This window comes from Salvelinus fontinalis, chromosome 4 (assembly GCF_029448725.1).
Source record: "Salvelinus fontinalis isolate EN_2023a chromosome 4, ASM2944872v1, whole genome shotgun sequence".
NCBI classification, from domain to species: domain Eukaryota; kingdom Metazoa; phylum Chordata; class Actinopteri; order Salmoniformes; family Salmonidae; genus Salvelinus; species Salvelinus fontinalis.
Genome location: NC_074668.1, coordinates 77,997,695 through 78,069,783, shown reverse-complemented (window position 1 = coordinate 78,069,783; position 72,089 = coordinate 77,997,695). Strand labels below are relative to the sequence as shown.

Here is a 72,089-nt window from a genome sequence, read left to right as displayed (position 1 = left end):
AGGGGTCTGAGAGGAGAGGTGGGCCCAGTGTGCTACTGAGAGAAAGCTCTGACCCAGGCTGCCTGGCGATGGCTGATGATACACCACTGACTCACTGGCCCCAGCCCCGCCCCCAGGTGAGTAATGCACAGCAGCGTCACTTACTGGAACACACACCACCTCAACACAATGGAGACTACACACACACCACCACGACACAATGGAGACTACACACACACCACCACGACACAGAGACTACACACACACCACCACGATACAATGGAGACTACACACACACCACCACGACACAGAGACTACACACACACCACCACGATACAATGGAGACTACACACACACCACCACAATACAATGGAGACTACACACACACCACCACGACACAATGGAGACTACACACACACCACCACGATACAATGGAGACTACACACACACCACCACGACACAATGGAGACTACACACACACCACCACAATAAAATGGAGACTACACACACACCACCACGACACAATGGAGACTACACACACACCACCACGACACACTGGAGACTACACACACACCACCACGACACAATGGAGACTACACACACACCACCACGACACACTGGAGACTACACACACACCATCACGATACAATGGAGACTACACACACACCACCACGACACAATGGAGACTACACACACCACCACAATAAAATGGAGACTACACACACACCACCACGACACAATGGAGACTACACACACACCACCACGACACACTGGAGACTACACACACACCACCACAACACAATGGAGACTACACACACACCACCACGTCACACTGGAGACTACACACACACCACCACGACACAATGGAGACTAGACACACACACCACAACACAATGGAGACCACACACACACCATCACGACACAATGGAGACTACACACACACCACCACGACACAATGGAGACTACACACACCACCACAATAAAATGGAGACTACACACACACCACCACGATACAATGGAGACTACACACACACCACCACGACACAATGGAGACTACACACACACCATCACGATACAATGGAGACTACACACACACCACCACGACACAATGGAGACTACACACACACCATCACGATACAATGGAGACTACACACACACCATCACGATACAATGGAGACTACACACACACCATCACGATACAATGGAGACTACACACACACCACCACGACACAATGGAGACTATACACACACACACGAGTACACACACAGCGCTCTGACTAATGAATCAAACAGTGGACTAAAATTGAAACACCACCCACTCCTCCACCTTCAGCTAAAAATAACATCCAATGGATAACGCAAGAGCTGACCTGTTTGGCACAGTGTGAAAGAGACAGTTAAACTCACACATTAAAAGTCATCAGGAGAACTAAAGCATTGTTTTGAGACTGATCAATGAGCAAGCTGCTGCATGGACAGATCAGAGATCATAGGAGATGTGTCAGCTCTGGATCAGCTCTGTCGCCCTTCAATAACCACACTAATGAGAAGAGAACTTCCATAGACATAAAGCTGTGAGTCATGTATTAAAAGGTAGAAGATTGTGGCTATAATAAGCAGCTCATATTCAAAAGAGTAGGCTTGATGTCCATGGTTACTCAATGTTCTCTCAGGTCAATGATTAATAAACAAAGAGCAAAGAAAAGCTGTCCTTGTAGTTGGATGAGATTGTTGCCTATTTAAAGGTGTCTCTTGTTTTCCCCATTAGTCCCCGGTGTATTTATCCCTGTGTTTCCTGTCTCTCTGTGCCAGTTCGTCTTGTTTTTTCCAAGTCAACCAGTGTTTCTCCTAGCTCCTATTTTCCCAGTCTCTGTTGTTTCCTGCCCTCCTGGTTTTGACCCTTGTCTGTCCTGATGCCGAATCCGTCTGCCTGACCACTCTGCCTGTCCTGACCTCGAGCCTGCCTATCCCCTTGTACTGTTTGGACTCTGACCTGATCACTGAACCCCTGCCTGTCCTGACCTCGAGCCTGCCTATCCCCTGGTACTGTTTGGACTCTGACCTGATCACTGAACCCCTGCCTGTCCTGACCTCGAGCCTGCCTATCGCCTGGTACTGTTTGGGCTCTGACCTGGTTTATGAACGCTATTCTTTCCCCGACCTGCCTTTTGCCTACCCCTTTTGGTATAATAAATATCGGAGCTCAGCCATCTGCCTCCTGTGTCTGCATTTGGGTCTCGCCTTGTGCCCTTATAGCATGAAGGGTTATTGAGACAAAAGTATCGAAATGTCTCCTAGCTATCCACTTCACAAAGACAGACATTGTGCTACAGCGAAGATCACCATACTCCATGGCCATTTCCTCTAATCGACGCTCTTGGCAAGTCTAATATTTACAAAACTGCTATAGGTTGACAACTCTCAATTAAACTTGTCATAACAGAATCCATCCACTAGAAAAGAGAGGGAGATGTAGTGGATAATGTCAACAGGGTGAGCGAGGGAGGAAGAGGGCACTCATACATGCCATGGGTAACCAGCTGTTATGGTTGAACTGGTTTCCTTTGTGCCCTGACTACACCTCCACACACACACACACACACACACACACACACACACACACACACACACACACACACACACACACACACACACACACACACATACATACATACATACATACGTATGCACAGGCATGCACTCTCTCTCACACACACACCTCCTCACACAGTCAGACAAAAAGCCTTGAGTGATAGCAGCGAAATTCAATAGCTTATGAAATGGCATTTCTGTTCAACTATTCATCTTTCTGTTTCAATGCTTTGAAGTTGATCTGCTTTTGAAACAAAGCAGATCAGCAGAACTCACCGAAAGAGAAAGAAAGAGCAAGAGAAAAAAAGGCCCCTTTGCAATACATGTCTGAATTATTACAGGGATGTAAGTATGTAACTTTAGCCAGGGGTTTTGAGTTTGTATAAATGGATCTAATCAGAGTGCAGGGAAAACAAGTATGACCCTGTGCACTGTGCATGTAAGAGGTCATCCTGTCTGTTTGGCTTTCTGGGTCCTTACCATGTGCTTTCTCTGAAAAGGGGCTGGACTACACTGGTGTTGTAAATAACCCTGGCCCAGAGAGGAGAGACCTGTGTGTGTGTCTGTGTCTATGTGTGTTACGGGGGCATACTGGTCTCCTTGTGAACCCGGCTCAAACACACACATACACAAATACACACACGCTGGGATCATTTCTCCCCAGACTAACTGCACAGTAGTGTGTCTCTGACCCCACACGGTCCTCTCTCTGAGCCACAGGCGAACAGAGCAGAGTCCAACAGGCCCCTGTGTCTGATTCACAAGTATGGTTCACTATTGTAATGATATGCCTCCCAACTACCGCTCCACTAAGACCTGGCAGAGTGATAATTTAAAATGTCAATAAAAGTGCTCTGGAGAAATTCCACGCGGATTATCACCCCAGTAACATAAACAGACTATGGCTTATCTTTCGGGGCAGAAAAAAAACGTGTCGTCTTAATTTCATAAACCCTGTCTTCTTTTATTAAAAAATCTGCTATGCCAGGCTGGGAATGGGAGAGTAACATTACATTTTTTAGTGAAGGGGGTGTTGGGTTGAGTTGGGGCAGCCCCCCCACCACCCTTTTTTTGGGGGGGTGGGAAGCGCATCATATAAAAGAAGATATACAAGCGATTCACATGCAAATGCTGTGGGTGATTTAGAAAGAGGGGAGAAAAGGGGAAATGTGCTATTGAAAGGCGATGGAGTGAGGGATAGAGGAGGAGGGTGTGAGGTAGCGGCGCTATGAAACAGAGAGACATTTGTGTAATCTGGCTTTATGTATCACCAGTTGTGAATAAAAACATAAAGAAAACTTACCTCATCATGCCTGGTACAGCCAAGGCATAAATAACCACCAGAACAATGGAATTACTATTAGCCAGTCTCGTCTGGAGCTCACAGCTACATCACAGGATTCTTTAGAAGAGCTGGCAAGAAGATGAATGTTTTGTTAAATATCAGTGTGGAGGCATGTGAAGAAGGAGAGGAGGAGGGTTGAAGGGGCGGGGAGGATGGGGGGTAGCTTGCTGGGTCTTCTAAACTAAGAGTCTATCCTGGCACTTGTGTTAATTATGGTGTGTTGCTACGGATGCGTCACACTCCTCTTGGCCTGACTCTGGCGTCTCTGGCGTGTTGGTGGAGGGTTGTTATGGTATTAGATACATGTATTTGTTCAGAGGATTATGGGTGGTGTTCCATGGAATCCCAGGCGTCTGATTGGTCGACGTGTGCTTTTCGGGACGTATTCCTTGGCTCCTGGCCCTCACGGCATAATAATGTGCTATGGGACGCCACCAGCCCGGCTCCTTCCTCAAAAAGCTGAACTTTAGAAGCACATCTTTTATGATTCACTCCCAGAGAGTGTGAAATGTCTTGCAGCCTGTTTCTGTAGCTCAACAGCACTTCCTGGAATTAGGAAGAATAGGATCTTCTCAGAATGAGTTTGATTCTCTTTGTTTTTGTGATGAGTATACAGATACAGATGTTGACAAACACCCAGGTTGAGGATAACTGTAGCCAGGATAAATTAGGATAAATGTATGTAGTCATAATTGTAGTGTCCGTCATCCATAAAGTCTACGACAGTGAGATCATGTGTGTGACCAGAACAGAGTCGCTACCCCCAGGGTAGTGTGTGTGTGACAGTGATAGACCCAGTGTGTGCTCCTCTGCCCGTACCCCCCCGTACCCCCCCCCCCCCCTCCCCCCCCCCAGACACACACATACACATACATCCTCATACACACATACAAACACACCGGCACACACACCCTAACCCCTAACACACCCTCATAAATCTATGGACACATAGCATTAGCACTTCATGTCCGGGGCCTGTGATCTAAGGAGACAGACATGTCCAGGCACACCCCCCCTCTCTCTATTTCTCTACCTTCTTTATTTTTCTAAACCTGGGACACACAAGGTCAGGGGTGAGCCTGACAGCATGACAACGGGGTGACAGAGACACAAGCTAGGGGGACAGAGTGACAGGGTGGCGGGGATGCAGGGTGATAAGGTGCTGGCACGGGGTGACAGAGAAACTCTCTGGTGAGGACATAGGCGAGTGATGGCAACTGACCAACACACCCAATTCTCACCTTCTCTCTTTTTCTCTGTCTCTTTTTCTGTCATTCTCTCTTTATCTCATGCTCTCTCTATCTCCCTCACTCACCCTCTTTAACCACTACCCCCGCCATCTCTTCCTCTTTTTTCCCAGACTTTGACAGAAGGTATGTGTTCTGTGTAGCCTGGTCCCAGGTCTGTTTGTGCTGTGTATCCTGGTTGTGTACCCTTTATCCAGGCTAGTCCTGTGTTCCTGTCTGGACACTGCAGGAGCTCAGAGTCCTCAACAGCCCACTTTAATCCTCTCCTCTGGAGCTGCTCCTGCTGTGTGTGTGTTTTCCCTCCAACTCTGATGTCATCGCCGTGCCGTGCACTCATCCAGGCTTCATTAAGTTAGGGTCTTTTGTGTGGAGGGGAGGTGGGGGTCGGAGGGGAGGGTGGTGAAATGCTGCGCTGGTGGTGGTAGTGGTTAACATCCTTCCTGTTTGCTCTCTTGGCTGTGAGTCACGGCCTGTGACACTCTGAACGAGGCCAGAGGGCCAGGGGAGTACATTCTGGTGGGCAACCCCCCAACCCCCGACCCGGCCCGGCCAGCCAGGGGAGAGGAGGAAATTAAAACATCTCCCTTTGTATCATATACCAACAACCTCACACACTAACTCAGCACAAAAGTGTGTCAAATCAAATCAAATCGAATGCAATTTTATTGGTGTATTGCGGGTGTAGCGAAATGCTTGTGTTATCTCGCTCCAACAGTGCATGCTTGAACATTGTGTAATACATGTAATGTTCGTTCTAGTTATTGCTGAAATGGTTTCCTAGAATGGTTGAGTGCACTGGTCATATTAGCCCAATACCAGAATGAATTAATAAATAATCTGCCCTGACCCTAGAATCAGATGAGAGATGACCATCATGGTCACCTAATAATCCACAGTTTACAATTGGCTCATTCATCCCCCTCCTCTTCCCCGTAACTATTCCCCAGGTCGTTGCTGCAAATGAGAACGTGTTCTCAGTCAACTTACCTGGTAAAATAACGGTAAAATAAAATAAATAAATAAATGTGATGGCATAGTGGAACAGTATGTGAGAGACTGTCTGACCTCTAATTTAGCTACACACACACCCAGTGTCTTGATCTGTATCTAGTCCTAACTCCTAACCAGAGGAGTGTGGAGACAGACACTATAGCAGCACTCTCCCACTGGGTTAATAAGTATTCTGTCTTGGTCCCAGTCAGATGCACTTTACCTTCTAATACACTGTCTGTGTTTTCTGCCGTCAAAGCCACACTGCACAGCCGCAGTGACCTCACGTCTGCCACAGACGGCTTTTGTAAACTAATGAGTGATAGGGGCCGGGCCTCCGCTGCTCTCTGACTTTGTGGGAGTGTGTGTGTGTGCGTGCGTGTTTGCATCTGTGTGTGTGTGCATCCGTGTGTGTGTATTACTGACAGTGTGGGAGTGTGTATGTGTAACTGAATGGAGAGTAGAGTGTGGTAATGCCTTGCAGGGTAATATGGTGAAGGTATAATTGGTCATCCTCTAGTCGGTTTTATTATGGTATGCGTCGTTGTCTGTGAGTTGTATTTGTTTACACATAATGCTGTGTTTTCATTCAGAACATTCAATTGCTTGTGAAGTAACATTTTTGTAAATATCAAAACCTGTTTACACACCGGTAATGAAATTCCAATGATTTAGATGGCGAGGCAGGTAAATAATGTTTCTTTATAATTAATACATTTCCTATTTTTTATTGTGATTTCTATATTGATAGTAGCTTCTCCAATATGGGTTTATTCATATTAGTAATCATATTAGTGAGTCAGCCCTCAAACACATTTTTTTTGTCTATCACAGAGATGATCTATGTTGGTCTCAGTGGTCAGAGATTGGTCCAGTGGGGGGTTAGTGGAGGTGTTCCAGGCAGCAGGAGTCAGTGTGCTGCAGTGGGGGTGTTCCAGGCAGCAGGAGTCAGTGTGCTCCATTGGTGGTGGTCCAGTGGGGGTGTTCAAGGCAGCAGAAGTCAGTGTGCTCCATTGGGGGTGGTCCAGTGGGGGTGGTCCAGTGGCGGTGGTCCAGTGGGGGTGTTCCAGGGAGCAGAAGTCAGTGTGCTCCAGTGGGGGTGGTCCAGTGGGGGTGTTCCAGTGGGGGTGGTCCAGTGGGGGTGGTCCAGTGGGGGTGGTCCAGTGGGGGGTTAGTGGGGGTGTTCCAGGCAGCAGGAGTCAGTGTGCTCCAGTGGGGGGTTAGTGGGGGTGTTCCAGGCAGCAGGAGTCAGTGTGCTCCAGTGGGGGGTTAGTGGGGGTGTTCCAGGCAGCAGGAGTCAGTGTGCTCCAGTGGGGGTGGTCCAGTGGGGGTGTTCCAGGCAGCAGGAGTCAGTGTGCTCCAGTGGCGGTGGTCCAGTGGGGGTGTTCCAGGCAGCAGAAGTCAGTGTGCTCCATTGGGGGTGGTCCAGTGGGGGTGGTCCAGTGGCGGTGGTCCAGTGGGGGTGTTCCAGGGAGCAGAAGTCAGTGTGCTCCAGTGGGGGTGTTCCAGTGGGGGTGGTCCAGTGGGGGTGGTCCAGTGGGGGTGGTCCAGTGTGGTGGTCCAGTGGGGGTGGTCCAGTGGGGGTGTTCCAGGCAGCAGGAGTCAGTGTGCTCCAGTGGGGGGTTAGTGGAGGAGTTCCAGGGAGCAGGAGTCAGTGTGCTCCAGTGGCGGTGGTCCAGTGGGGGTGTTCCAGGCAGCAGAAGTCAGTGTGCTCCAGTGGGGGGTTACTGGAGGTGTTCCAGGCAGCAGGAGTCAGTGTGCTCCAGTGGGGGTGGTCCAGTGGGGGTGTTCCAGGCAGCAGAAGTCAGTGTGCTCCAGTGGGGGGTTAGTGGAGGTGTTCCAGGCAGCAGGAGTCAGTGTGCTCCAGTGGGGGTGGTCCAGTGGGGGTGGTCCAGTGGCGGTGTTCCAGTGGCGGTGGTCCAATGGCGGTGGTCCAGTGGGGGTGGTCCAGTGGGGGTGTTCCAGGCAGCAGGAGTCAGTGTGCTCCAGTGGGGGTGGTCCAGTGGGGGTGGTCCAGTGGGGGTGGTCCAGTGGGGGTGGTCCAGGCAGCAGGAGTCAGTGTGCTCCAGTGGCGGTGGTCCTGTGGGGGTGGTCCAGTGGGGGTGGTCCAGTGGGGGTGGTCCAGTGGGGGTGGTCCAGTGGGGGTGTTCCAGGCAGCAGGAGTCAGTGTGCTCCAGTGGCGGTGGTCCAGTGGGGGTGGTCCAGTGGGGGTGGTCCAGTGGGGGTGTTCCAGGCAGCAGGAGTCAGTGTGCTCCAGTGGGGGTGGTCCAGTGGGGGTGTTCCAGGCAGCAGGAGTCAGTGTGCTCCAGTGGCGGTGGTCCAGTGGGGGTGGTCCAGTGGGGGTGTTCCAGGCAGCAGAAGTCAGTGTGCTCCAGTGGGGGTGGTCCAGTGGAGGTGTTCCAGGCAGCAGGAGTCAGTGTGCTCCAGTGGCGGTGGTCCAGTGGGGGTGGTCCAGTGGGGGTGTTCCAGGCAGCAGAAGTCAGGGTGCTCCAGTTGGGGTGGTCCAGTGGAGGTGTTCCAGGCAGCAGAAGTCAGTGTGGTCCAGTGGGGGTGGTCCAGTGGGGGTGTTCCAGGCAGCAGAAGTCAGTGTGGTCCAGTGGGGGTGGTCCAGTGGGGGTGTTCCAGGCAGCAGAAGTCAATGTGCTCCAGTGGGGGTGGTCCAGTGGAGGTGTTCCAGGCAGCAGGAGTCAGTGTGCTCCAGTGGGGGTGGTCCAGTGGAGGTGTTCCAGGCAGCAGAAGTCAGTGTGGTCCAGTGGGGGTGTTCCAGGGAGCAGAAGTCAGTGTGGTCCAGTGGGGGGTTAGTGGAGGTGTTCCAGGCAGCAGGAGTCAGTGTGATCCAGTGGGGGGTTAGTGGAGGTGTTCCAGGCAGCAGGAGTCAGTGTGGTCCAGTGGGGGTGGTCCAGTGGAGGTGTTCCAGGCAGCAGAAGTCAGTGTGGTCCAGTGGGGGTGGTCCAGTGGAGGTGTTCCAGGGAGCAGAAGTCAGTGTGGTCCAGTGGGGGTGGTCCAGTGGAGGTGTTCCAGGCAGCAGAGGTCAGTGTGGTCCAGTGGGGGTGGTCCAGTGGAGGTGTTCCAGGGAGCAGAAGTCAGTGTGGTCCAGTGGGGGGTTAGTGGAGGTGTTCCAGGGAGCAGGAGTCAGTGTGGTCCAGTGGGGGGTTAGTGGAGGTGTTCCAGGGAGCGGAAGTCAGTGTGGTCCAGTGGGGGTTTATTGGAGGTGTTCCAGGGAGCAGGAGTCAGTGTGGTCCAGTGGGGGGTTAGTGGAGGTGTTCCAGGGAGCAGGAGTCAGTGTGGTCCAGTGGGGGTGGTCCAGTGGAGGTGTTCCAGGCAGCAGAAGTCAGTGTGGTCCAGTGGGGGGTTAGTGCGGGTGTTCCAGGGAGCGGAAGTCAGTGTGGTCCAGTGGGGGGTTAGTGGGGGTGTTCCAGGCAGCAGAAGTCATTGTGGTCCAGTGGGGGGTTAGTGGAGGTGTTCCAGGCAGCAGGAGTCAGTGTGGTCCAGTGGGGGGTTAGTGGAGGTGTTCCAGGCAGCAGGAGTCAGTGTGGTCCAGTGGGGGGTTAGTGCGGTTGTTCCAGGGAGCGGAAGTCAGTGTGGTCCAGTGGGGGGTTAGTGGGGGTGGTCCAGAAAGCAGGAGTCAGTGTGGTCCAGTTGGGTGAGAGACAAGGAGAGGAGAGTAGAGGAGGAGGGGCTAGCAGTGTCAAGGAGTGGAGAGGCTTCTGCTGCTGTCTGTTGTTTGTTGACAGGAAGGTGTCATTTGGCAGAGTGTCTGTTGCTAAGGGCCGGGGGCCAGGATGGGCCTCCTTCATTCCTAATGACTATGGAGTGTGACTCACATGACGACAGGCTACAGAGCGGGGTGTAAACTAAGAGAGAAGAGCACCTGGCGCTGCCCCTCGCCACTCCGCCAGCCTAGCTACCTCACCTCTCTCAGAGAAGGTAGAGCCTCTGTATCTTTATGTTTTCACCCACTGCTGAATAAACTATGAATAAAGAGACCATGTGACCCTCCCTAATTGTCATGTTTAAGCCTCTTCAAATGGGAGATGGAAAATTCCAGACCTTGAAGGTCTTTCAGCTCAGGCCACCAGACCCCTTTGTCTGCTCATGGCAAAACTGAAAAGGGTAACAGCATATGTTTACATAATTGTATGTAAACAAATACAACATACTTTTTTCTCCTTTTTTAATGTAGAGCAAGAGCAAAAAGGAAAAACAACACTTGGTTGTGTGTGTGTTTGGTTTTACAATCCTCACAAGGAAAAATGCCATTTTAGGCTTCGGGGTTAGAGTTAGGATTTTGTTTAGGGTTTGAGGGTAAAGTTAGTGTTAAGGTTAGGGTAAAGCTTATGGTGAGGGGGTTAGGGAAAATAGGATTTTGAATGGAAATCAATTGTTTGGTTTCCACAAGGATAGTAAAAAAACTGTGTGTGTGTGTGTCAGGGATTTATTTTGTGTTTGGTCAAGTATGTTAGATCTTGCTTCTCAAGCGTTTTTAATCTCTTTGAAAATATCAGTATTATTGACTTGATGGGAGTATGTGCCTAAACCAAAGATTGAATGTGCTGCTTTAGCATATTATATGTAGTTCAGATATAATATGGCTTCTGTCACAAAACAAATACAGATTTAAAAATGATGACGTTGGTGTAGTTACTTTGCACCTGGTTCATGGCAATTCTTTCCAACAATAACAATAGAATTTTCAGGTCATGGGTGTTTATAATTTCATAAAGCCTGCAATGTGATTTGTAAAAGAGGGGGGTATCCTAGTAATCGTTGTTGTCAGAGTCCCTCTACTCAAGCCAAGGTGTGGGTGAGACAACCACGCAATTACATCTCTGCATGTTGTTGAGACGTTTAGAATTCCCACAACCTAATACAGAAGCATTGATTCAAATTACAGGCTTTAGAGCCCACGGTGGGAACATATTTATTGTGGCACCTTTTCTTTCTCTGCCGGTGACAGTCGACTACAAAAACTAATTAGTGCTTTCAGCCTGACACCCATTAGCTGAAACACAATCCTCGAAGCTCTGTGAAAAATACAATTATGACATTCCTCTTTATAAATCACTGGTTAGGTCTTAATCCCCTTCCAATGGAAATATGATTTCCCACTACAAATTGTCTGTCCTGTTATATGTTCTGCAACACATAATTAAACCTGTGGTGTGCTTGAGGAGAGGAAGTAATTTTGTTCAAAGACTTTTGGCAACAGTAGTGTGCTCTGTCTTTATGCTTGTTTAAGTAACAGCTACTGGTGAACCTGGTCCTGTGAGTTGTTCTAATGGATTAGTAACAACAACAGCAGCAGCCACCTGTAAATAACCTGCGTTTGGCACACGGCCAGAAACACAGACACACACAAGAACACATACACACAGTGGCTGACATGGACACACACACACACACACACACACACACACACACACACACACACACACACACACACACACACACACACACACACACACACACACACACAGGAGATTAAATTAATCATAAAGTGAGTGTGGGTTCTGGTGGCCGTCAGCAGGTTAGTTAGACGGCTGTCACTCGCTGACCTGGAGAAAATGTGTCCACACATTACTGCAGGCCATTAAAAACAATCCAGCGTTATTCTCAAAGGTGGCTTTGCTGCTGCTTCACACCAGGATAAATCATCCACTGCCTGGTGGTCGAAACACAACCAGAACAACACCCTATTATCAAAAGAAACAAAGTCTAAAGGAAACTTTTATGAGAAATAGTATTAACATTTATTAACGTTTTTTTATAATTGTTCTACAAATCAAATCAAATTTTATTGGTCACAAACACGTGATTAACAGATGTTATTGCAGGTGTAGTGAAATGCTTGTGTTTCTAGCTCCGACAGTGCAGTAATATCTATCAAGTAATATCTAACAATATCACAACATATACCCAATACACACAAATCTAAGTAAAGGAATGGAATTAACTTCTCTGCGCTACGGATCCCTTTAGCGGGATCATTTTCCTAAACAACCGCTGAATTGCAGGGCGCAGAATATTACTAACAATATTTATAATCATGCAATCACAAGTGAAATATACCAAAACACAGCTTAGCTTGTTGTTAATCCACCTATCGTGTCAGATTTTGAAAATATGCTTTGCAGCGAAAGCAATCCAAGCTTTTGTGAGTGTATCAATCAGTGCTACAACAGCTAGCCCCAAATTAGCATGGTCACGAAAGTCAGAAAAGCAATAAAATGAATCGCTTACCTTTGATAATCTTCGGATGTTTGCACTCACAAGACTCCCAGTTACACAATAAATGTTCATTTTGTTCGATAAATATTATTTTTATAACAAAAAACTGCCATTTGGGTTGCACGTTATGTTCAGAAAACTACAGCCTCGTTCCGGTCCTGAAAGGCAGAAGAAAATTCCCAAACGTATCAGATTCAAAAATATTACTAAAAATATTTATAATCATGCAGTCACAAGTGAAATATAACAAAACACATCTTAGCTTGTTGTTAATCCACCTATCGTGTCAGATTTGAAAATATGCTTTGTAGCGAAAGCAATCCAAGCTTTTGTGAGTGTATCAATCAATGCTACAACAGCTAGCCCCAAATTAGCATTGTCACGAAAGTCAGAAAAGCAATAAAATTAATCGCTTACCTTTGATAATCTTCGGATGTTTGCACTCACGAGACTCCCAGTTACACAACAAATGTTATTTTTGTTCGATAAATATTACTTTTATCACAAAAAAACGCCATTTGGGTTGCGCGTTATGTTCAGAAAACCAAAGCCTGGTTCTGTTCGACGAAAATTCCAAAAAGTATCCGTAATGTTCGTAGAAACATGTCAAATGTTTTTTATAATCAATCCTCAGGTTGTTTTTAACAAACATAACCAATAATATTTCAACCGGACCATAACCTATTCAATAAAAGAGAGAAAGAAAATGGAGAGCTACCCCTCTCGCAGGAACTAATCAGAGGACACCTGACTAGTTTTGAAAAATCTTGCTAATTTTTCTAAATAAAAGCCTGAAACTATGTCTAAAGCCTGGTCACAGCCTGAGGAAGCCATTGGAAAATGAATCTGGTTGATACCCCTTTAAATGGAAGAAAGACTGGCCAGGAAACACAGATAAAAAAAATAAAAAATCACTTCCGAGTTAGATTTCCTCAGGTTTTCGCCTGCAGAATCAGTTTTGTTATACTCACAGACAATATTTTGACAGTTTTGGAAACTTTGGAGTGTTTTCGATCCTATCTGTAAATTATATGCATATTCTATGATCTGGACCTGAGAAATAGTCTGTTTACCTTGGGAACGTTATTTTAAAAAATCTGACCCCTAGCATCAAGAGGTTAAGAATACATAAATATATGGACAAGCAATGTCAGAGCGACATAGACTAAGATGCAATAGAATAGAATACAGTATGTACATATTAGATGAGTAATGCAAAATATATTTAAACATTATTAAAGTGACTAGTGTTCCATTTATTAAAGTGGCCAGTGATTTCCAGCCTCTAATGTGCTAGTGATGGCTGTTTAACAGTCTGATGGTCTTGAGATAGAAGCAGTTTTTCAGTCTTCCGGTCCCAATATGGTCATTCGTATTAATAAGCATTTCCATGACATTATAGTGGTTTGAAGAATAGACTCATCCATTTCCATTGCATTACAATGAAGAGGATAAGGATTAAACATAGGCCATAATCTGTTCTGTCCAGATTATTGTTGCAGTGGGTGAGCTAGGCTAAACCGCCACATAATTCTAATCCGACATTTAGTTGTTTGTCTGACTACAGTGCCCTTCCTACAGGTAAAGGGTGTGACTGCCCTGGAGAGGTGGGAGGCCAGCCGACAGGACGACATGCCATAAGCAACGTCACTGTCAGCCAGGCAAAGACTTCCAGTGTCTGACTGCCTGCTGCAGAGGTCAGGGGGCAAATCTGGTGCTAATCTGATAATCCAATTGGGCTGCCGTATTCACATGATCTGCAGCGCTGAAGGATGGACACACTCACCTACAGTAGGCGTATACACACGCAAACGGGCACACACACACACACAGGAACACACACACAGGAACACACACACCCACCCATACAGGAACTCACACACACACACTCACACACACACAGGAACACACATACACCACACACACACTCGTGCTGTCAGTCTCCTGGCCTCTGTATGTCTCACATCAGTGTTTGACACGGTGTCACCGCTCCATTTGATTCCTCTGACTCTTCAAGCAGATTAGTGAAGGTGACTTAGAGGGGGAATTCCGGTGCGTAATTGGCAGAATTTATAAACCAATTAAAATAACATTCTAAAGAGCGTTATTCTCTGCTATTATTAACTTCTTCTGATTGGATAAGCAGGAGCCCCAGTCGATGTAAACACTTCCTATCATACCCTTACTGTTCTCTAACGGTCAACCATAGGACAGTGAGGCTCTGTGTTGTGGTCAGATAATTTCAGGGCCAACTCATCCCAACTCACTCAGACACACCAGCAAAACATCACTACTCCCTGCTTGTCCAATTCCAAGTACATGTCGATGTTGCATGTTACACATTTTCTCCATGCAAACAAGTCAATAACAACAACCGTGTGTCCTGGCCTGCAGTATCTCTCTGTATGTGAAGGTACAGTCCTGCTCTCTGGCACCAGGGTAGTAGCAGGCTTAGAGGGAGACTGGATCCCATTTCCCAGGCAGGCCGAACAGAACAGAGCAGAACCCCAAGGCAGTATGTGTGTCTCTGTGTGTGTGTGTGTGTGTGTGCGTAGGCATGTGTTAATACATCTGTGTTTGTGTGTGTGCGTAGGTGTGCATGTATGTGCGTGCATGTGTGTGTGTGGAAACTGAACTAATTGCAGGATATTGGGTCTGGGATGATTAGAGGAAGAGGTGAATTCCTGTGCTGTGATGCAACCAGACCAAGGTAAGGCTAATGAAGGAAGGATGCATTATTTTATATTATTAGATAAGTGTGGATCCCACAGTGGATGCTGTGACCCGGGGCACCCAGGGAAGGCAAGAGGAAGAGGAAGGATGACAACAGCTCCCAATGTATAAAGAGTCTTACTGCATACTGCCATACTGCATACTGACGTGCTAATATACTAACAATCCTCTGGCGACTCTCAGGGTGCTGTATGTCTCCTTGATGATTTGCAACAAGTGTCAATATTCCTTTTCAAAGAACACTTTCTTGCTTACAATTACTATCCAACACTACTAATTCTTCTTCTTGACAGAAGACATCTTGGAGATCATCATGGCTTTCTGCAGTTGCCAGACCTTGATTGGGTCGCCTCTTGTTTAGCAGCCTCTTTGTTTACTGTGTTTGTTTGACGTGACTTTAGAAAGAAAGAGAGAGAAAGAGAGACTATTTATTGAGTACAGCAAGCACTGATCTGTGTTCAAGTTTCCCTATGACCAGAGAGGGAGACTCCAACCAGACCTGAGTTCAAATACTATTTTAAATCTTTCAAATACTTTGAGCGTTTGCTTCAGGCTGCCTGGAGTGACTGATGACCAGGGGTTGCACTTTTGTCACTATTCCATTGGTTTCACTGCTCCAGACACGCTCAATCAAGCACAGCTATAGTATTTGAAAGGTTTCAAATATTATTTAAACACAGGTCTGAGGACTACTCCTCTAACATATACCCTCCAATCAGAGCAGGATGAGCAGGAAGAGGACATTGTTTACCAATAGAACTAATCAACCTGATGACACCTCTATAAACCTCAGCTAACTGTCTGCTGTCAGTCTCTTGATGGGGGGGCAGTGACTGGTGTGACTGGAGAGTACCTAGGTGTGACCACAGACAATGCTGCAGCAGCGCCAAAGACAAATAGACGGGGGTGCCGTGTGCTGAGGCAATATTTGGCTTGGCCAGATGGCCAGAGAGAGCATGCAGGGCCAGGCAGGCTTCATAGCCCTCTCCACATCTGCTGCTTGTGATTTGACAGTCAGCCAGTGAGTGTCCGTCCGTCTCTTTGCGTTTGTGTGTGTGAGGTTTTTTCTGTGCTCTGAGGTAGTCAAACAGCGTGATGGGATGGGATGAGCCCTCCAACACTGACTGATCAGTGGATTGACTGACTGGCTGAGCAGTGAGCGCGACCCTGGAGAGAGTCGAGACACATTACCCCAGGGGCCCAGGGACATTGCATTTACCCTGGGATGAGCTTGGCTATAGTCGAAATAAAAGAGATACTTACAAAGTCTGAGCAAAGTTTTGTTTTTGCATTAATCCTATGTGTCATATAAATGTAGAATTATTGTATGATGACATGCATGATAGAATAGAAATAACAGGATGTAGTCAACAAACGTGGAGTGTTTTTCAATATGCTGTGCTCAGATTGGCTGCTCTCATTAAATAATGTTAGAACTAGCCAAACTCCTCCTCTCCTCTCCTTGAGGACTGCCAGAGTAATACTAGTGGTGTGGTCCCGTTGCATCACCAGTCACCCCGTCCACATTCAGAAGCTTGCTTTCGCAGCTGTTTGGTATAAATTCTCTGTGAATATCTTTGTCCAGATGGTTTATTTTTACAAACAATACACAGGCTCACATTCCTGCAGTGTGCCTCCCACCCTCCTCTGCCTGCCTAACTAGCAAGGCTCACTTTGGCGAGGGAGAGATGGAAGGGTGGGGGTAGAGGGGTGCACAGTAGGCACAGTGACACTAGTCTCATGCCAACAAGGTACAATAAAAATGATTTGTTCCTGTACAGGTATGGATACATACCATAGACATAGATATTCATAGACAGATACACACATAACACACAGTGTTTCATGTGAGGACTCAACAGATGTGTGGGGTAAAAAAGTGCATGTATATGGATTTTGGATTCCAGTGTGTTTATTTGAACAGGATGCATAACCATTTGTCATAGATCATTGGGGTTCCAGATGAGAACCAGATGACGGTGCAGCAGCGTTGTGTTCGTTAATGTCACTGATATTGAATGGAGGGGTGTGGTGTTTTCGTTTACCCTCCGGTCATTCAGACAGTCTCAGGCCCTGCACCCCTGCCTGCACACCCAGGCCCTACTGACACTGCCAGCATACCAATGCCTGCGCACCTGCCTGCACCCCTCCCTGTACCCCTGATTGCACCCCCTTCTATACCCTTGCTACACACCTGCATGCACCCCCAAGTCCCCCAGGCCCTCCACCCCTGCCTAAATCCCGGACTGCACCCCCAGGCCCCACTGCCACAGCCAGCGAGCCAGCGAGCCAGCCACTGCACACTGCACATCCACTCCCTTCCAGCCAACAGCTCAGGCCCTACTCACAAAGGGAGCTCCTAACAAGAGAGAAGAAAGAGCCAGAGGCACTTGGACGGGATTACATCCTAGTAAGATTCTTCAGTCCCCTCCACAGGCCGCCCCTTAACCCTCCCCTCCCCTGTTCAGAAAGTGAGCAGGCAAGGACTCAGTGAATAAAGAGAGAGGGTCCACACAAGAACCAATGGACTGTTCATAGTTGGATGGAGTAGATTGACAGAGGGTCCAGTCTCTACAGAAGGTCTATTGTGTACTGAGGATTCAGTTACTACAGTATATATATATTTTCACTATAGCTTTAGAATGAGAATCTTGTTATTTTTGCCTCTGTGGAGTTCCTGTATATTTACCTTTTATGAAGAAGGAAGTGTATCATAGTTCCTAAATTGACAGTTATCAGCTGTAAACATTCAATAGAGAAGATAGCTGTATGTCTGCCTGGTGTAAACCATATTTTAGGAACTTGCCTTGACTCGTCCAGAACTCCCACCAAGCCTGTGAGAGGCAAGGCCATCACCCCACTGATGTTTTTCCATGTCCTCTATATCTTAAACACCCACAGCACACCCCTCAGGACTCTTTATCCCTTCTCTCTCTCTCTCTCTCCCTCTCTCTCTCTCTCTCTCTCTCTCTCTCTCTCTCTCTCTCCCTCTCTCTCTCTCTCTCTCTCTCTCTCTCTCTCTCTCGCTCGCTCTCGCTCTCGCTCTCGCTCTCGCTCTCGCTCTCTTTCCATCCACCTCTCTCTCTGTCTCTCTCGCTCTCGCTCTCGCTCTCGCTCTCGCTCTCGCTCTCGCTCTCGCTCTCTTTCCATCCACCTCTCTCTCTGTCTCCCCCCTCTTTCTCTCTTTATCTCTCTTTCTCTCTGTCTCTCCTCCTCACTCACTCCTTCATTACCTTTACTCTAGGTGTTCTTGTCCAATCCACAACCATGAGACCAAGCTGTGAAGCAGCCTATTGGGGGTGCTTCCTCCTGTTCCTCCACATGATCCCCCCACAGTGGCGGAAGCGGTCAGGTAACAGGTGGACAAAGCCTGGTCGATTCAGAGTAAATGATGCGTGGTCCCAGCGCGGTAAATAAGAGGCAGAGTGCCATCAAAGCAGGGCAGCCTGAACAGCTGCCATTCCTGCTGGGTTCCTGCCGCTGCCGGTGCTGATGGTGGGGATGAGGTCACCTGGCTGAGCCCACCGTGGCTCACCATGTACAGAGGGACAGGATGTGTAGATGTAGTTGACCGCACTGCCTGTGGAAACCAGAGAAAATCACTGGTGTGGTGTATGAGTTCACTTTAATGATCAGAAGAGTAGTGACATTGTTCTTGTATAGGAAAACTAGCAACCAAAGATAAATGGAAATATGTTTTTGGGCTGTGGGCGATGGCATAGGATAAGATTATAGTTGTAAGTGGTAATAACCGTTATTTTTTGTGTTTTTCTACTTGCTTATCTTTCATGGAGAAGGGTGACAGTCATTTCAGTGGTGAGGATAGGTTTAAAAAATCCCTGCAATAAAACCACATAGTTTGAAAACAAAGAACCATCCTGCAGTTTCCAAATCGCTCCTTATAGTTACTGCTGTAATTTTGTTGTTCCCTCGCCAGCGACAGAACAGGAAGGGGCTGTAGAGCTGTAGCCGTTGTTTGTAGGTAGCCTGCATGTCTTGTGTTGTTTAGAACGGATTGCGTCAGAGCTGCTGACCTCAGAGCTGAAAGACTGAATCACTCAGCAGCCTTCCCTCTGGAGCTCCTCCCTTCACTGGAGCCAGGGAGGCAGCCCCAGCTGCCTGCTCTCCCAGCCAGGGCTCCCCAGCCAGGGCTAACCCAGCCAGGCATCCTCAGCCAGGGCTAACCCAGCCAGGCCTCCTCAGCCAGGGCTAACCCAGCCAGGCATCCTCAGCCAGGGCTAACCCAGCCAGGCCTCCCCTCAGCCAGGCCCCACGGCACTGCTCCACAACCCTCCTGGAGCTGGGGACAGGTTCTGGGCCTGGAACTCTTCCTCACATCGCAGCCAGGACAGCAGCCCGCCAGCCCCCTCATCCAGGCCCCATTGTGGTGCTCCACTGCCCAGTAATTGAAGCCTTGGACTGGGGATATATTTAATCACCATAACAAGGAGTTGGTAGGAATAAATGACCTTGTAAAGTCTTGCTCTCTGTGAAGCTCTCTGAATGAGCTGGATCACAGCTTATGGGCTGGGGTGGAGGAGGGTGGAGTTGTGTATGTGCAGTCCACCTACGTCCCCTGCTCCCCTTGCCCAGCCACCACCACCCCTCCTTCCTGCCTCCCTCCCTCCATCCACACCCCTAGCACTACCTCCCCTGCCCAGCCACTCCTCCCACCCTCCTTCCACCCCTCTCACCCCATCCCCACCCTTAACACATCCGACTGCAGGCCAACAAATTTCATTACAACAGCCTCAAACTGCCCAGTTTTAGAGGCTTCTAATTATTCCTCTCTTAGATGTGGTTGTGTCGAGAAAGGCTGTAAATCAACAGAAGTGGGAGAAGCCAGGCCTGGAGCTGTGAGAAAACTGGAAACAAATGATCTGCCTCCCCTCCTGTCCTCCCTCCCTTCCTCCATGCTATTGCTCCCTCCCTCCATCCATCCATCTATCCTTCAGCCTACCCCCTCATCTTCCAGCGACATGCAGGAATTAGAGGACAGAGCGATGGGGGGAAAGTGAGGGGGGTGGCTGTTGTCCAACTGAACACCTCAAAGAGTTATATGAGACCAGCAGCCAGAGACACCGGAGTACAGTGACCCTGGCCAACACTATATATACACTCCATTGTCGCATTCCAAATGGCACCCTATTACCTATTTAGTGCACTACATAGAGCTCTGTTCAAAAGTAGTGCACTGTGTAGGATAATGGGGTGCCATTTGGGATGCATCCTATATCACATAACTAGGTCACTCAGGAGATGGAACGATAGCAGATTGGACAGATTTGTATGAAATGATAGCATGTTTATTAAGAGGAAATAAAACCAACGTGATATAGTATGACTGTGGACAGATGGGACAGGACGGTAGCCTGGATATATGAGCTGGTCTTAGGAAACACAGTCAGTCATATTGAAAAGACTTTGTCCTCTGACTCCTCGTATCCTCTGCTGTAGTGTCTAGTACTGAACATACATGATAGAGCCCCATTGACCACAGAGCTGAGCCCCACTGGTACAGGTGTAATAGGAGTTGTGCCTTTCGGCCTGTAGGTGTGATGGGTTGTCTGTGTCCTCATTAGGGTCCCATAGTGTGAGCGTCCGCTGGTCAGGTGTTGCGCTGAGGGCCGAGTTAGGGGAGTGACATGCCCAGCAGACAGAAGTGCTAGCTGAGTGGTACCTGGAATCTGCCTGTCCTGTCTCTGTCTGCTGCTCCCTCCACAGACTAGCCTGCCTGTAATCAGCCTCTTTAATGGTTCCAGCCAGTAATTGCTCTGTATAGCCCCAAGATAACAATCAAAGGGCTCAGAGATGCTGAATTCCACGCTCTCTCTCTCTCTTTTTGTTTTATCCGCTGCTTTGTGTTTGGGGGCACTGTAACAAAAGCATCTTGGCATCTGTTTCTTGGTGTTTGAGAGGAGGGAGATCAATTCAAATTGAACTAATGGCAAAATTGATATCTCTTTGAAGAGTGAGCCCAGCCCCCGCTTCCCCCGCCTCGGTCTTGTGTGCAGTTTTCCCTGTCCTCTGCTCTCTTATCTTTCAACAATTACAAGACCTAGTCTAATGGCCCCTTTAAGTTGCCTGCCAGCTGTATTTGCAAAGAAAATGATGTCTTGATCTTTCTAAGACAAATAAAGCTGTGGTGAGTGAGGATCATTCTTATGCAGTGTCAATGCCTTTACTCTGAAGTCATGGCTGCATAGGACATCACGCTGTCGATTAGTGAGATGAGCTATGGCTGTGTCCTCAAGTCAGTTTGGGCCTACAGGTACATGTACACTATGTGTCATTTGTTATGCTCCAGGGACGTGTGTGTCACAGTCACTTGTTTAGTGGAGAGGGAGGGCAGCTACGAACGAAGGGGGGCTATGATCAGTACAGCGATGTAGCAGGGTGAGATCATTAGTTAACACAGTGACAAGAGAAGGGGGAGGAGACACCTGCAGCTCAGCAGATGTTCAATCCATTATCACTAGCTTGCTCCTCTCCTCAAGCCCCATCCTCCACCCCTCATCCCAAGCCCCCACCAGTCCCAGTACCCATGTAGGCCTAGCCTGTCAGGTGGGTGGGGATAACTGATGCACATTGCCTGAAGGAGGCATCAGCCACCAAAATACACCTGCTTCTTATCTCCCACCTATCCTGTATCTAAGTACTGACAATGACCCTACAACTCAACACAGAGTACATTACCAGTCCATACCTGTTAATGACATCAGATGCCTTCTACAGTTTCCAGGTCAAAGAGGGAGAGAGTAAACATGGTGTCCTTTCCACCTGTGAGAAGGTGAGATCCTAACCTGCTTAGAGATCTACCTTGCATGATCCAATGCAAAGAGGTCAAATCTCATCGTTGGTTAGCACGCACAGCGATGGATAATAATATGTATGAGAAACTGAGAAAGAGAGCGGGAGAGAGGGGGGGAGATATAGAGAGATAAGACAGGCAGCAGATACCAGAGAAAATAATGAAGAAGTCAAGGGGAAGAGGGTATCAGTACCACAGCTCTGCTGAGAGAGAGAACGAGAGAGAGAAGGGAAAGAGAGAGAGAGTGTTGGAGCGGGTGAAAGAAAGTAGCGCTGGCCAAGTGTTTGAAGTGTATCACTGTAGGCCAAACATCTGAAGAGGACAAGATTGCAAACATGTCACAGTATCGCCTGCTTGCACTTAACAGCAGATGTTAGGTCTCTCTAGGCTGGGTAATGGCTCCATACTCAGGTTGGCCTGACCTGATGAATGAATAATGTGCTGCACAAAAAACTGAAACTGTAACAAGCTCATAACGCCGATCGCAAATCCTTCGCTCTTTTCCTCTTTCACCCTCCCTCCCTTCTCACCCCCACTCCTCCTCTTCTCCACTACTTCCCTGGTTGCAGAATGCCCAGCCACGCTTCCCGTTTAGTGTGTAATTACTTTGAAGGCGACGGATGCCAATACATTCTCCACACGTAATAGCACCGGGGCGATTTAGCTCCTAATTTATAGGCAAGGGGTTCAAAGTTGTAATAATATTTGGCTAGTATCATGGTAGGCCCTGTCTGCTCTGCCGTGATGGATGGAGGCAGTATCAAGCCATTGTGATTCTGAGCATGACGAGATATTGGCACCAAACAAGTTTATACCCCCACAACACAGTCCTTTATAGGGCTGGCCGTGGCTGTTCCGAGGCTGGACAGGGCGTGGGAGAAGAGCCGGGGTGGGGGTTCATGAATTATATATATGACTCTCTAAGTGATTGGGCCTGGGCCTGGCCATACAGACAACAGAGACAAGAGACAAGGGAGAGAAAGGCTAGCTAGCTGATACGCTGATGTCCTCTCCTGCTCCACTTCCATGCTCATGTTTATGTACATTAATGATGCTCATGTTTATGTACATTAATGATCAGAAGCTGGAATAAAACAGCGTCTCTCTATTTGGTTTGGTGTCTGTGTTGGTGCAGTTCATTGGCAGTAAAAGACAAAGCCACGGGCGGAGATGGCGGCTGAAGTGGTGATGAGTTATTTGGGCAGAGCTGGTTGGCTAACAGGCATGGTGTAGGAGGGGCTGTAGGGTTTTGCTTAATGTGGGTCTGGTTACTGGTTTTATTGGTGTGAGTTAAAGTTTTGAGGTGGTTTAACCCACTGTTTGGGTTAGCTTTAGCTCTTCAGGTTAGTCCACATCTATTTTGTCTATAAGACCAAACTTAACTTTTCTTAAAATGTTTGAATATTGGCCATACAGCAAAACGTATCAGAATGCAGAATTCATGGTACTGCATAGCCTTTGACAATAATTTATTTTCATCTAAGTGAAATCCTTTATTCCTTAGGAAAAAAAATATGTTTTAGAATACTGTACGTATTAGGATATACACTGAGTGTACAAAACATTAAGAACACATTCCTAATATTGAATTGATTTGATTTGATTTGATTTGATTTGATTTGATTCGATGCTGGCCTATGTTGATTACAATGCTTCCCACAGTTGGGTCAAGATGTCTGGATGTCCTTTGGGTGGTGAACCATTCTTGATACACACTGGAAGCTGTTGAGTGTTTCAATTCTTGACACAAATGGGTATGCCTGGAACCTACTACCATACCCCATGCAAAGGCAATTCTATATTTTGTCTTGCCTATTCACCCTCTGAATTGCACAAACACAATCCATGTCTCAATTGTCTCAAGGCTTAAAAATCCTTCTTTAACCTTTCTCCTCCCTTTCTTTGATTTAACAGGTGACATCAATAAGGGATCATAGCTTTCAGCTGGATTCATCTGGTCAGTCTATGTCATGGAAATAGCAGTGTTTTTAATGTTTCCTACGCTCAGTGTATATGATATATTGCCAACACTTTTTTTTAGATTGATCATATTTGTTTCTTTACAATATAGTAATTAGAAGAATCTCCCTGCTTGTGCTTTGATTTCTGTCTTGTTTTTAATTCCTCTGGTCTATAGCACCACTGGCAGGTCTGGAATGAGTGCCAGTACATGTTTGTAAAACACAGAATTAAACATTGCCATTCTGTTTTAATGAACCACTTGTTGGAAGGGCATTGATTCTGAGGACATTAAGCCAGTGGAGCCACACATAAGATAACAGAACATTCTTTAATCTAGCTCTGTCCCAGTTCACACTTGACCAGATGGAGATGTTGTTTTTTATCTTTGTAAGGAGAAAAAAATCTCTTTAAAAATTAATACATTATTTACACCCACCACTGACTTACTGGCCTGGCGTGTTAAATCAAGTCCACAGCAGGCTCTCTGCTGAGTCCGTCTTAATGACTTCTAAAGCATATGCTTTTTAAATCTTTTTTTTTTTGCCTGCTTCTCCTGCTGCAGCTCTGGGCTTTTTTCCCTTTATTAAACCATACACACATGCACACACACGCAAGCACGCACGGTACATACGCACACAAACATGCACACACACACACACACTCACACACACATGGAACAGCCTGAATGACTGTATTACACTGTGTCATTTCCAGAGAGGCCAGTGATTAGAGGGGAGCAGGTCCTCCACTGGCCTGATTAGATCTGGGAAAGGAGACCGAGTGACCCCCCCCCCCCCCCCCCCCCCCCCCCAAGGTAGTCTACAGAGCAGCTGCTTTCATTGTCAACATCCCCCAGATAACATCAGCAGGAGAGGCCGGCAGGTAACTGTTTTACATGGTGTCATCTGGGGTGGGCCACACTGGGCTGGCCGGTTACCACCTGAGATTTATGAAAATGTGGAGTGATAAAAGAACAATGGTCCCTGGGCCAGGCAGGGGAGAGGTGTCTTATTCAATGAGCTGTCTTTATCCATGGCTCCATACCAACAAATAGATTGATCTCTAAGATGAATGCTCCCGCCACTTTGCCATCAATTAGCAAACAAGCCCAATTGTTTGATTGTCTCTGAGGGAAGAAAAATAAAATGCATTTGATACGGGACAATCAGAGGAGCAGGTGAGCAGAGAGATAAGTTTCCAGGTCATTGTTCAGGCGACAAGGGGGAGGAAGGGACACAGGTCGGACTCTGGGTGAATTCAATCAATTGATGCTGTTTCAAATGATGCTGTTGTGCGATTATGCTGTCCCCTGTGTCATGGGAGATAGTCAGTGTTCAAATGGATGTTGCTTGCCAACATGCTCAGTGTATGTGAATGTTTAATAAAAAGTCTGATTTCTGCTGTTTATACAATATAATAACTTCATAGACATATTTGTACATTATATTTACATTTATAATTAATCAAAATTATATATAAAATCTGTACATTTCTACTGCAAATGGAGAAAACTAAAGCCTATTGGCATATGGTGTGGATACATTTTCTCCACTCAATAACAGCAGTGATCCTTACAGATGTTCCATCAGTCAGACATGCATGGCAAGCGTATGTTTTCGTGTTAAGAGGATATGTTTAATTCAACCAGAGAATAATTATTGAAAATACTTGGCTGCAATCCTAATCTGTGGGTCCAATCTGAGCATGAGCCTTAGTGAGATTAAATCTATCCCCACATTTTCCATCCATCCATCTGCTTCAAGACATCACCCAAGAAATACACATTTTCTTTAGTAGCTAGAAAACAACAGAATTAGGGCCCTGGCCGAGGTGTTAGCGTGAGTGTTTACCAAATCAGCGTGGATTAGAGAGAAAGCCCCCACCCTGGCACAGGAGCATGGCTACACAAAAGGACAGAACAACACTACATTCCTAAAGTTCCTTGACCCCTCCACCCTCCACCGTCCCACCCCCTCCACCCCATTTCCATTACCCGAGCCTATGACTTTATATGCAATCAGCTTGTATATTGCTTGGATGCATTCTAAAAACCACAGCAACAAATTTGGGTCTCAAATTGACAGAGGAATTAATCAAAGGGTTGATAAAAGAGGTGACATCATCTTTCCAGCTGGAAAACCTTCCTTCGTTCGTCGGTCGGGGACATAGGAGATGGATCCCCTCCTTGCCTGGGTTTTTTCGTCCCCTGTTGTTAGTTTTTTTATGAGGCAGGAATGGAATGGCAGGTGCCCCTCTGGACCCCATTGTCTCTTGGCATCTTGTGGCAGTGGTCCTCATCAGGGGACAGAGATGCTTTGAGAGCTTGCATTAGAGGCTTCCGACACCATGCCTGGGTTCAAATAGTATTTGTTTTCTTTCAAATACTTAAAATGTTCAATTGAGCCTGTCTGGAGTGCTAAGTAGTCATCTTTGTGGATATTCCATTGGTCCCATTGCATTAGGTAAGCTTAATTAAGCTCAGATAAAGTATTTTACATTTCAAATAGAATTTGAATCCACCTCTAGTGGCAGACAGCTGCATTAAAGGCATCTTGTGGATGAGGTTGGTCACGTAAGGAGATTCATTAAATTCTGTGTGTCAGGCCCGTTTCCAGCCTCCAGCCTGCCACCACTTAGCCTCTGACTGAAGATGCAGGTCACCTGTAATAAACACTAAAGATGGCACTGGGAGGAGAGTGGGGCAGTCGGGGAGAGTGGTCTACTCTAGGGCCAAGGAGGAGGTTGGCGGGAGGGGAGAGTCACGAGAGACTTTGAGAAGTCCGTTTAGAAGGGCATCAGCGGAGTGATACTTCTTTGTTTGGTGTTTATGTATTCATGGTAAAACCGTTGTCTTTTACTTGCTGTTAGATGCCACAAATCATATTTCTTAGATTCCCCAAAGTGTATTTCTAACTTCCCTAAAAGAGTATTTCTTATTTTCCCCAAAGTATATTTCTTAGTTTCCTAAAATCATATTTATTTGTTTAATCAAAGTATGTTTCAAAATGTGTTATTAATAATTCATATTACATATTTATCTAATAACTCTTTAAGCTTTTTTCATATTTTAGACACCACCATTGTCCATCCTATAGTACACTTCAGTAGGAAGTACAGTATCTCTCCAGTCAGTCAGTTCATATGAGCCTGTCTTCTCCCCAGACATGTTCATGTATTCTGCTCTGATAGGTCCTGACAGGAGGCTACTCTTACATCCCCCAGACACAGCCTGCATGGCGGGGAACATGTCCGCCCATGGCATTTGGGGATTTGATGATATAGTTACACATGTTCACATATGTCTGGGGGAATTAAGACACTTTACTGCCATTTGGGCTGATGTCTTATTTAACCTCATGGTATTTACAACTTAGCTCTGTCTGTCTGCAGCTAAGTGTTGCTGCTTCACACTTTGGCTTATTCCATTTCTCACTTTGTGTTTCGCAGCAGCACATCCCAATAAATCACCAAATGGCTCCTCTGTCTGCCCAACAACTCACTTTCAGTCCTGCTTGTTTTAGCCCTCTCGCTTTTAATGAGCATGACCAATTGGATATGTGCTATTGGCAACTGCATACCTCCTCCAGTACAGCGAGCCATTGTGCATTAGAGTAGCAGGGGACCAGAAAAGGGATGGCTGCATGGACTGTCTCCGGATTTCTAGTTTTTAGTACGTGTGACGTTCTGTAAATATGGTTCATATGGCTCCCTATCAGCCTGTGGCGTCATATGTAGCCCTATGTCAAGTATACTGTATGTTCTGTACTGTGTATGTGATTATATGTGCATAAGGTGTCAGTGTGTATGTGTGCTACACAGCCAAGTGAATGTAGAATACATTTTATGTTACAGTTCAGCAGGGAGGAAGTATCCTATACAGTCTCGTTACATCACCCATGGAGGTTATTGCAATCAGACACACCACCATCAGGAAATGGCATAAGAACTGTCATTCATTTCAGTGGAATATTATGTTTGTTATTCTCTCTGGTTTTTGAAATGTTGAGGATGTACATGTAATATTGATGTGAAATGTGTTGGGGCTACCCTCTGGCTTAATAGTGAACTTGCCAAGCTATTTCTGGTAGTGCCTCAGAGCATTTTCAGTATCTGAGATAGGCATCAGGAATAGAAAGCTACTGTATTTCTGAGGTGACAAAAATGTCACTGAGTAAAGAAATGTTTTCCTTTGTTTGAGATAGTTGTGTTTTACCTGTACTCAGGTTTGTGGTGAAATGTGAAAATGAAGCAGGGGTTTAGCTCTACGTTTAGACAAAGACTTTTCAAGAATGTTTACAATTTCATGCATGAAGTGGGTTGCATTTTATTTGATGTGAGCATAATTCAAGCTTGCTCCAGATGCATATTTTTGTCTCTTTGAAGATGAAAGAAGAGCTGTAAATCTGAGGACAATAACACAACAGATTAAATGCTGCTATCACTATCAATATGTTCAGTCAACAATACCCAAGCCCTTATAGATAACCACATTATCCACATCTTAAGAAGCTCTTTAAGTGATTCTTTATTAAGGAATCTTTAGTAACTTGAAGTACTACTGCTGTGTTTCTCTACAGCTTCACTAACTTGGTCTGTAACTCCACTGAGGGGATGTTTCTGGTGACCTGGCCTAGTTCAACTGTTTCTATATTCATCCAGAGACCATTTTATCCATCAGCTCCTTTAAACACTCCCTCTCTGTGGGAGATTGTGGTCCAATTATCCGTCTGAATCTCACTGCAGGTATCCAAATGTCATCCGTCCCCTGTGTTATTTCTTTGTGCTACTGTATCTGCATTGTGGATGCAGTAATTAGTACCTGTGGGACGTTGTCTGTGTGATCAGAGGGCTCAGGGTAAGCATGGCCTCCATTACGGCTCTGCAGTTGCAGCGTTCAGGCTTGGCTCTTCTGTGCGACTGTGAGAGAGGCCTTGCATTCACCTTGCATGGATCAAACATGGAGGTGTCATCGGTGCACAGGTATGGAGGCAGTGGCAGCTGATGTATTAGGGAGGGTCTCAGTGTTCTCACAACCTGGAAATGGAGACTGTTCTAAATGTACATTCACACGGCTTGGTACAGAATAGAGAATTAGCTGATAGTTTTCAAACTTTTCAAATTAAATTACTGTGATGCCACTTGTAAATAATTTGACTATGTCAGTGTAGGATGTATAGAGGAAGGTTTTACTTAATTGGAGTCTTTTTTAATTATTGTAAATTTGCACATTCAGTTTATCTTTTTCATCACCAGTCTCACAATGCATGATTTTGATAGATCCCATGCCACACAGCGTGTCTTATGCTCATCTTGGTTCTGTAAATTACGTAGGGAAGACTAATAAACCACAAAAAAGGGAATCGACTGACGAGGCCTCTCAGTTCAATGTCCCCTGTTTGATATAAGAGCTGTTCTATGCTAAAGCACTCTCTGCTCGTTTTTCCTCTCTCCTCTTTGTCACTTAAAGAATGCTTGGCGTCTGTGGATTAATTAAGGCCCAAACATTAAATATTGATTGATGCATTATCAGTGGCTCGCAGTCGCCTCCTCTCAGATTGATTTCCGACGTGATTTATTGTCATATTTGCAGAGTCATTTCACTTGATAACAAAGAGAAATTGCCTTGCAACCTCAGTTACCCCCCTCCGCCTCCACCACCCCCCACTACCATTAGCCCCCACATTCACAGTCTCTGGCTCCCTAACACATTCTCTGGTCTCTCTCTGTATCGCTCTTTCTCTCTCTCTCCCCTGACTGTCTTTTGCTCTTTCTCTTTATTTCCCTTTCTCTCCCTCTTTCTCTGACTTTCGCTCCATCTTTTTTGTCAACCTTTTGTCAATCTCCTACCACTTCGCGGCTGAGCCATTGTTGCTCCTAGATGTTTCCACTTCCCCATATCAGCACTTACAGTTGACCGGGGCAGCTCTAGCAGGGGAGAAATTTGACGAACTGACTTCTTGTAAAGGTGGCATCCTATGACCATGCCACGTTGAAAGTCACTGAGCTCTTCAGTAAGGCCATTTTACTGCCAATGTTTGTCTATGGAGATTGCATGGCTGTGTGCTGGATTATACACCTGTCAGCAGCGGGTGTGGCTGAAATAACCAAATCAACTAATTTGAAGGTGCGTCCACATACGTTTGTATATATAGTGAATGTACACACACTAACATTTCTGATAGCATTATCTACTGAGCAATGATTGACAAGTGTTAACCATGATACAATACAATGTAGTAGCCAAACCATTTAACGCTTTCTCTCCCCAGAGAGCTGGAAGTCCGGGATCTGGCTCCAGGGACCATACCTTCAGCGTGAGTATGTAATAACACAATCCTCTTGACTTTTGATGTAATATTAATATGCCACACAGTATTTATGATTTGTGCCTTCCCCATGTCAGCTGTGAACTACATTACTTTGCAGAGGAGGAGTCTGATTTATGAGCCCCATGTATTCACATGATCATTTATACGGCTGATATTTACTGCCAGCTCTCTGGCTGAGGGCCTGATTTCTCTTTACACACAGACTTCATTTGATACAGAACTGTGCTTCCCCGACGTTTACATGTGTCAACTTTTGATCCTTCTTTATTTTTCCCAAATTGACAAATCTGAGGTGATCCTCTGGTCTTGTTAAGTATAAACTAATATACATTTCATTTCAGAATAATTGATTGGATTTGTATAGCACTATTCTACCAACTGAGGTACTCAAAGAGCTTTACAGTAGTAGGGGGAAACTCACCTCATTCACCACTGTATGTTCACATATTGTGTTTGTGTTTACGCCTTCATCATTCAATTAAAGAATTAATCTTCGCAGCACAATTTGACAAATAAACAGAATGCTTCCACGATAACGGTTAAGCACATTACTGTATGTAGGCACATTTCACCATGAGAGGTTTTCAAATAAAAACATGGATTTACTTCATGTGAAGTTAGAAACCATTCACTGTCAATCCAATTATCCTGTCTGTTATGTTGGTATAATCCAAATTCTATTTCTGTACCTGCATTATGTAAGGCATTAGGATGCCTTCCTTCACTTGCTAATTCATTGTTATTCTGTTGATTTGTACCTTGTCCTAAACAGAAAAATGCATTGTTTACATAAGTTTAGGCCTACCATTGATATTTTTAGAGTCTACTCTAATTAACTTATTATTTGAGGAGGGTTGGACAAATGTAATTTTCCTGATGGTAATTGAATTTGCGGAAATGTAATTATGAGACAGACATGGTGTGAGTAACACCGGTGTTGAAGTGTGGGAGTATGAAGTGTAACAAGCTCCTAGTCTCCAACCTAATACACCCTAACAAGGCCTGAACTCAGCCAACCAGACCAGAACAAGGCCTGAACTCAGCCAACCAGACCAGAACAAACCCTGGTCCCAAACTGTTTCCTGTATCTCCTTCTGTATCTCCTTCTGTTTCAGTCTATTTTGAATAGATCAACCAATTGAGACCAGATTTTGTTTTCACCAAGTCATGCAGCCTCTATTTGGTACGCTTTGTGATGAATTAATTAAGAATTAATTAAGATACGTGTAGCTTTTCCTTTTGTACTTGACGTCCATGATCAGTGATAACTGGAAGGAAATTATACAATTAACCCTAATTAAGTCACAGTAATATTCATGTAACTACCTAAAGATTAGAGATGAGACATGTTCATGTACGTTATTGTACAAGCTCTTTGTAATGTCTGGAAACAGCTAATTAAGACCACATTTGCTAATTGTTCATTTGTATTATTCAGATCGGCCTGTCGTGATACATCAAAGTGCTATAATTCATCATGCAGTCCTCCGTTCATCTCTGTCAGAAGAGCAGCGTGTCTCACTGTGCGGCTGAAAATGAAATGTGCGTATTTCACATCAATCACCCTGTAGGGGAATAGTGATGACACAGGGGATAGTCATGTTCACTTGGTTTACAGCAGAAGGAGAGCTGTTATGTGCCAGTGGCTCAGTCTGCACTGTGGTCTTTATTAGCACTGGGCTGAATGTCAGACTCAGGAGTGTAAAGCTCTGTATAAAACCCTCTGTAGATTCAACGGGTGGATCTCAATACACTTTCATGAATTCTGGCGTCATCTCTTTTCCCTCCAATCCTACAAATAGGTGAAGGTTTTGGATAAAGTTGGATAAGCTTTCAAGGTATTTATTTCAGACCATCTGCCATATAGAAACGGTCCTCTGCTACTTCTCCTGTTATCCAGTCCCAGGCTATTCTCTCCCCCATACCTCGGTAAAGAGGGTTCGATACACTTCCAGTCCAGTCTGTTCCCTGGCCCTGCCTGTGTTGGATTCAGCCCCTACCTATTGTCTTATCGGTCACAAATGAAACAGTGAACTGATCAATACAGTCTTAATGTGAGTTTGTTATTTAATCATTTGCCATTTAAATCACCGACATCACCCCCAATGAGTCATCTGTTTTCTGTCATACATTGCACATGTTCCAACAATTTGCTTTGTAATTTTGGGAAAGAGGCGGCTACTCCCAGCTATCATCATAAATACCTAACCTCACTATGACTGTTGTTCAGTGCCATGTGTTATCTACACCTATAAGAATGCACTGCTTTGTCTCTTTACTACCTTTTACACAATGTTGAAGAATTGTACTTTTATTTCGCCACCAATACTTATGGAGGCTATTCTTACACCTTAAATGAGGTTTCATGAATGTCACAAATGAAGCCAAAGTGCAGCCCCATTGATTGTGCAGGTAATTAAGATGTAAATGTGACTGTGGGCTGGATGGTGGCTGGTGAGGGAGACAGTGTGGAGCTAGCCATCACACCTGCGATAATAGCAGTGTGCTGTTAACATCACCAGGGGTCTGACTGCCACATGGTCGGCTGCATTATCAATGTTTGGAGTGGAGTGATGCGCGTGGCTCTTAAATATAGGGCCTGTACTTAATACATGGTGTGTGTTTTTTACCGTGGTGGGGTTGGAGGAGTGTAAGGCTGCAAGGTTAAGATAGTACCTTGATAGTCAGTCGGTTCTCAGCTGAGCCACCTGGTTGAATAAAGGCTACATTATAAAATCGAATTAAATACGATAGTAGTGTTATGTGGCTTTCCATGTTAGCTATGCTTAGTTAAATGATCATTTGAAATGGTACTATTCATTACATTTACATTTAAGTCATTTAGCAGACGCTCTTATCCAGAGCGACTTACAAATTGGTGCATTCACCTTATGACATCCAGTGGAACAGCCACTTTACAATAGTGCATCTAGATCTTTTAAGGGGGGGGGGGGGGGGGCAGAAGGATTGCTTTATCCTATCCTAGGTATTCCTTGAAGAGGTGGGGTTTCAGGTGTCTCCGGAAGGTGGTGATTGACTCCGCTGTCCTGGCGTCGTGAGGGAGTTTGTTCCACCATTGGGGTGCCAGAGCAGCGAACAGTTTTGACTGGGCTGAGCGGGAACTGTACTTCCTCAGTGGTAGGGAGGCGAGCAGGCCAGAGGTGGATGAACGCAGTGCCCTTGTTTGGGTGTAGGGCCTGATCAGAGCCTGAAGGTACTGAGGTGCCGTTCCCCTCACAGCTCCGTAGGCAAGCACCATGGTCTTGTAGCGGATGCGAGCTTCAACTGGAAGCCAGTGGAGAGAGCGGAGGAGCGGGGTGGCGTGAGAGAACTTGGGAAGGTTGAACACCAGACGGGCTGCGGCGTTCTGGATGAGTTGTAGGGGTTTAATGGCACAGGCAGGGAGCCCAGCCAACAGCGAGTTGCAGTAATCCAGACGGGAGATGACAAGTGCCTGGATTAGGACCTGCGCCGCTTCCTGTGTGAGGCAGGGTCGTACTCTGCGGATGTTGTAGAGCATGAACCTACAGGAACGGGCCACCGCCTTGATGTTGGTGGAGAACGACAGGGTGTTGTCCAGGATCACGCCAAGGTTCTTAGCGCTCTGGGAGGAGGACACAATGGAGTTGTCAACCGTGATGGCGAGATCATGGAACGGACAGTCCTTCCCCGGGAGGAAGAGCAGCTCCGTCTTGCCGAGGTTCAGCTTGAGGTGGTGATCCGTCATCCACACTGATATGTCTGCCAGACATGCAGAGATGCGATTCGCCACCTGGTCATCAGAAGGGGGAAAGGAGAAGATTAATTGTGTGTCGTCTGCATAGCAATGCAGACGACACACAATTATTTATATTCATTATGAAATATGAATTTGCTTATGATAGTTAGCATAAATGTATGCATCCACCCCCAATTTTCGACTACAGAAAGCAAACTTGAGAGTGTGACTAGTCAGGAGATGGAGGCCTGTGTGTGTGTGTGTGTGTGTGTGTGTGTGTGTGTGTGTGTGTGTGTGTGTGTGTGTGTGTGTGTGTGTGTGTGTGTGTGTGTGTGTGTGTGTGTGTGTGTGTGTGTGTGTGTGTGTGTGTGTGTGTGTGTGTGTGTGTGCGCGTGTGCGTGTGCGCGTGTGCGTGTGTGTGCCCACTACCCTCTGGCAGTGATGTCTAGTAGGTACTCTCACGTTCCCGTTTAGCTCCAGTGCCAGGCTGGAGGCTGTGAATGACGGGGCCAGGGGGGTCCGAGGCTGGCACGTCCTGGGAGATGTTTGTCAGGAGATGTCCCTCCCTCCAGCATGTTTACACTCACAGGGCTGTTACTGGGCTGGCTGGGGGGAAGCTAAACTGTGAGGGCAGCCGTCTTGTAAAAGCCAGGGTTCTTTCTGTGAATATTAACGAGAGAGTAGAGCAGAGAAAAGCAGAACTATCTGGACAAAACAAAGCTGGGTTTTGAGTTTTAGTGGGATAATAGCCCAGGCTCTTTCACAGCAGAACCCAGGGCACTCTCGGAGAGAGGGGAGGGACACTGAATGGGAGAGGAAGTCATAAAAAAAGCTAACTTCTTTGAAAAGAGACCTGTGTGAGTGCACTTGTGTGCATGTGCGTATGTCGTTGTTGTTGTAAGAGAAGGATTTCGGTTTTCAGACGTTAGAGTGAGACAAAATTAACGTAGCTAGCTATGACATCATAAAAGGGGAGGGTGAATCACCCCGGTCATGAAAAGGTAAGGAGATCCACGCTATGCTCTTTGCCAGACACTGAGGAGAATCGAAAGCAACACAGACAGACAAGACAGCCAGGCCAAAAAGCTGAGAGGTGACTCAGATTAGAGGGCAGAGAGAGTCTGCAGACTGCAGCTCTGCTGTGAGTAGGGCTGAGGAGAGAGAGAGAGAGAGAGAGAGAGAGAGAGAGAGAGAGAGAGAGAGAGAGAGAGAGAGAGAGAGAGAGAGAGAGAGAGAGAGAGAGAGAGAGAGAGAGAGAGAGAGAGAGAGAGAGAGAGAGAGAGAGAGAGAGAGAGAGAGAGAGAGAGAGAGAGAGAGAGAGAGAGAGAGAGAGAGAGAGAGAGAGAGAACGAGAGAACGAGAGAACGAGAGAGAGGGAGAGAACGAGAGAACGAGAGAGAGGGAGAGAACGAGAGAACGAGAGAGAGGGAGAGAACGAGAGAACGAGAGAGAGGGAGAGAGAGAGAGGGAGAGAGAGAGAACGAGAGAGAGAGAGAGAACGAGAGGCAGAAAAAGTTGGGGGGGAGAGAGACACTGGAAGAGAGTGAAAGAGTGAGGAAGAGAGATGGAGAGAGAGAGAGATGGCACTGCTGTAGCGTCACTGAATAAACTCACACATCCCTCTAGGTAGTGAGTGTGGTAGTCATTGGGAAAGAGAGGGAGCTCTCTGAAGTCCCACATCCGACTGTGCTTCAGCTAGTGGGCTAAATGAGTATGACACATTAACCCCTGGGCATCGTCTCCTTCTCTCACAGTGCCAAATAAAGTAATACTGTAGACACAATGAGGAATGAAATACTCAATTCTAATCATAACACATTTTCCTGAATCCGTTTGTCAGAGATGATCTGCCAGCAAGGTTGGGGTCAGTTCCATTTGAATTGTAATTTTTATTTTATTTCCTGAATTGACTGAATTGAAATGGAATTGACCCCAACCTTGTCTGCTAGTTGTTATTGCTCTGCAGACATTTCCTTAGTGTAGTCTACACTCAGTGCTTTACAGTGTGGTCCCTATGAAATAAAATAACAGACGGATTTACAAAGAAGGACCTCTACTACTCCTCACTTTACTTTTCCAGACAGTGACACATTTCAACCACCATAACCTCAGTTCAGTATAATGTGTGTTTGTGCTTGTTTTAAAGAACAATTCAAATGGAAAGGCGTTCAAAATAAGGCATTATTTTCTTTATAGGGGCAGAGGGGTAAACATGAATGATGTAGAGAACATCTTGAAATACTCATCTGATATATCTCACGCCACTTTGGCCCAGCATGGAGATAGCATGGCAACTGTTGTCCACCCAAGTAAATTGAGATCATTATGCCAACCACGAGAAAGAACACTCTGAACCTGAAATACTTTAATACTGTTAAACATTATTGCAATGGCCAACAAATTACAGTACAGCTATAAGATGACACCATTTGAACTAGAATAAGAACACAATTGAAGACAGGGCAAAATTATGTGACGGGAGATTTACAGTTCTCTTTGTTGCTATTTTTTTTTGTGATGTACTTACAGTAACGTTAAAGCCTCATACCTCATAGGACCCTCAAACCTCATAACTCCTCAAGGTGTCTAGAGTAAATATACTGAAGGCAGCTCTCTGTCACAGATATACAGTAGTCCCCGGGTGTACCACTACACCAGCTCTACTTCCCCAAGAGTGCCAGGCGGCGGGGGGGGGACGGCTGGGATTGTGTAGTGGTACACCCGACCTCCCCTCCCATCCCTCTCCTTTGGCTCCAGGCAAGTCAGGGACAAGCGTGAGATCAATAGCCCCTGTTTGCCCGCAGCAACTCCATTTCTCAGCCGGGACACTGATGCTAACTATCAATAGCAATAAGGGTCTGTCTGTGGCAGAGTTAAAGCGCTGGCCAACCAGTATGGCTGTCTGACGGTGGCTGATAAACATCTTGTGACCAGGACTGCTACAAATAACCCACTTGAGATGTTTGAACTTTTCAGGGTTATTTATTGCGAGGACGTATGGTTTTCGTGGTGTTCACTGACTTGCTCGCTCTCCCTCCATTTTGTTACGTGCATGCATGGCCTTTTGTGGGGTAGTAAATTACACTGCCTGTTTGGTTGGTTCACCCGAAGAAACGTCATGTTTAATGTTTGCGAGTGTATGTGGTGTTGTAGGGATCATTTCAAGTGTAATTTAGATTTTTTCTTCCAGGGTCTTAAAAATACATAAACACTCAGCTTTTTTGGTGATGTCTTCAAGATGTTTAAAGTGTTTTGTCCTCCTCTAACTCCCATGTCTGAAGGGATGTATGTCAGTGTAATTCTGACTCCATGAAACATTTAACAAACTAAGCATCTCTGTTTCCAAATATAATTTGTCAAAGTCATATGAAAGCAGAATCTGTTTTAAAAGAATATGAAGGATTCCAGAATTAGAATCTTGGTGGTATTCAGAGTGCCAAGGTGTTTATCATTATTCCAACTCAAGCGAGTGGGTTTCATCAAATACAATCAAGTGAATTTGTATCATAACTATGGAGAGTATTTGATGATTGCATCTCTGGCAATGACTGTTTATCTATTGAGAAAACACTCTGGGTCTCTTCAGGGTTTGGTTGAACTAATGAGAAACAGACATTGAGGTCCAGTGTATGGATTTTACACAAATACTTTTAAAATCAAATATCTACTATCCTAAATGTATTTATCACATAAGATTGTTAAATAGAGCAAAACCCACTTATCAAGTGTTGAGCACACAAATACCACTTCCTGCAAAATAACACACAACACCCTGTGTTTGCAACAATACTCTAAATCTTACTTCAATCAAAAGAGGCAAATAATTCCATTCAAATAGCCTTATACATATGTGTTATTAAACCTGACCTGGGATTTGAGCATGTATGAACAATTTTACCAACGCCAACCCACAGTGTCCAGTTTTTTGGTGCTGAAAGGAGCTCTCACTCCCCCGCTAACATCCTGAAGCCTGTATGTATACTCTAGCTAAGTGTCTCATGGCTTAAATACAAGATCAACTGTTGGCTCTCTGCTCTCACACCTCACTCCTTCTGATTGGTAGTAATCCTTTAGGTCAGATACTTATTAATCTACCCACAGCTCTCAGCACTAGTACCTGGACAACAGCTAACCTGACAACACACACACAATGGAGAAACAGAGTGACCTCTGGCACCACTGTGACAGTTGTGAATGTTTGCTTGTTTTTTCTCAAACAAGCCAGACCTGAAAGGAGAGGCTGTAACTCCAACTAAGATCATGTAAATACAAACAAGTTCCTATTGATATGGAGTAATGCTCCAGGAAGTTGTGGAGGGCAACAATGGGGAGACACAATCTGTGGGACAAGTGTAGCAGGGCTACTAGAGGACAATAGAAGAGGTCTGATCTCTTAATTAATGGACATCATTCTCTGCAGCATGAGGCAGGTACTGAATTTTAATGCAGACAATTTTTATAATGTTTCCCTGCAAAAGGGCACATTATTTTGAGTTTTAAAAACGGGAGAATTCGACAGAAAATATGATTGTATTTTTATTTTTAAGTAAGTTGTCAGTTATTTTGCTGTTATTGCTGATGGAAACTTGATACATCACAAAAATCAAGATGATTGACAGGATGTTAACTTACTTATGAATAAATGTTGTCAGAATATTATTTTGTCAAAATATGTATTGAAATAATTTTAACAACTAAGGACATAATATAATATGTAATATCCACAGTTATGTTATCTTGGGGGTTTTGTATCGAATAGTTATAGTTGTATAATACTCTAAACCTTTAGAAGTAACATAGGCCTACTTTTAATTCTAGCAAGTTAGCACATGGAAAATAAATGACTATGGCTTTGTGTAGCAGGCTGGTCTCTGCATGAAATCCCTTTAATCAAGACTTTAATCCGCATTAAGGACGGCAGTGTCATGAATGAGGCCATCCTCTGCTTGTCCAGTATTCATCTTGGTCATGATTATTGTGAAATGCTTGCGTTTGAAATTAAAACACTAACTAATTGATTATATCGTGTTTAGAAGTAGGCCTACCATGGCGTGCATGCCATGTAAAGCACAGAAACTCAACTGAAATGTAAACATTCTAGTAAAGCAATATTCATGCTTTCAGCTGAGTATTGTCTTTTCCCATGTCAGTTGATGATGTGTTATTTGCTCGTTTATCTCCTATTGAAAGCCTCTTTATCCTCATGAGGCGCACAAGTGACTCCGAATAAATACCGGATCTTAAAATAGTCCGGTGTTCTTCAACTGTTCGCATGTAAATTAGGCCGATACAATGTAGGCCTACTGGGTAAGTAAATGCACTGAGGAGTGTAATGGGCGGTAGCCTATACCCGGAAGACGACAGCGCGTTATCCGTTTTTTACAGATTGAAAACCCTCATAAATGTATCCGTGAAACAACTTGTCTAGTTTCTTTACATTAATTAAATAATTTCGAGCTGTTTAGAGCTTATATTATTCTGTTTTAGCCTCCAGCCCACTAATGCATCTGACCTAGTTCAAAATGTGATCCAACTAGTTGTAATTCTTTGGGCATCGTGTTTAGAAACCGACAGCACTGTGTGTGAATACTACATGTTGAATGCGGTGTTACACAAAAGCCCTCTATTACAGAGAGCGCGGGGAGGTGATATTCGCAAGAGACTGATCTATGGGATCCACCAAAAACACAGGTCTCGGGGTGCGGTGGAAATGCCCATTTTGCTTATGATATTCAATTATGCGGTCAAACGCTCTGTGTTTTTTGAGCAATGATCAATTATCGGATGTCAGTGATAATAGTGAATGATGGTCCCACGCATCCCCCACTCTTATATGCTGCGTATCGATTGCGCGTGACAGAGAGAGTGAGCGCGCACTGAGTATGTGTGCGCAAAATACAGCGTCAGTCACTTTTCCTGCATTGCGAAAATATTCTCCCAAACTCAAGAGAATAAATACTTTTTTCTTGAGAGAAACAAGTAACATTTTATTTTTAATTGACTCAATCTTAATGTATAGGCTATGTCTTACTCTAGTAGTACCTGCTTTATGAATATGATATAATTGTTAATAACTTTGTCATATTTTCATTATAAGCGAGAGATGTCCCCCTATACATTTGTTTCCAGTGCTCTCAATGTGGGAGTGAGTTTCGGACTGCTTTTATTTAACCCCTACCCCCATCCCTCGCTTTCATTCCTCCACTTATTTCAATTCAGACCCCCAAAATTCTTGTTGATTGTGTCATTCATCCCGTGATTGTTAACACAGTATAGTCCGGCCGTCTGGGGTGAATCTCATTTAAAACGTCTCTCGCTCGGTTGGGCTGCAAATCATCCTGTTTACAATCTCACACCAACACTCACATCAATTAACTGCCCATTGATTTTTCCGCCCGGGACATTACAATATTGCAGACCTATTTTCTTGCGCCTCTTAGTTTTATCGCCGATATAATTTTCAGCAAAGTTTCTTGCACATGGGTATCAATACGAGTAGGCCTATTATAACCCTGTATGACATATGGATATGTAATTGTATTCCTGTTTCCTTATTATCTCTGTATGAATAAGCTTTATTTTTGTAGCATTATTTTATTCCTTGTTGTCTTATTTCTACCTTTTGAGATATTGAGGGATTGTAAACATAAAACTTTATTCTATAGACTATACTGTAAATGGCACTTCCAACATGAAAATATATAAAACAATATTTAAATTTTATAAAAATTTGAAAAATATGTATTACTTATTGATATTCTCTATTGACATATCAGTGTCCGCCAAACAAAAGTAGCTATCACCAATATTTTACCTATCCCTTCCTCGGCCATTAATAAGTAAACAGGACTCGTCCTAAAAGATAGCTGAAACAAGAGAGGACTAGAGGACTAGCCTGCAGCAGCTCTTTAAATATTCAGTGAAAAATAATGGCATCCAAGACATCACCTATAGTAACATTATTATCTTCATTTCTCAAAATCAGCCCGACTGATAGCTTCGTTTATCTTTTCCACACAATAAATCTACTAGACACAGAGCAGCTCCTATGGGAACTCCTGCTCTCTTCAAACATTCCCAAGAATGACTCCAGGAGTCATCACGAATAGTGTATAATTTTAGAACTATGATTCTTAGAATTGTAATATTATTATTATTATTATAATAAAATTACTAACGTACATACAGTAGGTTATAAAATGGAGTTAACTATTGGCTTCACATATTCAAAACAATGTGTTACAATTAAATTATATTAATCAACACTTATTACTTCTCTATGTTGAAAAAGTATACAATTATCGTTGTGTTTGGAGCAAAGATCAACGTCTATTCAGTGTAACCTCTATAGTTTGAAATTTCTACTATTCTATTATTATTATTCTCTTTAAATCCAATTATTGAATAGCAACTGCGCAATAAGGCTCTCATTTTTGTTACAGAACTGATCAAATTATAAACTTGACGTACAGCAAAAAAAAACATACATAGGCTACATGCTGGGCTACTGTAGGCTACAATTTGAGGACGCTGATTGTAGAGAGTTTCGCTAAACAATTCAATCAACGTATGAAATGAAAACAACTCAATGTTTCAATGACGCGCAAGTTCGTGAAATGTATGCATGACGTGCTGAAGTAGCCTATGTATAGTAAACATATATAAACAATACAAACATGTTCATGCCTTCGAAACAGAATCATACACTCGTTACTGTTCCCTCTACTGGTCAGTCATTCGCTCACGCTCTCTCTCACACACACACACACACACACACTCGCTCGCGAACCATGCGTATGAGAATTAGCGAGAGAGAGGGGAGAGAGAGATTGCACCTCCAACGGCTTATGATAGAGTAGCCCAGTGACCAATCACATCATAGGTGGGCTGGGCTCCACATTTCTCACAGTCCTACATGGGCCCTTAAAGTTTGTTTGTTCGCGGAATGCGATGTGTGATGAAAACGTGTTACTAACCCCGTTCGGCGATAATCAAATGAATCTGATTTGGATATTCGATACATATCTTGGACTTCCAAGACACCTACAGTGCCATTACGCACGAGACTCCTATAGTCGATCTACTTTTTCCTCGCTGCCTTGAGGCACCACTAACCAACGATTAGGTATCGGTGTTTCAACATACAAGATCTGAATTACAGCGACCTCAATGCAAATCTGAAAGGAGGATATGCACAGCAACAGCGACCAGAGTTGTGGAAAGTATTTGTATGTGAGATCACGGAGTGAGCGTCTCGTCAGTTCGAATTGACCTAACTCTGCTGGGTTTGATCGCTGCTTGGTCAATAGGAAAGATACCGTTCAGCGCATGGACTGAAAACTGACATTCCACTAGTAGCCAAGATAAGCTCTACGTAGCTACCAGCTGGTTGCTAAGAAGGGTTAAACTGTATCTAAAGGGAGTTGGAAAACCCAGCCTTTTCTTCCACACGGATCAACTCATTGGGTGGGAGCTGAGAGAGAGACAAGAGTCCCCAGCAAATCAGGACCTAATTGATTAAAGAGACTTAATTTGAATAGGGGGCTGGCGAGGTGCCAATAGCCTTTCAAGGAACCCCTGAATGATTAATCGCAAAGCATTATTGATAATCATAACAGGACACATGCGCGGTGGATGGACCCGATTTTCGTAATTTTGAGCAGATTTTGTAGTAATTTTTTATTCTTTCTTGGCTGATGTGTGAGCCAGCATGTCGCGGAGGAAACAAGCAAAGCCGCAACATTTCCAATCGGACCCTCATCTGGCTTTATCCGAGCACAATGGTAAGTTCTGGCAATGGATCGCTCTTATCCACGCTACTATCTTTTAATATCTGATTTTCAGATGTTTTTGTCATTTTAGGATTGTTTCATTTTGGATAGGACCTCTTCCCCCTTTTCTAAGTTAGACAATTTTTTTATGAATCCATGCAATTTACTGTCTCAAAATCATTTGATCATAGCTAAATACACATTTGCCATGTGTATAGGCTATCTACTTTATGATCAAACTATGGCCCGTGCCATTTCTATATATCGCTCTAAAACACAGTCAAATACTTTTATTCTTGAAAATATCATATTATTGCGTTTTGTTGTTCATATAACTTTAGAATTAAACTTTGTTACAAAATATAACCGTTTAAAAGTGCATGCGTTATAGTCTTGTTATTAGGCTGCTTAGCCTAGTTTTACCTCGACATAGACTTCTATGTCGCCTACACTTTTAGTATTCACTTTTTAGAACACTTTGTGTGGTAGGCTACAAAGATTGAGTTTTTAATCAACATTTTTGTCTTACACACTTTGAAGCAAGTTTCCTCTATTGCTGCTGCAAGCAAAGTTGCTGCAGCGAAAGGCTCGTTCAAGTTTCTGCTTTTGTAGTCGACTTAGTTTCACTCCAATCGTTGCCTAACTGTACTCTATGCATGGACAAGTACTTGTGCGTCGAACTAACCAGTATTTTCTTAATAGTTTTCCCTCTATTTTGGGTTTAGGCCTATATAGAATATAAATAATAATTTGCATACTCGCCTAAAGTTTCTATTAGTCTACAAAGTCGGTATTTCTCTGCCAAGCATTGGCTGGATTCAAATGAAATGATAAGAAAATATAAACATTATTTGCTCACAATGAATACCTTATCGATTTTCAGTTTGTGGACATGTTGTGGTCTTAATGGTGGATGGTAATCATTCGTTTACAAATTATATGGCTTTTAAACCACAATCTCAATGTGGTGCACGATGCAACAGAACACTGAAGCTATAATGGCCTTATAGTTATTATGTATATCATTATTTAATTTTAATACATTATAATAGTTTTAGGCTTGGCCGCATGCACACTTTTTGTTTACTTCCCACATTTCCCTTGTGTATATTCCTTAACCATCATTTTCAAGATATTTCAAAGGTGAAATGTTAGTATAGATGACATACTGCTTCCGATTCTCTCTCTTTCCCCCCCCCCCCCCCCCCCCCCTCTCTCGCTCTCTCTCTCTCACACACACACAAACACACACACACAGAGAAAAAGAGAGAGAAATAAATAGTGAGGGACAGAGGCCTGTTATTTTACGAGATAAACAAGTTAACTTGTCTCTACATTTTTCAAAAATATGTCAAGGATTTGTGTTAATTTACTTAAACAAAAGCTCAGCACCAAATTACCTCATGTCATGAAAATTAGCTAGTATAAAGAATATGTCAAGTTGTGGTTGAGACTATCAAAAAGATGGCGACAGTGGTTGAATTAATTTTATTATGCAACTACCTTGGTTGCTTTTGGAACGCTTTGTCACCCTTGCGAGTTTCCACTACTCCTGAGTGACCAGCTGACCATCTCTTTTAAGTCCACCCAACAGTCACGTTTCCTCTTATGATGATACATTTGATAAAATTATGTTTTCCAAAGAGACTTACAACAAGCTGGGCTTTAATGTTCTATTGCTAAAGATGTGCTTTAGACCTGCTGTGAAAACCAGGATATGGAAGTATTTTTTATAGGCCTACAACACCCATAGCCATAACTTTCACCCTATAGTGTTTTTGTTAAGTAGTTTGATTCGGCAAAGTTTAAGTTTCACTATCTTAAAAATATCAAGCAATTTCCAGATTATTAAAGTTTGTATATTCTATATTGCCTCAAATGTACAATTTACTGAAATATTTTTTTTCAAAATGGTTGAATGGTCATAGTGAAACGACGGTAGTTTCGATCTAACATTTTAGAATTGTGGATGTATTTAAAAGTCTCACATGTATAGTAGATTTTAATGTTACGTTTTCTCTATTCATTAGTTTATGTTAGATTAGCCTCTGTCTTTTTCCCGACTATATTGTCATTGCACTGGTACTTTCAAAGGAATTCATAAGCTCCTATCTCTGATACAGATTATATTTGACTTGTTTGTAGTTACTGCTCTATAGTAGCCCATATTATACTAGTATTACTATTATTAGTATTAATATCTGTTTATTAGAAGTGTTTGCCATGATATAGCCTACAGAAAGGAAACTCTAGAGGCTCTTTAACTGACCCTATATGGTAGATTTTTCCATACACACTGTCTATGTATTTTCCTTCTGAGGAGTTGTATGGAAATATATTTTCCTCGCGACAGCCAATTTGGTTTGACTTATTTTTCATATATAACTAGTCATGTTTTAAGCTCTTTCTGTTTGTGTACAGCTATGTTGTTTGCAGTACAATATGCTAGCTGGAAATATAGCTCTGTTTCACCCAACTAAAACCTTGCATAAGAAGCATTTACTGCTACCTACGGTTGCATGATTTGGTTGGAACTAGGGATCAATGCAAAACATAGTCTATACCTAGAATCATACTTGTTTTTCCTTGACTGCTGCATTTTCCCTAAAATGTAATAAAGTAGTGAATAGTAACTTTAGTCATTCTCTGTCAGCAGACTGGTGCCTACTGAGTTTCACAATAAATAACCCAAATGCATCATGCATTAAACAAGCTGAAAATACAATACCTGTAATTATGGGTTAGTGACATGGAATACTTGTATTTCTGGTAATGGGTTGATAATTCTAGAATGTGTGCTCATGACTGAGAGATCTCCTGTTTGTGTGGAACTGGAAAGTCCTCAAGAGTCTCTGCAAAATATAAAGAGGGAGGCTAACATTCTGAATACATTTTAAGGAGATGCTGAGGGCATTTTGCCGCTGGGTAGTTAGTGTATGAGGTTGAAAGTCAAGGCTGTCTGTCTGTCTCTCATCTCTCCGAGAGAGAGGGAGAGTTCTCGGGTGGGATGTTCAGCTGTTTTAACCTTTGCCAGGGTCCCCCTGTGTCTCCCTGTGTGAAGTTGACGAGAGTTCATGCCGCAGTGTGTCCTCCTGTACCTCGTCATTGACCCCGCTGATCAGAGCCACAGGGGCCTAACAGGGACTCTGTCCTATATTTGTGATGGGGGAGTCTTATCAATGTGACCGCCATCCACTTCCACCCTGCAAGAGTAGCCCCTCCCAGAGGGAGATCGGCAGGGCGGTCTCCGGCCCTTCGCACTGTTGTACCCCACAAACAACAGGGATTCAGTCACTTGTCATTTTGCCAATGTTTATAAAGTGGAAGGCTGAGATGTATCCCGGCTGAAGGACTTGCTTGCTTTTCTCCCTTCTCCTCCCCTTTATGCTTTAAGCATGTCATCAGGGCAGAGCTGCTAAGGCTGGGGCTTGTCCATCCGGCAAACGGCAGCTATAGTGGAACCCCATCTAGTGTTCACTGGGATGTTTCCAGTGAGGCCAGCAGTGTGAGGGCTGGAGAGGAGGTGGGTTAGCTCAGGCATGCATCAGACATCAGGCATCAGACATTCTACTGAATTCACAAGTGTCAAGAGAATTGAAGCCAGCGTCCCTACAAAGTAACGTAGGAACTCTCAAAAAGCTACTCTGTCATCTTTTCTACTATTCCACATTTCTATATCACTTATTATTTACTCTCTTCTGTCCTTTGTATCAGAGGCTTTCTGTTTTGGCATGTGTCTCTTCTGCCTCCCTGAAGGCCTGTGCTCTGGTGACTCCTTGTAGCATGATGATGATGTTGAGATTTAGCTGTTTTAGGACATCCTTTTTATACAGAGTAATGCATTATTTCTATTCAGAGATAATCCTCAGCTATTTTTTTAAACATTGACTAATTTATGCACTGTTGCTGTAGACATTTGGGTGTTGTGTGTATTGTGGCTGTTCTCATTTGTTGGCGTTATTTTCATAGTATTCATTTTCTTTATTCATAAAGGCATAAGATGAACAAGGATATTCAATATCATCTCTTTTTAAGTGCATGTCTACTTATGTAAACAAACATGATTACAAGTCAGTACATGATTATAGATTTAAGACTTTCAAATACTCCATGCTTCTGAGATGTTTTACCTTTTTAATAGTCAAGGTGGTGGTATGGAAATAGTTTCTTGTGAAAGAGCACATTTGAGATGGAATAATTTGATTGTTTTAATTGGACCACTATTTGCTTTACAATCACTGAGTATTTACGAAGGAAGGGGGTGGGGTGGGGTGTGCTGGGTGTTGAGAGTAACACTTTGAGATTTAGAAGGGGAATTTACCCCTTGGTTGGTCAAATCCTAGCCTGTTACAAGTACGTTGTTATTATTAGGGACATATATATTGTGGTTTCAGTGAATGTTATGAGAAGTTGATAACAGCGTTACATTCGAGCATATGCTCTTTGATTTCTTTTTCTCTGTGGTTTTGGATATAGTTATTTTGGTCGCTAAACATGATAATGTTTAGATAGAATCCACAATGTGATACAATCCACAATGTCCAGTTTCCATTCACTTGATGAATGAGAGAATGTTACATTGAAAGATAGTTATTACTGACTGGCTAACTAAATAAGTTATCCACAGGTCTCGGAAGAAACTTGAGCTAGTCACTTGTTCTTAGTGGTTTCCTACAGATTACATTGGACAGTTTAAACAAACGTTTGGATGTATGGAATCTTAAATCCTTTTTACATTTTTTATTAATGATATGTGGAAATAGTAGCTTGCGGCTTCAACGTGTGTCATCACTACACTCCAGTACACTTTAATCTAGTAAGAGAATAAGAATTACCGCTATGAACTTGATGTTTACATTTTTGCTTTGATAGTGCACTTTTGTATGTTTGCAAAAGTTTGCTCCTGTAACCTCTAGGTAAGTTCTTGAAGGGCGGTTCAAGAGCGGTTTCATTTTGTTGTTGACTTTGGATAGTTTTCTCACATTTTTCTTTAGCTACATTAGTGTTTTCTACAGCAGTTTATTCAGGACATTGTGCAAGTTGATGTATTTCCTCTTACATAAAATCTACTTTAATTTGTTCACATGGTCAACCATTACCAAACAAAGCTACTCTTCCTTCCCACGAGGTAAATCAAACACATTTTTCATTACTGACGCGTTCAGGGGAGGCTGCATGGTTGATATTAAAAAGTTACCATTAAAGTTGGAGCGAGTCTTCTCCGTTTGCATGGTTAGAGTGGTGTGAGTCTAGGTTTTACTGTCATGGCAACTTTGCGTTATCTGATGTCCCAGAGCAGAGAAACATTGAGGGAGATAATCCCTGAATTAAACAGGATCTGCTTTGAGTTGGCCAAGATGAGCAGGCCAGGCCAGGCCGTGCCGACGAGCCCGCCACTCCCATGCTGTGTGAACAATGGGAAGCCATCCTGTCTCAGTGGGGCAGGGCCGCACTCATCTCTCTCTCTCTCGCTCTCTATCTCTCTCTATCTCTCTCTCTCTCTCTGGGTTTCATTTTCAAATTAACCCTCCTCCCTTTCCACCCGTGATGAAAATGTAGATCGCCGGGGCCCACAATGAAAGGGATTCATAGAGAATTGCAATTTGTAAATCAACTTGTATGTTAAACAGTGAGATTTGGGTTTGACAGAAAGAAGATAGAATGAGGAAGTCTGGAGCACAGCAGTGGCACAGGGTTGTTCCTCGCCTTTTGTTCTTTTCACACTGACCCCTGTGTTTGTTGAATGGAAATTGCATAACCAAGACCAGTTTCTATGCACATTTAAAAGACAATTATTCATTTTGCATATTCTTATTGGCTGGTATTGAATTGCCTGTTGCTTAAACTGGTGTGGCCAGTTGCTTGGTTTTGGGCAGCAAGCCGTTCATTCTAATATATATGACAGCAGCTCCACTCATAGTTCTTGACTCATTTTCTTGAACCATTTGTAGTTATGTTTTTATTTTATTTTTCCCTAAAAAGTATATATATATATAGCACTGTGATACCTACATATTTATATCACTACAAATTTTTATACAAAGTTTTATACGTTATGTTTTACTCTTCATTTTATATTAGGTACTAAAATGTGTTTTATTTATTTAATGTAATTTATTGGATATACATAACATATTTATAAAAATATGTGTTATGTAAACATTACAGATATTTTAGTAAAAACAAAATGTATTATTCTTAGTGATATCAGTACAATAATGGCATATATAATTTTGCACTGTCTTTGTTGAGTGTCCGAGTGGCTAGAGAGAACGATCTGGAATCCAAAGGCTCTGTTTATTGTGGCTGTCAGATTCCGATTGCCGCCTGACTGGATACAAATGAGCTTAGTGACAGGGATAACCTGTCCAAGATGCCTGTAGTCGAGTTGAAAATGAGCTTAGTGACAGGGATAACCTGTCCAAGATGCCTGTAGTCGAGTTGAAAATGAGCTTAGTGACAGGGATAACCTGTCCAAGATGCCTGTAGTCGAGTTGAAAATGAGCTTAGTGACAGGGATAACCTGTCCAAGATGCCTGTAGTCGAGTTGAAAATGAGCAAAGTTGACAGCAAATTGAAAGTCTAATAAGTCCTTCAAATGGTTGATTTGCGCTCAGTGGACATGTAGACATTGAGGAGTATGAAATATTGGAAATCAATGCTTCTCTATGAAATGTCATTAAGCCCCAATGTCCTCACTTCATAGTATTTTATATGTTGATGGATTATCTATAGAAATGATTACTTAAAAGATGGTTGGATTGATGAAACCAGATGTACATCTTCAAAGATCACTTATTATTGATTTCCATTCTTTTCTTATCCTGTTTCTCAGAGCCACCACATTAAAAGGGGTCTTTTTCACTCTTTTTTTTTGTTTTTTTGTAGCTTTTTTGATGGTTGTTTTTTGTGAACGTATCAAGTGGATAAGTGTAAAACTGATTAATTTAAGATGAACAACAAAATAATTTGAATAGATAAAAATGCTTCTTCAGCTGCAAAACATTTCTAATCACTAATCCTCTGTTTCCCCCTCCTGTGTTTTTCAGGGGACACAGAAGAGCCCTGCTCGGAGGAAGACCCCCCCTGCAAGGGGTCAGATGCCCATGTCTGTAGCAGATGTTGTGCTGAGTTCTTTGAACTATCAGATCTTGAACAACACCAGAAGAACTGCACTAAGAATCAATTAGTTCTGATAGTGAATGAGAATCCTGCCTCCCCTTCCGGAACCTTCTCGCCTGGCTCCCCTCCACATAATCCTGATGAGCAGATGAATGACACGGTTAATAACACTGATCAAGCAGAGTGCAGTGACCTTTTGGAGCATAACACTCTCGACAAAGAAGAATCCATGGACGTCGACGTTTCCGGAATCAACGTTCATCCTGGTCACGACAATGATGGAGGCAGCAGCCACATGGAGGGAGGCAGTAACATGAATACGGGTGAGGGTAATGGCCACAGCTCCAGCAGGAACAGCTCCGGACCAGCACCGGGCACCTCAACCGTCTCTGCCCCTCAGCTACCTCCGCTCGGCAACCTGACTGACCTGGGGAGCATCTCTATGATCAACAGCAACGTCATCATTGAAAACCTGCAGAGCACCAAAGTGGCTGTTGCCCAGTTCACCCAGGAGACACAGCGCTCCTCTGGGTCCGGGTCCGGGGGCCCCAGGGTGGCAGTGCCGGCCCTGATGGAGCAACTCCTGGGCCTGCAGCAGCAACAGATCCACCAGCTGCAGCTCATTGAACAGATCCGTCACCAGATCCTGCTACTGGCCTCCCAGTCCCCTGAAATGCAGGTGCCCCCCAGCATCTCCACACCAGGAGGCTCGTTGGGGCCGTCAGCCAACCCACTGACCACGCTCAGCTCCCATCTCTCACAGCAGCTGGCTGCAGCTGCGGGCTTAGCACAGAGCCTGGCCAGCCAGTCTGCCAGCATCAGCAGCCTGAAGCAGCTGGCTGAAAGGGCGCAGCTACCTCAGAGCAACAACCCCAGCAGCGGTGAATCATCTCAGAGCATCAGCTTACCGGGGCCGTCCACAGTCAACAACGTCCAGTCGTCCTCTGACAAGAGGCCAATACATGCGATCAGCAGCAACCTCCACTCTCAGCTCAGTAACCCATCACACACTAAGTCATCCATGCCAGCCTTTGGGATAGGTAGCCTGTTGAACCCTGTAACTAATCCACATCTACCTCAGGCCCCATCTGGAAACCACCTATTTTCCAGCTCCCTGCCCAGTTTTGGCACCACAGTGGAGGACCTCAACTCTCTGGCTGCGCTGGCCCAGAGGAAAGGCAAGTCACCAAACGTAACTTCATTTGAACCCAAGAGCAGCTCAGAGGAGGCGTTCTTCAAGCATAAGTGCAGATTTTGTGCCAAGGTGTTCGGGAGTGACAGTGCCTTGCAGATCCACCTGCGATCTCACACAGGTGAGAGGCCGTACAAGTGTAACATCTGTGGCAATCGCTTCTCCACCCGCGGTAATTTGAAGGTCCACTTCCAGCGTCATAAAGAGAAGTATCCACATGTTCAGATGAACCCATACCCTGTCCCCGAGCATTTAGACAATATTCCAACGAGCACCGGCATTCCATATGGTATGTCAATGCCTCCAGAGAAGCCTGTGACCAGCTGGCTGGACAGCAAACCTGTTCTCTCCACTCTGACCTCGTCAGTGGGCATGCTGCTCCCACCAACCATGCCCAGCCTGCCGCCATTCATTAAAAAAGAGGATCATTCGGTAGCCATAACCAGCCCCTCCATTTCTACAAAGACTGACTCCGGTCGTGACGCTGCTGAACCATCAATAAAAAGCAACGACGGGTTGTCTGAAGAAGCTGCGGCCCTGCCTACGTCAAACGGGAAAACTGAAGAGGGCAGTCACTCGTCGAGCTTCATGGCGAGCGTGAGTTCTGAGTCTGAGCGCAACACAGAATACACAACCTCCAACAGCCCACCTATGATGACCAACCCTCTCATGCCCCTCATGTCTGAGCAGTTCAAGGCTAAGTTCCCGTTCGGGGGCCTCTTGGACCCGCTCCAGGGGTCGGAGACGTCCAAGCTGCAGCAGCTGGTGGAGAACATCGACAGGAAGTTGACGGACCCCAATGAGTGTGTCATCTGCCACCGTGTCCTCAGCTGTCAGAGCGCTCTGAAAATGCACTACCGTACTCACACTGGAGAGAGGCCCTTCAAGTGTAAAGTGTGTGGCAGAGCCTTCACCACCAAAGGGAACCTGAAGACCCACTACACCGTCCACCGGGCCATGCCTCCACTCAGGGTCCATCACTCCTGCCCCATCTGTCAGAAGAAGTTCACCAATGCGGTGGTCCTGCAGCAGCACATCCGCATGCACATGGGAGGGCAGATCCCAAACACCCCACTGCCAGACAGCTACCCTGAGTCCATGGGCTCCGACACAGGCTCCTTCGATGAGAGGAACTTCGATGAGAACTTCGATGACCTGGACAACTTCTCTGATGATGATATGGAGGGGATGGAGGGAGTGGAAGGGATGGAAGATGGCCCTGACAGCAGCGTCTCAGACACCCCTCAGTCAGCTGACGCCTCCCAAAACAGCCTGTGCAATTCCCCCTCTCACTCCGAGATGGTCGTCCAGGACGGGCAGGTGAAAAATCATCATGCCCATCACAATGCCTACCACAATACCCACCATGATATTGACTATAGAATCCACCACAACAACCACCATAACAATCAGCTTAACAGCCACCATGACAATCAGCATCACAGCCACCATAACCCCCACCAGAGGCTGGTAGAGGAGCTGCAGGCCAGCAGAATGAAGGCCATGGGGAACGGAGGTTCAATGGAAGGGGACTGCCTCACTAACGACTCCTCATCCCTGGGTGGGGACATCGAGAGCCCGAGTGCTGGGAGTCCAGCAATGTCAGAATCTACCTCTTCCATGCAGCCCCCATCCCCCACCAATGGGCACCCCCAACATCAACGTAAATCCCCCAGCTTGGAGGAAAGACAGGAGAGGCAGGAGAGACAGGAGAGGAACCAGAGGGCTATGTCCCTGGATCACATCAGTGCCAGCCTCATGCAGCATCACCCTTCTAGCATCGGGGCCCTGGACCTGACATCCTGCAACCCGTCTAAAGACCCACTGGGCATGCTCTTCCCATTCCGTGAGCGCGGCACGTTCAAGAACACGGCCTGTGACATCTGTGGGAAAACGTTTGCATGTCAGAGTGCCTTGGACATCCACTACCGAAGCCATACCAAAGAGAGACCGTTCATTTGCACAGCCTGTAACCGGGGCTTCTCGACCAAGGGCAACCTGAAGCAGCACATGCTCACCCACCAGATGAGGGACTTGCCCTCGCAGCTCTTCGAACCCTCTAACACCAGCCTCTCCTCCAGTCCGACCCCCTCCCTCCTCTCTGTGAACTCCCTGTCCTCCATGATCAAATCAGAGGTCAATGGCTTCCTCCATGGCCTCCACCACCACCAGGACCACCACAGGGACCACCACAGGGACCACCACAGGGACCACCAGGACCGAGATCGCCATAAGGACATGCCCAGCAACATGCCCCACGGCCTGGTGACCACCTCGGCCTCTACATCCCCAGTGCTCTCGGCCTCTGCCCCTCCACGCCGGACACCCAAGCAGCACTACTGCAACACTTGTGGGAAGACCTTCTCCTCCTCCAGCGCTCTGCAGATACACGAGAGGACCCACACTGGGGAGAAGCCCTTCGCCTGCCACATCTGTGGTCGGGCTTTCACCACCAAAGGAAATCTCAAGGTAATTGTAAGATTATAAACATTATGAATGCAATGTTTAAAATACACACATATTCAAAATCTCAGGGCAATTGTATATTTAAAAACATTATGAATGGAATTGGAAAATGTCCACATATTTATTCATGAATATCTATAGGAGGAGTATAAAAATCACCAGAATTTTGGTCCATAACTTTGAGCAACAAATTGAAGTGTGTTATGTCAGTGCCATTCGGAGGCAGTAATGTTCTATAATTGATGAAAGAACCAGCTCAGCGGAAAGGTTGAATCACCCCATTAATATGATTATTGGGTAGAAACCTGAGAATGTGATCAGCAGAGCACAGCTGGGAATGGTTCAGTTAACAGCATTAACTACAGTTACTAGAGGCAACCAGAGGCAACCATCCTCAGTTTTCCAGAGTTTACCCCTTGAAAATCCCAGTTTCCCTTTGATCAGTAGGAAAAGGCCCCTAAGAGATAAACAGGAAATGAAGGGCCAAATGTGATCACACCACTCAACTGTGAGAAATCAAGGGGGCGAAACGTAGAGAGGCGTAATATTTAGGAAGCATTGTCAAATGTATAACCAGATTGCAATTACCGGGTAATCAGCACTAGTTATAGTTTACACCCTTGTTGATATAAAAAACAATACCCTTATTATTTGTAGCAAGATTTCACATTTTGCTGATGCTATGATTTTGTAGTGTGTTTTTATTAAAATAATGTATAATTGCTAGCAAGTGATATTTTAAAATGTGTTATCTAGAGCACATATCTAACAATGTATTTTAAAATATCACTTGCTATATAAATTATACATTATTTTAATAAAAACACACTCTAGACAACACAATCAGTTGTGTATCTGACACCTCCATGTTTCTACATTGATTTAAAAAGACTCATCCTTTCAGGATCAAAAGAAGAAGAAAAATACATTGTCCTCGTTGGGAAAGGGCATAGCAGGGGTAAACGTCAGATGTAATACTGGCCAGGGCAATGAGAGTGGGCACTGCAATTTGAACCAAAGCAAAAGGGTCTCCCTCATGAGATGTTTGAATGAAGGTTTCAGATTAAATGCAGTATTTCATCCTAGCCATAATAAAATGGTTACACCATGCCCACGTCCCCACGCCGTTCACAGCTCACTGCACCAATCCTCCTGCTGCACCCAGGGTGCTGAACTATTTTAATACTAACTTGCTGTTTAATTATTTTCTTTTTTCCCACTGCATCATCTGTTACTATGTGCCTTTGTCATGGCCAAATTTGAAATATTTCTAATTTGCGTCCTCTCTCTCTCTCTCCCTCTGTCTGTATCTCTGTTTCTCTCTCCAGGTTCATATGGGCACACACATGTGGAACAGCGCCCCTGCCAGACGCGGCCGCCGGCTCTCTGTAGACGGCTCCATGGCCTTCCTGGGCACCAACCCTGTCAAGTTCCCAGAGATCTTCCAGAAGGACATGGCGTCTAGGGTGGGCAACGGAGATCCGGCTAGTTTCTGGAACCAGTACGCTGCAGCCTTCTCCAGCGGCCTGGCCATGAAGACCAACGAGATCTCTGTCATCCAGAACGGAGGCCTGCCGTCTCTGTCGGGGAGCATGGGGAACGGTGGCAGCTCACCAGTGGGCGGCCTCACAGGCAACCTGGAGAAGCTGCACAGTACAGAATCCAGTGCCGCTCTGGCTGGCCTGGAGAAAATGGCCAACGCCGAGAACGGGACCCACTTCCGATTCACACGTTTCATGGAGGACAACAAAGAGATTGCCACCAACTAGATACTTTTTCCCTCTCATATGTACAATAAACACACACACACACACACACACACACACACACACACACACACACACACACACACACACACACACACACACACACACACACACACACACACACACACACACACACACACACACACACACACAGTGAGAGAAAAGAGAAAGAGAACAGGGCAAAGACAAAGAGTGACTTGGCTTTGGCTTGCCTTGAAACTTTACCAACATAAGTGTGAAGAGAACTTGCCTTTTTGTACAATGTACAACATGTTATAGTTTTAAGGAGCTTATTTATTAGTGATTATAACCTTGCTCGGAACCAAGTGGAAGCATTAACAGTTAGTTTTTTTCTGTTCTACAGCCAGAATGGGTATGAGCTGAAAGTAAGTTTTTGAAACTTTAGCATATCTTTACCTTGGCATTAAGTTATTTTTGTCTGTAGTATATAGATATAACACAACTGTTGATGTTCATGTGATGCATTAGATCTGTAATAAGTGAAACAGAATGGCTGTAAATAATGTACACTGATCTACTCTAGATGGTCTAACAGATGTGTATTAACGTTCCCCCATGAAAAGAATCATTGAGACTTCAGGCAAGGGACTATGATTACACTGTAGTCCTTTCCTTATCAACCGCTGTTGATCTTTATTTAAGGAAAAAGCAAGCATTCGATCATTTCAAGTGTTTATTTAGAGTTACAGTAGGCCTAACCTGTTTTGTTTATTCATGTTATTCTATGTATTGTACTTTTTTTCTTTCTTCCATAGTTCCATTTTTTTCTTCTTGATCTTTTTTGTTTTGTTGCTTTTTGGTGTAAAGTTTAACACAAAACAGTTGTATTGTTAGAGGAGATGATGAATTCGGGGAGGTTCGCTTCCGGGTTTGAACTGAGAAGAGAGCCAATCATGTGGGTGGGATTCTCCTATAGGTCATCTGCTGGATTTCCACATTGCTGCTATGTCCTCAGCATCCTCATTGACATCAAGTGCAACATATGTGTTGACGTCTATGTAAATAATGTGAGACGTGGGAACTAGAAATTCCATCACAACAAAATGTACATATAAAGCTCATAAGACAAAGTCCATCTTGGCTAGGGGACAAATGATAGTGTTTTTATAAATATAAATATATATTAGGTTTGACAACCTTCGGACTGTTACATGCACTTTCCTGGAAAGTTGGAAGATCTTTATGGGTCCAGTTTCTCTACACTTTAATACCTACTAACAACTAAGATGCTGTCATTCTTTACTCTATTATTCAAATACATCCGTTTTCCAAAAGAAAATCATGAGTGTGTGTCTCTTCATTCTCTAGTTTTTTTCCATGTTGTATGCTTTATGATTGGAGATAATGGGGGGGTTTGGAATAACTGAAGGGTTTTCACTTTTGAAATGTGGTCTTCTCATGTTATTTGAAGGAACATATATTTTTTTGTGTGGATTGAACTTTTAAATTTGAGTTTAAACAGGCATACTTGCACTTATGAAATAATACTTTATCATGGATCTATAACACTTGTCAATGGTCAATTAATTTATCTCCCCTCTCATTTTCGACTGGCACTTGTTGTGAAGCAACCTATTCTTTCTAAAGTGATTTAAAAGTGATTTGCATGATTGTGTCAAACAATCTGAGTTCGGATGTAGACGTAATCAATGAGGACACCTGGGTTGTGTTGATCGGTCATAAAAAAATATGCGATAGCAGAAGTCACATTTCTTAGTTCATCATTCCTGCTGTTGTCAGTCCTTTGAATCTTTAATTAAAGAATCGACCGGTCCGAAACCCCCTGTCTTTCAAAGGCTTGATGTGATAGATTTAGAAGACTCGTCGTCACTGTCTAGGCCAGGGTAACTCTCTCTGTCACTCATTTTACATTTTAATCCATGTTTCACCAAAGTGAAATTAGATACGAAGTGAATGGGAATAATTGAGGTGTCCGGGCTGTATGCCTATGCAGATTGCAGACCACGTTTCGTTCGAAATTAAAAATAATTAACAAAATTCTAAAACTGTCGCTAAATTAGCCAATTCAGGCGTACCATGTGTCATGACGCATAGTATTTGGATATTTGATGATAGAAAATATGAATTGTTGTTTTGAACTAGTGTGCTAAAACAGGCTGCATTGTTACTTTCTGTGTAACGCCTCACACAACTAGAGCAGGGGACATATCGCCAGAAAGACCACGTGGACAGTTGATGGAACGGTTGATGACATTGGAGGCATATTTTCCCCTTTTGCTTTTCAACAGCTGCATTTAATTTAACACACCATTGCACATCCTGCAATACAGGACCTGTTCATTTGAGATCCGCATCCTCTCTCCCTCGCCGCTTCCCCCCCCCCCCCCCCACCCTCTCCCTCTTCGGGATTTTATAGCTGGCTAAATTCCCCAATATTTACAAGATCTCGATGCTAAATGATCCTTGCAGAGAGCCCGGTGCGGGACCGACGATGAGATTCCCGCACTCCGTGCCTGTTTTCCCTTTGACAGTCACATCTGGTCCCCCGATAGAGCGTTGTTTGTACAGTGCATCAACTTCCGGATTGTTTTATTAGAGTCGGAATACCTGACTCCGTCCTCTGTTTATTGACTCAAAATAATACAAATATGCTCTGATCTCGGTGCTCCGTGATTTGGTTAGTGAAAAGAAAACAAGAAAAATTAAGTGTAGGATAATATCGGATTTTTTTGTCTTTTAAATGTGACATTTATTGATATAGCAGTTTATAATTATAGTTTGACTAATGATACCTGATATGCCCATTGAATCAGTCGTAGATTTAGCTCCATACACTTTGATGTAGAATGGAAGTTATTTCATATTTCGTTTGTAACCTTAAGTGGGCCTGTAAAACTATGCAGGAAAAAAGTTAAGATTTATTAACACGAATTTCATAATATATTTTATACTATAACTATAGTTGGTTCAATCTCCATCCAGAAGCACCATATTAAAAACATTATAATAGTGATTATAATAAACTATAATGAACTAATAATAATAATAGCAATAATAATAATGATTATAATAAACTATAATGAACTAATAATAATAATAGCAATAATAATAATGGTAAAATTACCATGACAAAGAGAACAATTTGTTTGTTTAATTTGTTTATTTCAACCATATTAAATAATTCATAATTCTTCATGAAAAATAATAGATACAATTTTCAAATGCATGTAATAGTGGATGGATATTTTTATTTTAAGAGCTGGAATTACTTAAATTCAATCAAACTTTGAACTGGTGGAGCTTCAAATATGAGTTATATGCCTATAGTGTGTGGCTATAGTTCACTGTATCACTGTTGTGCATGTAGTGGTAATGAAGTGTTTGATGTGATACAGTGTGCTTGTTTTCACTCAGCCTCAAGGTGGATAAACTACTCTGATTGCAGTAGGGTATAGTCTATGTTCTTGATGACAGTCCAAAGCTCTGAAATGCTGCAATGCACCAAGGGAAATGTGTCGAAAATTAAAATAAAAAAAAATCTGGAATATCTCCTTTTAATGTATATATCATTTTAATTCCGCTATTTAAAGAAAGATCAAATCTTCAGAGAGACTTGAGAGCCCAGATACTAGGGAGCAAACCATCAATGATTGCTAATTACATAATCATACAAAAATAACCCAGCCTTAACTCGAGAGCCTAGCCAGGGATTTAGGAGAATGGAAAATGGTGGGATAAGCATATGGAGCAGCTCCCCTTGTGTAATCAAAGGAGAGAGAAAAGGATGCAATAAGGAGAAATAATGAAATAGTCACATGCTTTTAGTTGTGTAACAAACCCTCAGTGAGTAGTCCTAGTGATGTGTGGTGGATGAGGGCCTTTTCCCCCAGGCGTGCAGCAGGCAACAGCCCTTCTAGGTTTTGTTAAGTATTGATTGAGCTGTGCAGCATTACAGAAACACTTGAATCTCAGGTGGCAGGAATGTGTAGAATTGATCTCTTCCACTGTGCCTCCCAGTAGTGGCTTTCTGCTTCACAACACAGAACCACAGGAAGACTGGGGTGAAACATGGTGAAACACAATCTCCACAGGCTGAGTGGGGCTGCCCCTAATCTGCCCATGTGGCTCTTTGACAGACAGGCTTTTGGAGTGTGTCTCCATGCCACTGTCCAGTGTGATAGAATAAGATGAATACACACTTTTTAATTCACACTCATGCGCATGTGCATCTTCCATAACGTTCTTATAGAAGATGTAAATCTGTCTCGTTTCCACCACTACGGGTATTGATGTTTGTTTTGCAGCCTTAATAACATGCTGTTTTAGTGTTGTTGTCTAATGGACCTAAGGTGGTAATGTCTGAAGGGGAGGATGGGACACATTAGCAAAGTAACTTTATTGTCCCTTTAGTTTTAGTGTCTCTACAGTAAAGTCTGTGCTCTATAATTAGCAAATGTATAACTTGTCATTTGCTATGTTTTTTTGTTTTTGCAATTTTAGTGATGAAAGAATAAATAGCAAGGGAGCAAACACCTCTTTAATTCTATAATCCATCAGACATATTTTATGGACTTGAACTCATGCAGTGTTTCTTCCATACAGTCCCTACCCAACCTCCCAGTGAAATCTGGATTATGCTCCACAGACCTGTGTACTCCAAAGCCCCCCTTCTTCACTGTCCCATCCTGGGCTGTCAGGCCTGTCGAGTCGATACAAACTGTGGCCTGGGGCCTGGTGGGTTGGAGAGCCTGGTATGGTGTGGAGCCGGGACTCCCCACTGAGTCTCTGGCCTGGCTCTGGGTGATCTAAGATCTGCTGAGAACAATGTTGAGCCACGCTGAGCCACGCTCCAAGGCCCCAAGACACACGACCACCGAGCCACACTTGCACCGCAGCCTACACCTGTCAATCAATACCAGCCAGGTGACAGGCCTGCAGCTAAGGGCCTCTAAAAGGAGCTTCCTAGAGTGACTCTCAAGTGAGTGTCAAGTTTCAGGTCTTTTTTATCATAGGTAATATACACTTTAAAAATTCATTGGAAATCATACTCATCATTGAGGGAACAGATTAGTGAATACAATTTAAAAACAATGTTCATATTCTCTATGACTATCAGCTCATTAGAGCATGCTTTCAAATCTCTTCTACTCTTCAGCTCCAGTATGTCTCCCCCTCTCTTCTCCTCTTCAGCTCCAGTATGTTTCCCCCTCTCTTCTCCCTTCTTCAGCTCCAGTATGTTTCCCCCTCTCTTCTCCTCTTCAGCTCCAGTATGTTTCCCCCTCTCTTCTCCCTTCTTCAGCTCCAGTATGTTTCCCCCTCTCTTCTCCTCTTCAGCTCCAGTATTTCCCCCTCTCTTCTCATCTTCAGCTCCAGTATGTCTCCCCCTCTCTTCTCCTCTTCAGCTCCAGTATGTCTCCCCCTCTCTTCTCCTCTTCAGCTCCAGTATGTTTCCCCCTCTCTTCTCCCTTCTTCAGCTCCAGTATGTTTCCCCCTCTCTTCTCCTCTTCAGCTCCAGTATGTTTCCCCCTCTCTTCTCCTCTTCAGCTCCAGTATGTTTCCCCCTCTCTTCTCCCTTCTTCAGCTCCAGTATGTTTCCCCCTCTCTTCTCCTCTTCAGCTCCAGTATGTTTCCCCCTCTCTTCTCCTCTTCAGCTCCAGTATGTTTCCCCCTCTCTTCTCCTCTTCAGCTCCAGTATGTCTCCCCCTCTCTTCTCCTCTTCAGCTCCAGTATGTTTCCCCCTCTCTTCTCCCTTCTTCAGCTCCAGTATGTTTCCCCCTCTCTTCTCCTCTTCAGCTCCAGTATGTCTCCCCCTCTCTTCTCCTCTTCAGCTCCAGTGTTTCCCCCTCTCTTCTCTTCAGCTCCAGTATGTTTCCCCCTCTCTTCTCCTCTTCAGCTCCAGTATGTTTCCCCCTCTCTTCTCCTCTTCAGCTCCAGTATGTTTCCCCCTCTCTTCTCCTCTTCAGCTCCAGTATGTCTCCCCCTCTCTTCTCCTCTTCAGCTCCAGTATGTTTCCCCCTCTCTTCTCCCTTCTTCAGCTCCAGTGTTTCCCCCTCTCTTCTCCTCTTCAGCTCCAGTATGTTTCCCCCTCTCTTCTCCTCTTCAGCTCCAGTATGTTTCCCCCTCTCTTCTCCCTTCTTCAGCTCCAGTATGTTTCCCCCTCTCTTCTCCCTTCTTCAGCTCCAGTATGTTTCCCCCTCTCTTCTCCCCTCTTCAGCTCCAGTATGTTTCCCGCTCTCTTCTCCCTTCTTCAGCTCCAGTATGTCTCCCCCTCTCTTCTCCTCTTCAGCTCCAGTATGTCTCCCCCTCTCTTCTCCCTTCTTCAGCTCCAGTATGTCTCCCCCTCTCTTCTCCTCTTCAGCTCCAGTATGTCTCCCCTTCTCTTCTCCCTTCTTCAGCTCCAGTATGTCTCCCCCTCTCTTCTCCCTTCTTCAGCTCCAGGATGTCTCCCCCTCTCTTCTCCTCTTCAGCTCCAGTATGTTTCCCCCTCTCTTCTCCTCTGATGGTTCTCATGGATTTGGTTCCCTGTGGAAAAAAACAGTGACAGTCAACGTGTACACAGCTGGTTGGGAGACAAGACTTCCAGATAGTGAGTACAAACATTAAGCAGGATTTCTTTGCCCTGTGTTACACAGTTATCACAGAAGAGCAATAAAAGTCTTCCAAGGAAATATCCACTATCCACCCAGTTCTAACACTTTTCATTTACCCTTTGTGTTTGTTCTACATTTAAGTAATCCTCTTTGGTCTCATGTAGTTGTAAAATATAGTATTTGCATGGTTTATTTTAATGGTAGAGCGATTCTGGGGACTATCCAAACGTGAAGGTCATTTAGCTTGCAGTTCATCTGCTCTCTTTCCTTTTGTGTGGTGAGAAAGAGAGATTGCATTTCATGACCTATTGTGTCCAGGGAGTCCCCAGACAAACAGGTGGGAGCACTAATGTGGGGTCCTCTTGGGGAGGACAGGAAGACTGGGTTAGTCAGACTAGACTGGAGGAGAGGAGGGACTGGGAGGCTCTTTGGGTATTCTTTAATAAGCCACTCATGCATAGCACAGCCACCACAATGCTCTGTTTCCCCATCGTTCATCCAAAAGGATCCTTCAGGGATGCTAATGGCTGTAATGTACAGTAAGGGCTTGTCTTACCCACAAGGCCTCTGTTGTCTTTCTCCCCCCTGTTTATCATCACCAGTGAAATTGCAGGCCATTTTAGGAGGGGTTTATTGCAAAGAGAGACATTTAACTTCTTTGTGATGCTAATTCTTAAAAATGTGCTGCCTGGGTTTGTGTCTTTCAAGACAGGTAGTTTTATAAGGCTGGGATTTTTGAGGAGAAACAAACTGCTTTTATTTATTAGGGGAAAATGGTATTCAGGCTTTCTTTATGATCTCTCCAATCTGCGTTTTTAATTGAATGTACGTTTGCTTCCATTTTAAGATAAGTCACATGTACGTTTGTTTTATGCAGTAGAACGGAGACAGATCATCTTTCTTTTCTTTAAGAGACTAGCTCTTTGAGATTAAGTAGGCTGATTGTGTCCCTTTCACCGTCAGAATTACGGTTGGTAACCCTAGCCACCACTGTCTGCTAGAGGGCTTAGACACACACAGGCTCGTTGACACTCTCTGTTAATGTCATCTCACAGATTAGATTTCCTCATCCCCATCTAACCGTAAGTCCCACAACCCTCGACATACATTTTCACTTCCTGTTTTTCACAGTGCCAAAGCATGCCAGCAAGGCAGTGGTTCAACGTATCAAAGCTATGGTTTCAAAACAGAGATAACGATTTGGAAATTATAAAATATTATGGTTGATTTCGATGTTCGCGCGGAAGACTTCAGTCACTTGTCAGGTGTGTTTGATGCCATTGACACTTGACCAAGATACTTGAGTTTATTGAATGTGTCATTTTCTGCCTGGAAGTGAAAAGGGTACCTGTGCAGTGGTAAGCCCCTACAAGCACATCACACAGTGACAGCTGATGCGCTAGTACAACCCTGAAGCTATTGAAGTTTGGTCAAAACAGACCATGCTTGTTCTAAGGTTTTGTGTTGTCCTCCTGTATGTACACTGAACAAAAATATAAACGCAAAATGTGAAGTGTCGGTCCCATGTTTCATGAGCTGAAATTAAAGATCCCAGAAATGTTCCATATGCACAAAAAGCTTGTTTCTCTCACGTTTTGTGCACAAATTAGTTTACATCCCTGTTAGTGAGCATTTCTCCTTTGCCAAGAGAATACATCCACCTGACAGGTGTGGCATATCAAGAACTGATAAAACAGCATGATCGTTACGCAGGTGCACCTTGTGCTGGGGGCAATAAAAGGCCACTCTAAAATGTGAAGTTTTGCCACACAACACAATGCCACAGGCCGGTAGCCTAGTGATTAAGAGTGTTGGCCAGTAACTGAAAGGTTGCTGGTTTGAATCCTTGAGCTTACTAGGTGAAAAACCTGTCGATGTGCCCTTGAAAAAGGCACTTAACCCTAGTTGCTCTGGATAAGAGCATCTGCTAAGTGACTAAAATGTACTTCCTCAATGAAAAGTGTAACTGAGTATTGGAAAATATGTATTTGGTCTGTATAGCCAGGTTAGTCCATAACACCTGTGATGAGCTGGAAATATCCCACATCCTGTTGGTTAATGTTTGATCAATCAGAGAAGGGACTAAAATTGTCCTGTTTATTTTTAGTGTAGGGAGATGTTTGTATTGTGACAGTGTAGGGAGATGTTTGTATTGTGACAGTGTAGGGAGATGTTTGTATTGTGACAGTGTAGGGAGATGTTTGTATTGTAATAATGTAGAGAGATGTTTGTATTGTAATAGTGTAGAGAGATGTTTGTATTGTAATATTGTGGAGAGATGTTTGTATTGTAATATTGCGGAGAGATGTTTGTATTGTAATAGTGTAGAGAGATGTTTGTATTGTAATAGTGTAGAGAGATGTTTGTATTGTAATAGTGTAGAGAGATGTTTGTATTGTAATAGTGTAGAGAGATGTTTGTATTGTAATAGTGTAGGAAGATGTTTGTATTGTAATAGTGTAGGAAGATGTTTGTATTGTAATAGTGTAGGAAGATGTTTGTATTGTAATAGTGTAGGAAGATGTTTGTATTGTAATAGTGTAGAGAGATGTTTGTATTGTAATAGTGTAGGAAGATGTTTGTATTGTAATAGTGTAGGATGATGTTTGTATTGTAATAGTGTAGGAAGATGTTTGTATTGTAATAGTGTAGGAAGATGTTTGTATTGTAATAGTGTAGAGAGATGTTTGTATTGTAATAGTGTAGGAAGATGTTTGTATTGTAATAGTGTAGGAAGATGTTTGTATTGTAATAGTGTAGGAAGATGTTTGTATTGTAATAGTGTAGGAAGATGTTTGTATTGTAATAGTGTAGGAAGATGTTTGTATTGTAATAGTGTACGAAGATGTTTGTATTGTAATAGTGTAGGATGATGTTTGTATTGTAATAGTGTAGGAAGATGTTTGTACTATAATAGTATATTTCGGGTGGGTCATGACGACACACCAGCATACACTATGGCATGATGAGACTACACCTCATACACTATGGCATGATGAGACTACACCTCATACACTATGGCATGATGAGACTACACCTCATACACTATGGCATGATGAGACTACACCTCATACACTATGGCATGATGAGACAACACCTCATACACTATGGCATGATGAGACAACACCTCATACACTATGGCATGATGAGACTACACCTCATACACTATGGCATGATGAGACAGCACCTCATACACTATGGCATGATGAGACTACACCTCATACACTATGGAATGATGAGACTACACCTCATACACTATGACATGATGAGACTACACCTCATACACTATGGCCTGATGAGACTACACCTCATACACTATGACATGATGAGACTACACCTCATACACTATGGCATGATGAGACTACATCTCATACACTATGGCATGATGAGACTACACCTCATACACTATGGCATGATGAGACTACACCTCATACACTACGGCATGATGAGACTACACCTCATACACTATGACATGATGAGACTACACCTCATACACTATGGCATGATGAGACTACACCTCATACACTATGGCATGATGAGACTACACCTCATACACTATGGCATGATGAGACAACACCTCATACACTATGGCATGATGAGACAACACCTCATACACTATGGCATGATGAGACTACACCTCATACACTATGGCATGATGAGACAGCACCTCATACACTATGGCATGATGAGACTACACCTCATACACTATGACATGATGAGACTACACCTCATACACTATGGCCTGATGAGACTACACCTCATACACTATGGCCTGATGAGACTACACCTCATACACTATGGCCTGATGATAATACACCTCATACACTATGACATGATGAGACTACACCTCATACACTACGGTATGATGAGACAACACCTCATACACTATGGCATGATGAGACTACACCTCATACACTATGGCATGATGAGACTACACCTCATACACTATGACATGATGAGACTACACCTCATACACTATGGCATGATGAGACTACACCTCATACACTATGGCCTGATGAGACTACACCTCATACACTATGGCATGATGAGACTACACCTCATAGACTATGACATGATGAGACTACACCTCATACACTATGGAATGATGAGACTACACCTCATACACTATGACATGATGAGACTACACCTCATACACTATGGCATGATGAGACAACACCTCATACACTATGGCATGATGAGACTACACCTCATACACTATGGCATGATGAGACTACACCTCATACACTATGGCATGATGAGACTACACCTCATACACTATGGCATGATGAGACTACACCTCATACACTATGGCATGATGAGACTACACCTCATACACTATAGCATGATGAGACAACACCTCATACACTATGGCATGATGAGACTACACCTCATACACTATGGCATGATGAGACAACACCTCATACACTATGGCATGATGAGACTACACCTCATACACTATGGCATGATGAGACTACACCTCATACACTATGGCATGATGAGACAACACCTCATACACTATGGCATGATGAGACTACACCTCATACACTATGGCATGATGAGACTACACCTCATACACTATGGCCTGATGATAATACACCTCATACACTATGGCATGATGAGACTACACCTCATACACTATGGCATGATGAGACTACACCTCATACACTATGGCATGATGAGACTACACCTCATACACTATGGCATGATGAGACTACACCTCATACACTATGGCATGATGAGACTACACCTCATACACTATGGCATGATGAGACTACACCTCATACACTATGACATGATGAGACTACACCTCATGCAGGATGGAATGATCAGACAGTTGGTCAGCAATAAGGACTCTCTGAAGCCTTGGTCTGTTAACTAAATAATGGCCCATATAAAAACACCAGATTAAATTGTCTGACCCTCATATACTTAATTATTGTAGCTACTTGACCAAATAATATTTTTCAGGATGCTTTGTGTCACAGGGCATAAATATTCCTTAAATCGCTGTTAGTTATTGCTCTACTTTGTTACTGCTGAGGACGGTTGGATGGCCGGTCTCCAGTGGTCAGTTTATCCCCGGGGCAGGGCGGCAGGCAGGGGGAATGAGATGTTAAATGGTTCCGCAAACAATTTGATTATGCCGTTTAATTCCTGTCATATAGATCTCCCTGGATGGCATGCTTGCTGATGCACTAATTTCTCTTCTAAGTCTCTCTCTCTCTTTCTGTGTACAGCAGTATAGTGTTGAGTCTGACCCGCTGACCGCACCACGCTATACACCAGCCACTGGAATATACAGTAGCTGTTTCTCTGTAGACCTGTAGACTCCAGATTAATAGTGACTCCTTCCTCAGAGTTTATGAACCACAGCCCACGTCTGTGTTCACACTGTCTTCGCTGTCCAGCCCCAAATCTCTGCTACACCCACTGTTCACTGCATTCACTGTCCAGCCCCGGAGCTTCACCGTCCAGCCCCGGAGCTTCACCGCCCAGCCCCGGAGCTTCACCGCCCAGCCCTGGAGCTTCACTGCCCAGCCCTGGAGCTTCACTGCCCAGCCCTGGAGCTTCACTGCCCAGCCCCGGAGCTTCACCGCCCAGCCCCGGAGCTTCACTGCCCAGCTCCAGAGTGTAGGAGTAGCCCCTGGAGTCCTGCTACACCCACTGTCCACTGCCCAGCCCCGGAGCTTCACTGCCCAGCCCTGGAGCTTCACTGCCCAGCCCTGGAGCTTCACTGCCCAGCCCCGGAGCTTCACTGCCCAGCCCTGGAGCTTCACTACCCAGCCCCGGAGCTTCACTGCCCAGCCCTGGAGCTTCACTGCCCAGCCCTGGAGCTTCCCTGCCCAGCCCCGGAGCTTCACTGCCCAGCCCCGGAGCTTCCCTGCCCAGCCCCGGAGCTTCCCTGCCCAGCCCCGGAGCTTCCCTGCCCAGCCCCGGAGCTTCACTGCCAGCCCCGGAGCTTCATTGCCAGCCCCGGAGCTTCACCGCCCAGCCCCGGAGCTTCACCGCCCAGCCCCGGAGCTTCACCGCCCAGCCCCGGAGCTTCACCGCCCAGCCCCGGAGCTTCACTGCCCAGCCCCGGAGCTTCACTGCCAGCCCCGGAGCTTCACCGCCCAGCCCCGGAGCTTCACCGCCCAGCCCCGGAGCTTCACCGCCCAGCCCCGGAGCTTCACCGCCCAGCCCCGGAGCTTCACCGCCCAGCCCCGGAGCTTCCCTGCCCAGCCCCGGAGCTTCACTGCCCAGCCCCGGAGCTTCCCTGCCCAGCCCCGGAGCTTCCCTGCCCAGCCCCGGAGCTTCCCTGCCCAGCCCCGGAGCTTCCCTGCCCAGCCCCGGAGCTTCCCTGCCCAGCCCCGGAGCTTCCCTGCCCAGCCCCGGAGCTTCCCTGCCCAGCCCCGGAGCTTCCCTGCCCAGCCCCGGAGCTTCCCTGCCCAGCCCCGGAGCTTCACTGCCAGCCCCGGAGCTTCATTGCCAGCCCCGGAGCTTCACCGCCCAGCCCCGGAGCTTCACCGCCCAGCCCCGGAGCTTCACCGCCCAGCCCCGGAGCTTCACTGCCCAGCCCCGGAGCTTCACTGCCAGCCCCGGAGCTTCACCGCCCAGCCCCGGAGCTTCACCGCCCAGCCCCGGAGCTTCACTGCCCAGCCCCGGAGCTTCACTGCCAGCCCCGGAGCTTCACTGCCAGCCCCGGAGCTTCATTGCCCAGCTCCAGAGTGTAGGAGTAGCCCCTGGAGTCCTGCTACACGCACTGTCCACTGCCCAGCCCTGGACCTCTAGCCTGGCCCCAAATCGGTTTGTGCTGCACAGCCAACCTCCTATTATGCCAAGCAGGATCTAGGATCCCACAGGTTCCCACTGGGTCTAGTCTTTAGACAAATGCTGATGAGACCTCTGACTGGTTGCAGTGTAGACACACTGGTATAGGCTAGGCCTCAGTCCCTCCCTGTGTTGAGTTTAAATGTAGCATGGAGAGTTGGGGGTTAATCATTAACATGAAGACAGACTGTCCTTTAGTTTATAGACAGACTGAAAAATGAGGAATGAACACAGAGCTCTCAGGCAGTCACAGTTGCCTAGTTCCCAAAATTAACATTTCAATTCAAAACCAATAATAACGCATTGTGTGTTAGCTGAATGAACTCTAACAGCAAAGGGAAGGCGATACCTCCTGTTCGTTCTCTGTAAATGAAACAGCTCCTTCATCCCAACTCCCTCCGTCCATCTAAAAAGGCCACACAGCTAACAATACCCAGGAATCACCCTCACTAATATCAAGCTCTGCATGGAGAGGATGTTTCCCCGCCACCCGGGTTCTGCCAAAGACTGCGCTTTCTTTTAGAACAGGGAAATATTGTGTTTATTGTGTAACATTATATGTGTTGTCTTTATCTATTTGGGGATGTGTTTCATTTAGTTTTGGTCCCAGCTGCGTTACCAGTGGACCACATCAGCACTGCTTGGTTGTCGTTGGTTACAGGGCAGCTGTAGTGGTTGAACTAACTACATGATGTGTGTTTCCATTGCTTACTTCTCTGTGGGTAGTTTTATATGAATAGTTTTATGTCATTCCCACCGTTTTATTGACTTTTAAGACAGGTGGCACTTCACTGATCAACAATTTTAGGTAGCAGCAACCACACAATTGTCCTATTTCTCTAGTGTATATGAGTCCGTGTGTTTCACTTCATAGACAGCCCCCTGATATGCTCAGTGACAGGTGATCCCGGCAAATGAACACTATGTGCAGTTTTTTGGTGCAACTTGGCTCCTGAAAGTAGGATTTGGAGCCAAACTGTGAGACCCTGCCAAGAATATGTTACAGTAGGCCTGTGCTACATGGCTCTCCTCTACTCCCTTTTACCAGAGAGCAGATTACCTATCTGGGAGGTGAGGGGAAGGAACATGGGGCAATTTCAAGAGAGAGTAGTGGCTTTTTCTATTGAGGCAAGGAGGTCTGAGAGGCTGTCTACTGGCTGTCTGCTCAGAGTGATGCTAGAGGTAAGGTGTGTTTATCCTGAGTGAGCGACTCCTCAGATGGCCTTCAGTAGACTGTTAAGAGGAGACTTGCCCCAGTGTGTTAAAGTCATGAGGCTGATGTTTCACTTCTTCTCCATGATACTGCATAGGCCAGGCCATCCATGGCACGAAACAGAGCAGAGACTCACACACGATACACAGGATGGCCAATTAAAGAGGATATGATGCATGTACAGACACACAGACACACATACACACACTGATAGAGATAGAGATATAGTTCACCATACTATACTGTGCACAAGGTGCAGTGCTTCATTTAGGGTTATGTTGTTTATCTAGTAGTGATGACATCACCACCCCCTCCACCACAGAGGCTGGCTGCTCCCTCCACTAATAAGACACTGCTGGGACCGGCCACCCCCTTAGGTTGTCAATGAGTCTGTCTTGATCTGAGGATTAGGCCGTTCCAATTACAGCCTGGTGCCTGGAGGTTTGTCAGGCATCGATGTGGACGCCCGTCCTGTCGATGCATATTCCAAGACCTTGTTGAGTGACAGGCGCCAGCCTGGGTTTTTATGTCAGGATTCACTTACAGTACTGTGTGTGTGTGCGTGCGTGCGTGCGTGCGTGCGTGCGTGCGTGTGTGTGTGTGTGTGTGTTTGTGTGTGAATGCATGTGTGCCTGTGTGTGAGTGTGTATCCAAGACAAGTCTATAATAGTATGTTTACACATTAATTGTCTGTTCATGCTCATTGGATGTCTGTACTGCATCATAGTTGATACCCTATCTGTCAGTCCATGCTGTATGGTCTAAACTAGCTGCCCATGTTCTAGTCTACAGTGTAGAATATATGCTGTGACTCAGAGTGTAACAGGTTCACCAGCTCAGCCCATAACTTAAATCACCCTCTACTATCATTGCCTAGGAGGCCAGCAGGGACTTTACACCCACAGAGTGCTGGGTCATGTGACACATGTTAGATACTTAATATTCACCACCTGGTGTTATTTACATGCCATTAAATGTGAGATGGGAGCTGCTGGCTCGGCGCTGCAACTGAAACATTGTTACTTTGTACACACATCAGTATGAGGTGTAGAATAAGATATGTGTGTGTCAGGGAGAGACATTTCTGTGAGTCTTGAAGGATAGTTAATTAAGGCATTTGTTTTTGTAACCATCTCACAAACTTTCAATAAGTTTTCCTCCATGTACAGTATTTGATAGCAACATGACTGGTATAGGCCTGGGTGGTGTAATGCTATCCGAGGGAGATGTTAGAAGCCTGTAATTAAATATGAATGGAGTTCTGTTCACTGCCCAGCCAGTTTGTTTGATTGAGTGCTGAACTGGGAGGAAAAAGCTCATCAAATCAGTTTGTTCGTGTCATTCTACACCCCTAACAACAGCCCCTGACAGACAGGGAATCTCGGTGTTCCCTTCTGTTTGAATGGGCGGACGGGAAGGAAGGAATCACCTGTATTCAAAGTTAATGGATTTGAAATAACCCACGAGGCCTGGGATTTAATGAGAGCTGGATTAACCAAATGAAAAAAGGGGGACCTCCCTCTGCGTCGGCCTGGCTCACATTGCATAACAACATTTCAAATTACATGGCGGAGCAGATAATTCACTTATTCTGAGTAATTGGGTGCTGACCAGGGTTAATATGTTTGGTGTCATTAAATGGAAATGTTCTGTTGTAAGTGGAACTGTATGATACATGGAGCTGTTTCAATAGATCTGCTCTGAGCTCCGTTAGAGTTCTCTCTCTCTGCTGCCGGCTAGCTAGCTGGGGACCTGTTTTATTTGAGGCAACTCAAGAATGAATTCTGCTCTGAGGCAAAAGATCAGGACAGTTATATTCAGTTCTGTTTGGTGCCCGGCTGAATGAAATGACCTTTAAGATGAAGTCAGGTGAAGAAAGGAGAGACAGATGGATTGAAAGGAACTTTTTAAATACAGCTAGTGTCAGAGGGCTGGTAGCCATGGGTAGTTAAAAGACTGTTGGTCACTGTTAACCCCTCTTTGCCATCATCACAATGTTATAGAGGAGGAGCCGGTCCACGTGAACACTCCTTATTTTGATACCAAGGGAGATTGACCAGCAGGGAATTACTTCTCTCAATCCCTCATGTTTTCTTTTTTTGTTTAAATATAAACTGTCAGAGCAATGTCTTGATGATCCCTTGCTTACTTGCTAAATTATTTTGTGTGGAAAATCGAACTAACAGAGGCGAAGCAGGGTTTTCTGATTTCTGGAGGCCAGTTAATTAACTTGCTCCTTCAAC

The 72,089-nt window shown here is 44.7% G+C and overlaps 1 protein-coding gene across 1 annotated transcript; it reads left to right on the top strand.

Annotated features, from left to right (window-relative positions):
* The first annotated feature begins 41,837 nt into the window (after window positions 1–41,837).
* On the top strand, window positions 41,838–56,551 carry LOC129854467 (sal-like protein 1). The gene is made up of 3 exons (XM_055921536.1): window positions 41,838–42,717; window positions 49,755–53,488; window positions 54,814–56,551. The coding sequence occupies exons 1-3, from the start codon at window positions 42,645–42,647 to the stop codon at window positions 55,252–55,254; spliced, it is 4,248 nt and encodes a 1,415-aa protein (XP_055777511.1). The 5' UTR covers window positions 41,838–42,644; the 3' UTR covers window positions 55,255–56,551.
* Window positions 56,552–72,089: the final 15,538 nt, after the last annotated feature.

Coding starts and splice junctions, on each gene's coding strand:
- LOC129854467 (XM_055921536.1), top strand. CDS start 42,645: ATGTCGCGGAGGAAACAAGCAAAGCCGCAACATTTCCAATCGGACCCT. Junction 42,718..49,754: donor GGCTTTATCCGAGCACAATG/GTAAGTTCTGGC, acceptor TGTGTTTTTCAG/GGGACACAGAAGAGCCCTGC. Junction 53,489..54,813: donor CCACCAAAGGAAATCTCAAG/GTAATTGTAAGA, acceptor TTCTCTCTCCAG/GTTCATATGGGCACACACAT.